A 71,102-nucleotide genomic window follows, 5' to 3' on the forward strand; every position below is an offset into this window, starting at 1 on the left:
TATTTAACACAATTGTTGACAAATCAGAAGAAGACATCGGGACCAGAGCGGTGGCACAGCAGTAGGGTGTTTGCCTTGCAAGTGGCTGACCTAGGGCAGATCGTGGTTCGATCCCCCAGCATCCCATTTGGTCCCTCAAGCCAGGAGTGATTTCTGAGTGCATACCCAGGAGTAATCCCTGAGCTCACCAAGTGTAGCCCAAAAACCAAAAGAAAAGAAAGAAGACATCAATAGCAACACAATAAAAGGGGGAGACTTCAACACTGCCCTGTCACACCTTTGATAGGTCAACCAGGCTAAAACCCAACAAGAATATACTAGCTATGAAGTAAGAAATGGAAGGGGCCAGCGAGGTGGCGCTAGAGGTAAGGTATCTGCCTTGCAAGTGCTAGCCAAGGAAGGACCGCGGGATCCCCGGCGTCCCATATGGTCCCCCCAAGTTAGGGGCAATTTCTGAGTGCTTAGCCAAGAGTAACCCCTGACCATCAAACGGGTGTGGCCCAAAAATTCAAATTAAAAAAAAAAAAGAAAAGAAAAGAAATGGAAGCGAATGGCTTAGTAGTTAGATAGAGCTCTCCATCCCCAGAAAACTGGATACACATTCTTCTCCAATCTACATTGGTCATTCTCCAAGATAGACCACATACTGAGCCATGAAACATACCTTCATAAAGCCAAGAGGATAGAAATGTTAAGAATTACATTCTCAGATCATCATGCACTGAAATTAGAGATGAATCACAACAAACAGAGAAAAAAATTAACAAATGGGGGCTCGGAGATATAGCACAGTGGTGTTTGCCTTGCAAGCAGCCGATCCAGGACCAAAGGTGGTTGGTTCGAATCCCGGTGTCCCATATGGTCCCCCGTGCCTGCCAGGAGCTATTTCTGAGCAGACAGCCAGGAGTAACCCCTGAGCAAGACCGGGTGTGGCCCAAAAACCAAACCAAAACAAAACAAAACAAAAAATTAACAAATGGAAATTAAACAATTTACTACTGATCCAGCTCTGACCTTAACTTAACCAATTTAAGTGGATCAGAGATTAAATCAAAGATGGAAGCAAAAGATACCTGGAAACAAATGAGAATAAGGACACAAATTATCAGAATTTGTGGGACAAAGGAAAAGCAGTATTAAGAGAAAAATGTATAGTGTTACAAGCATTCATCAGGGAGGAAAAATGGGCCTACAGAAATAATTTAATGGCACAGCTTAAAAATTTGGATAAAGAACAACAAAATGAACCAAAAATAGGCAGATAAAAGGTAATAATAAAGCTCAGAGCAGAAATGAATGAACTGAAAATGCAAAAGAAACAATATAGAAGATCAATGAAAGCAAGAGTTGGTTCTTTGAAATAAACAAGGGGCCGGAGAGATAGCGTGGAGGTAAGGCGTTTACCTTTCATGCAGAAGGTCATTGGTTCGAATCCCGGCATCCCATATGGTCCCCCGAGCCTGCCAGGAGCGATTTCTGAGTATGAAGGCAGGAGTAACCCCTGAGCACTGCTGGGTGTGACCCAAAAACCAAAAAAATAAATAAACAAACAAGATCTACAAACCATTAATAAACTCACAAAGCAAGTAAGAGAGAAACTTAATAGACTGAATTAGAAATGAAAAGGAGAGGGGGGCCGGGCGGTGGCGCTAAAGGTAAGGTGCCTGCCTTGCCTGCGCTAGCCTAGGACGGACCGCGGTTCGATCCCCCGGCGTCCCATATGGTCCCCCAAGAAGCCAGGAGCAACTTCTGAGCGCATAGCCAGGAGTAACCCCTGAGCGTCACAGGGTGTGGCCCAAAAACAAAAAAAAAAGAAATGAAAAGGAGGGGCCTGGAGAGATAGCACAGCGGCGTTTGCCTTGCAAGCAGCCAATCCAGGACCAAAGGTGGTTGGTTCGAATCCCAGTGTCCCATATGGTCCCCCGTGCCTGCCAGGAGCTATTTCTATTTCTGAGCAGACAGCCAGGAGTAACCTCTGAGCACCACCGGGTGTGGCCCAGAAAACCAAAAAAAAAAAAAAAAAAAAAAATGAAAAGGAGGGAAATAACTAAACACACTACAGAACTTTAAATGGTAATCAGAGATTATTTTAAGAAACTCTCTGCTGGCTGGAGAGATAGCACAGTGGTAAGGTGTTTGCCTTGCATGCAGCCGAACCAGGATGGAGGGTGGTTCGAATTCTGGCACCCCATATAGTCCCCCAACTCAGCCAGGAGTGATTTCTGAGTGCAGAGCCAGGAGTAATCCCTGAGCACAGCTGGGTATGACCCAAAAACCAAAAATAAAGAAAAGAAAGAAAGAAACTCTCTACTACAAAAATAGGAACCGGAAAAATGGATAAAAATGGATAAATTCTTAAGACTCGTATAACCTCTCAAGGTTAAACCAAGATTTTTATGGCATATCTGAACACACTTACTCACTATTGAGGAAATCAAAAGTCTTCACAAAAACAAAAGCCCAGGCCCAGATGAATTCACTAGTGAATTCTTTCAAACCTTTCGAGAGGACCTACTGCCAATTCTTTTCAGGTTCTCCAGGAAAATGAAGAAACAGAAATACTCCCAAATAGTTTTTACGAAGCTAATATCACCATGATACAAAAAAATCAGACAAAAATGCCACAAGAAAGAGAGAGAACTACAGACCAAGATCCTTGATGAATACAGATAAAAAGATCAAGATCCTCAACAAAATTCTAGCAAATAGGATTCGATGTTTCATCAATAAGGTCATATATCATGATCAAATAGGATTTATCCCAGAGATGCAAGGACGGTTTAACATATACAAGTCAATCAATATAATACACTATATCAACAAAAGGAAAAATAGAAACCACATAATCAGGGGCCGGAGCAGTGGCACAAGCGGTAGGGCATTTGCCTTGCATGCACTAACCTAGAATGGACCACGGTGTCCCATATGATCCCCCAAGCCAGGAGCGATTTCTGAATGCATAGCCAGGAGTAACCCCTGAGCGTCACTGAGTGTGGCCCAAAAACCAAAACAAAACAAAACACATAATCATTTCGATACAAAGAAAGCATTTGGGCCTGGAGAGATGGCACAGTGGCGTTTACCTTGCAAGCAGCCCATCCAGGACCAAAGGTGGCTGGTTCGAATCCCGGTGTCCCATATGGTCCCCCGTGCCTGCCAGGAGCTATTTCTGAGCAGACAGCCAGGAGTAACCCCTGAGCATCGCCGGGTGTGGCCCAAAAACAAAAACAAAAAAAAAACAAACAAAAAAAAAGAAAGCATTTGATAAGGTCCAACACACATTCATGATAAAAACTATCAACAAGATGGGAATGAAAGGATCTTTTCTCAATACAATCAAGGCCATTTACCACAAGCCCATGGCAAATATTGTACTCAATGAGGAAAAACTCTTTCCTCTAAAATCTGGCACAAGATAAGGCTATCCCTTTCATCACTCGTATTCAACATAGTAAAGGAAGTACTTGCCATTGCAATTAGTCAAGAAAAAGAAATCAAAGGCATTCAGTGAGGAAAGAAAGATGTCAAGCTCTCACTGTTCAAGATGACATACTGCAGGGGTGGCGAACAAGTTTGACACAAAGAGCCAAAAATTTAAACTGGGAGAGTCAAAGAGCCACACTACACAGTGACCTGCCAAAACAGACAAACACTTACACAAAAGCATCTAATTTTAACAATAATATATTAAACCCATATTGCATTTTGCCATTTTGAGTGAGGGTAAAAATCCTGCAGTGATGGTGAGGGTGTGCTGTGTCCTCCACACTCAGAACTAACGGCCAGATGTGACCCAACATGTGACACATATGCCCCCCCCCCTCGCTGGGCCGTGCAGTTGTTTCTGAAGGATGGGAGACAGGAGGACGCAGCCTGGGGGCAGGACTATGTACTCGGAGATCTCTCCTCAGATGTCCCTCCTCAGAAGCAGCAGAACAAAATCCAAACTTGGCAGAGAGCCACAGGATACAAAAGAATGATAAGAGGCAAAGAGCCACATTCATTCTGCCAGGAGCCACAGGCAGCTCGAGAGCCACGTGTTTGCCACCCCTAGCATACTGTATTTAGAAAACCCTAAAGACTCTACCAAAAAGCTCCTAGAAACAATAGATTTTATAGGAAAGTGGCAGCTGCAAAATCAACACACAAAAATCAATGGTCTTCTTATACACAAATGATAGGGAAGAAATAGACAAATAAAAAAGCAATACCATTTACAATAGTACCACAGAAACTCAAATACCTTGGAGTCAACTAAGTGAAGGGCCTATACAAAGTGTAACTTCACCCTGGATTTAGGTGTATCTACCTGAGACCCGCCCATTTCTGGGAGGGGGTCTTGGGAACCAGATATTACGTGTGACCTTACCTGCAAGGTATATATATATATATATATATACACATATATATACACATATATACCATTCTGGGGAGTGGTCTTTGAAGGTTATATAAGGCCTTTGACCCAGGGGATTAAGCCCTTTTGGTCTTTGGCCAGCATGGAGGTCAAAGGGAAGATAGCTGAAAGGAGTTAAGATGCAGGGCTAGCTAAAAATGGCTGAATGCTTAAAAGGTTATGGTATAGGCCACACATGTGGTGGATAGGGCATGAATAAAGTTGATGTTTCCTGAAGCCTGCCTGTGAGTGAGTTCAATACCCGTCGTTTTCCTGGACCCCAGACCCGCCGGTTGATGGGGGATGAAGCCACGTGGCCATGGCCTAAGAATAAATGTCTCCATCCACCTCTATCCAAACCATTGCTAATTATTTAATTCTACACAAAGAAAACTACAAAACTTTGCTTTAAGAAATAAAAGAGGACACAAGAAAATGGAGGCATATACCCTGCTCATAGATTGGGAAGAGCAACATTATTAAAATGGCAATACTCCCCCCAAAGTATTGTACAGGTTTAATGCAATCCTTTTAAGGATAGCCATGACATTATTCATCGTGACAGCAGAAAAATCATCAGGCTCCTCTACCACGTTCCAAAAGGAAATGATGGCTGCTATGTACTAGGTAAGGCTGATACCGCCATGGAATCATCAGAATGGGTGGAGGTAGATTCCCCTTTCTGCATGAATCACAACAACACAGCAGCACACCCTACACCTCCCGCAGACACAGCTCAGCTGGGCACCTTGACTGGTTCAAACTGCCACGCCACCAAATTCGTTTCAAGTCTATAAATCTTGAACACCTCAAAATTTGAGTACTGTCAGCCCAGTAGTGTCAGAGGAATACTGATGAAACGTGTTCCCCAGTGAGCCTCAACAGTGAGACAGAAGGCTCATCTAGCACCAAGCACAGCCCGATGAAGCCTTAACTGACAGCAGCAACAATCATGTTTTTCTTCCTAGACTGAAGCCCTGGACTAGGTACTCATCATCAGTGTCCAGTCCAAGGTGGGCAAACGAGGGAGACATTGGTCTGCAAAATAGCCGGTGCTCCCTCCACTGGGGGGCGAGGTCCCCCCAGCCCCCAGAAACGAAGCTGTGAGCCTCACACTGTCATCAGAAAGAAGACAGAGCTTGGCAATCAAGTCAGCGATGACGGGAAGAGCAGTCAGCGTCGGATCCGTTTGGGCGGGCCAGTAACTACCAGAGGGTGGGGTGGGGTGGGGCGGGGCGCGCAGGCGCGGCCGCCAATCACAGTCCGAAGGACGGGTCAGGCCCCGCCCACTTCCGGCCGGCCGTTGCCAGCGCGCCAGGGCGACGCGTCCGCTCGCTTTCCGGAAGCGGCGGGGCACTTCCGGCCGGCAGCGCCGGGCCTTCGTTTCTCAGCCGCCCTTTCGAGAGAGCTTGTCAAGCCCGTTCTCCCCGTCTGTCGCGGTCGCCTCTGGAGGACCGGCCCGGGGAGGGAAAGCGAGGCTCGACGCCGCGAGACTGAGACTGACAGACAGGCGCGCCAGGAGCCGCTGTGGCGAAAGTGCGGAGCGGAAGTCCCGCTTCCGAAGCGGTCTAGGCGACTGTGGGAGCGGAGGCGTCCAGCAGAGAGCGGGGGCTGGTGGCGGAAGTCCCGCCCACCGCGGTCCCAGTGGCGAATGCGAGCGGGGGCAGCCTGCGGAAGTCCCGCCCACCGCGTTCTCAGTGGGGAATGCGAGCGGGAGCGGCCGGCGGAAGTCCCGCCCAGCGCGGAAGGAAGGAGCGCACGGCCGGCTGAGGCGGCCTCGGGGCCGAGTCGGAGTCGGCGGCCGACGGCGGACGGGACGGCGCTGGGGCCGCCGCCGGGTGGATGTGGAGGCTGCCGGGCGCGCGCGCCGCGCTGCGTGGGGCCGTGCGGGCGGCGGAGCCGAGGCGGCGCGGCGGGGGCGAGGCGAAGCGCGGGCCTGCGATGGAGCGCGCGGTGGTGCGCTGCGTGCCGTCGGAGGCGACGCTGAGCGTGTCGTTCGCCATGGCGGACGGCCGGCGGCGCAACCTGCAGCGCGACCAGAGCGAGCCGCTGGGCCGGGCGCTGGGCCGCATCGCCGCGCACGCGCTCAAGGGGCCGCGCAAGCGGGGGGCGAAGGGCCAGGGCCAGGGCCAGGGCGGGAAGGCGCGGCCTGAGGCGGCGGGGGGCGTGGACCCGGAGCCCGAGCCCGTGGCGGTGCGCCTGTGGCTGCGCGACGAGCCGGTGTCGGAGGCGGCGCGCAACGCGGACGCGTGGGTGGACGGCGCCGTGCTGCAGGTGGGCGGCGCGCGGTACCGCGTGGAGCGCAACCCGCCGGCGCTCACGGAGCTGCGCCTGCCGCGCGTGCTGCTGGCCGGCTGCCCCGCCTGGCCGCGCCTGCGCCTCGAGTTCGCCCAGCCCGACGCCTGCCGCTTCCGCTGGTTCCGCGAGGCGCGGCCCGGCGACGACGACGAGGCGCACGACCCCCGGGACCCGGATGATCGCGACCAGGACGACGACCACGACCCCACGCGCTGGGCCGACACGGGCGAGCGCGGCCGCGCCTACACGCCGAGCGACGCGGACGTCGGGCGGCGCCTCAAGCTGCGCTGCACGCCGGGCGACGGGCAGCGCCTGGGCGAGAGCCTCGAGCTCTGCGGCGGCCCCGTGCAGGCCGGGCCGGGCGCCTGCCCGTGCGACGCGCGCCACCTGCGCACGCGCCGTCCGGCCGGGCCCGCCCGCCTGCGCGCCCTGAGCTACAACGTGCTGGCCGACGCCTACGCGAGCTCCGACTTCGCGCGCGCCTCGCTCTTCCCCTACTGCGCGCCGCACGCGCTCGAGCCCGACTACCGCCTGAGCCTGCTGCTGCGCGAGCTGAACGGCTACCGCGCCGACCTGCTGTGCCTGCAGGAGGTGGACCGCGCCGCCTTCCACGACGTGCTGGCGCCCGCGCTCGCCGCCCGCGGCCTGGACGGGCTCTTCCGCCCCAAGCGGCCGCAGGAGGGCCTGGCCACCTTCTTCCGCGCCGACAAGCTGCGCCTGCTCGCCCAGCACGACGTGGCCCTCGCCGACGCCCTGCGCGACCACCCGCGCCACCGCCCGCTGCTCGAGCGCCTCGCGCGCAACCCCCTGGCGCGCGACCAAGTGCTCCGCCGCTCCTCCGTGCTCCAGGTCAGGGCGCCCGCCGGCCCGGCCCACGCCCTCCTCCGTCACCCAGCCCCAGTCACCCAGCCCCAGGCGCCGCTAGCGTACTCGCTCTCTTGCCGGTCTCTCATTCACCGGTCTGGGCCACACCGGGCAGCACTTGACTCGCTCCCGGCCCTGCTACACTCGGGCGTCACACCTGAGTCGGCTGCGCACCGAGCAAGCGCCCTGCCCACTGACACCTTTTGAAAGGGCTTTCCTTCGAGTAGCGACCGCCCTCTGAGAAGTGCTCCGCTCAAACCTCGTATTTGGATGTGTTGCTGCCCCTTTTCCAATACTGCTTTTCCTAGGGTATGAATAGAAAAGCGGACAGGCTCCTCTTCACTGGAGTGTTGGCCCAGGATTCTGACCCTTCTTTTTTTTTAATACGATCCGTCATCCCTGGTTCCAGTGTTGATTGCTTTTTAGCTTAAGCTTCCCTTCATTTTTAGAACTGTGTTCGTTGGAGCGACAGAAAGATAGTTCAGTGGTTCAGGCGCTTGCCGTATTACATGAGACAACATGTCCAAGTCACAGTGCTGTAAATGGCACACTGGTTGTGCAGACCTAGATCTCCCCGACTCCAAAACCTCCACTGGGCCTTAAACGCTTCAAGATACATAACACGTATGATGAATCTATGTTTTGGGACCACCCCTGACTCTAGGCTTATTCCTGGCTCTGCTTCAAGAGCCCTCCTGGTAGATGACCACATGAGTTGGAGAAAATGTTTAAGTGTCTAAGTTCAGCATTGCTTTCTGATCCCAAAATTCAACATACCCAGGCTCGTGAGGGAGCTCAGAGTACTTAGCCCTAGCATGCCGGACACTGTTGGACCCTGGCACTTGCTGGTTCCTTAAACACTAACTCTAGAGCAAGTCCTGAACACTGATGGGTGTTGCCTGAACATTCGAACCAAACCTCAAAACTCCCCATATGCGGCGAGGATAGCTCAGAGGCTTGAACGTGTGTGCTTTCCATGAAGAGCTCCGTACTACGTGCTGCTCTAAGCATTGTCATCTTAAGTCCAGAACCACTTAAATAAGCCTTAAGTACAGCTCCCCCCAAATGTATATACATATTATACATACATATGTATATTTAAAAACATTTCCAGTCTGAGTTTATCATCTAAAATATTTTTATACTTATATTGTAATGTTAAAATATTTCACGGAGTACCGTTCATGTAGTATAGTCGGAAACTTGTAACAAAAATTAATATTTGTTTTCTTTTTGAGCCACAACTTGTGGGCTCAGGGATCCATATGTGGTGCCAGACACTTAATCTGAGTTGCAAAGCAAGCACCTTACCCACTGTTCCATAGCTCTCTAGCCCTCAGAATTAATGATTTCTTAAATTATTTCTGTTCTTAATATCACTTAAAGTAAGAATAAAGTACATTCAGAAAATTGGCAGGGCCCGGAGAGATAGCACAGCGGTGTTTGCCTTGCAAGCAGCTGATCCAGGACCAAAGGTGGTTGGTTTGAATCCCGGGGTCCCATAGGGTCCCCCGTGCCTGCCAGGAGCTATTTCTGAGCAGACAGCCAGGAGGAACCCCTGAGCACCGCCGGGTGTGGCCCAAAAACCAAAAAAAAAGAAAAGAAAAGAAAAGAAAATTGGCAGATATTAACTGAACTCATTGCACTTCGTTTCAGGTTTCTGTTTTTCAATCTACAGAGGATCCATCTAAAAAGATCTGTGTTGCTAATACCCATCTTTACTGGCATCCAAAAGGTTAGTTTTATTTGTTTTTATATGTGACAGTAACATGGTTAATAAAGGTCTTGGATGACCTAAAGTTGTTCCACAAAATCTCTGGGTCTATATGTCAGGTACACAAACATTTATGATTTTGGACATAGAGAACTTTATAAGTTTAAGGTGTACCAAAAAGACTTGGCATCTTTTATAAAATAATTGACACCTATTACTTCACATAAATACTGATTAAAAAGCAAAATTTTATTTTCGAGGGTGTGTGTTACACCTGGCAGCGCTCAGGGGTTACTCCTGGCTATATGCTTAGAGATCCGGGAGCCAGGCTCGAGGGACCATATGGGATGCCGGGATTCGAACCACCGTCCTTCTGCATGCAAGGCAAATGCCTTACCTCCATGCTGTCTCACCGGACCCAAAAAGCAAATTTTTGATGGGAGACAAGGGATTAAGTCTGCCCTTTGTTCTGACCAACCAAATTTGACTCCTGGCACCCCTGTCCCAAGAGCACCTGCAAGGAGTAACCCTCAGCACTACAAAGTGTGGCCCTAAATCCAAAAAATACACAACGGAAAAAGCCTGGAAGTTTTTTTTTTTTTTAATTACTGAATTATACAGTTATTCATTACTGGGTTTCAGGTGTACAGTGGTCCAATACCAATCTTTTCACTAGTTTCCACTTCCCTCCACCAATGTCCCAATTTCCCTCCTGCCCCCAGCCTGCCTCTTTGGCAGGCACTTTTCCAGTTCGCTTTGTAGGTACTGTGGTGTACAAGACTATGTCAAAAGATAGGATAATGCACATCACTTTACCTCCTTTCAGCATTCAGTCCTTGTCCAGAGAAAATCTGGAAGTTTTTATCTTTTGACCACCTTCCTGTAATTCCTTCAGAAGCCATGCCACAAATATCATCTTGAAAATCACCAGATACGGGGCCGGGCGGTGGCGCTGGAGGTAAGGTGCCTACCTTGCCTGCACTAGCCTAGGACGGACCGCGGTTCGATCCCCCGGCGTCCCATATGGTCCCCCAAGCCAGGAGCGACTTCTGAGCGCATAGCCAGGAGTAACCCCTGAGCGTCACTGGGTGGGGCCCAAAAAACAAAAACAAAAACAAAAAAAAAAAAAAAAAAAAAAAAAAGAAAATCACCAGATACCCTAATATGTTATCCACCACCCTGTGGTGCTTAGGGGTTACTTCTGGCTCTTCACTCAGGAATCACACTAACTGGCAGTGCTCAGGAATCAAACTCAGCTTGGCCATGTGCAAGGCAAGTGCCTTACCTGCTGTACTATCTCTTGACCCCTCTATTTATTTATTGCAAAATAGGGGTTTTAATGTACATAATGGGATCAACAACCACCAGACAGGAATACTATACTACTGATAACATTCTGTCGGCCCCCCCCCCCTTCTTTAATCCTTATAAGCACCATGATTACAAGTATGATTCTGGTTGGGTTTCAGTCATAAACAGAACATCCCCCTTCACCAGTGCAACAGTCCCACCACCACTGCCCCATTTTCCCCCCTGCCTGTATTAGAGACAGGCTTTCTACTTCTCATTCTTTAACATTGTCATGCTAGTTGTTAGTGTAGTTATTTCTCTAACAGCATTCACCACTCTTTGTGGTGAGCTTCATATTGTGAGCCGGTTCTTCCGGCTCCTTAACTTTCTTGTCTCTGGACCTTACTGCAATGATGTCTTTAATTTTTCTTGAAGCCCGTAGATGAGTGAGATTATTCTGTATCTCTCCCTCTGACTTATTTCACTCAGCATAATAGATTCCATGTACATCCACATACAGGAAAATTTCATGACTTCATCTCTCCTACGGCTGCATAATATTGCATTGTATATATGGACCACAGTTTCTTTAGCCACTCATCTGTTGAATGGTATCTTGGTTGTTTCCAGAGTCTGGCTATTGTAAATAGTGCTGCGATGAATATAGGTGCGAGGAAAGGATTTTTGAATTGTATTTTTGTGTTCGTAGGGTATATCCCTAGGAAGGCTCTTGGCTCCTCTTAATATTTTTAAATGTAATGGCAACTTGTTAGGAAAAACTTAAGATTTTTTCTTTACATTCATAGGTGGGTACATTCGTCTCATTCAAATGGCAGTAGCCTTAGCTCACATTAAACACGTCTCCTGCGATCTGTATCCTGGCATACCGGTTATATTTTGTGGGGACTTTAATAGTACTCCGTCCACGGGAACGTATCATTTTGTCATCAATGGCAGTATTGCAGAGGACCATGAAGACTGGGCTTCCTACGGGGAAGAAGAACGTTGCAACATGTCCCTTACCCATTCCTTCAAACTGAAAAGTGCATGCGGTGAGCCTGCTTACACAAATTATGTTGGTGGCTTTCATGGATGCCTGGATTACATTTTCATTGACATGGATGCTTTTGAGGTCGAGCAGGTAATTCCATTACCTAGTCACGAAGAAGTGACCACCCACCAGGCCTTACCTAGTGTTTCCCATCCTTCGGATCACATAGCACTGGTATGTGACTTAAAATGGAAATAGACTTGTGTTCGATGGAGTTTTAAGTTGTCTTTAATAAGAAATTAATATAAATCAAACTTTACGTGTAATTCTTAAAAAAGGAAAACTGGACACGAAGTTAAAATGTTCTTGTATGTCCATTGTCTTCATTACATGACTGTCAGTGTTTGCATAAATTGTTTTTCTGACACTCCCCCTTTTTCTACACTTAAAGAAAAGACAAATATATTTATGATTATCGGGAAACATTTGAATTATTGTGTATCTTTTATAAGTATTTTTTATTTAGCAACTAAAGAATTTTTTAAGTGCTATTTGAATGATCCTATCATTTTTTTCTGTCAAAATATACTTTCCAACTGAATCATATTCATGTAATTAGTGAGAAAGTGCATACAAATTAAGGTGTGAAAGGCCTAAGTTGTGAATCCTGGAAGGAATAACATTAGGATCTACCTCAATTTGATTAATAATTTAAATCACCTTCAAAGCTTTAACAAAAGATTAAAATATACTCTTACAATTGTTACTGCTGTTTTTATTTTTATAATTAGCATAAATTATTTGAAGCTTATTTTAGTATTTTTGCTTTCAGTGGATGTATATATGAACATACTTTTATAATACTTTTTTTATACTTTTCATTCAACTTTTAGAATATAAGCACAATTTAGAATTCACTAGCAATGGTGGAGTCTGTTTGAGCCTGCATTTTCAGTTTCATTTCCTCATGAGAAACAGGTATTGACCATTTGATATTAGAAACTGATGCAATGAAAATTGGGCCTACTGAGATTTTTTTATGGACCATTGAGCATTTCTTTTTTTGTTTGTTTTTTCTTTTTTGTTTTGTTTTGTTTTGTTTTTGGGCCACACCCTGGCGGTGCTCAGGGGTCACTCCTGGCTGTCTGCTCAGAAATAGCTCCTGGCAGGCACAGGGGACCCTATGGGACACTGGGATTCGAACCAATCACCTTTGGTCCTGGATCGGCTGCTTGCAAGGCAAACGCCGCTGTGCTATCTCTCCAGGCCCCTACATTTCTTCATATAGTACAAATGTTTTCACAATTTTTGGTTCTTATAAATAGAAATGGAAGTAGTACAGCTTCTGAGCATCTCTGAAATTATATGTACTTTGAGCATTTTAAATTGAGTTACAGGAAATCATTGTGTGTGCAATTTATATACTGTAACAAATGTAATACAAAGTCAAAACTCGTGCTAGAGCGATAACCACTTTTTAAGCTGATAAGAGCAGATACTACACTTGATCTTAGTCAAAAGGCCGAGAAGCGATGATGATCACTTTTTACACTGTCATACCTTATTTAACTGTGGCTTTGTTGATATTCAGGATAGCTGTGATTTGTTAACAAATATTTCTGCCATTCCTGATTTAGGTATTATATTAGAAAAGCCTATTAACCTTGAAAGAAACTTTGATTTTCCATTCATGAAAGCCTTTGTTCCAAATTCTTTAATCTTTAAACCCAATCCCATAAGAACTGTTCCTTTGATAGGAACTTTGTTTGTTCCATCGATAGATATATTGTTAGCGTTTAGTTTAATAAGTTTGACAAAGAGCGGACTTTGTTGGCACTTTCAGATCAAACCTTTAGATACTTAAAATAAGTGAAAAAAAAAATGAAGATGGGAAGTTTTAGGGGTCTATTTGGAAAAGAACTACAAATGAAAAATTGATGCTTCAAAATGTGCCTTCCAAAATTAAAATTTTTAGAGCATTTTTACATTAGTTTATAAATATGCAAGTAATACTAATGCCAGAATTTTGATTATCTTGCATAACATCTTTTTTCCTTCTGCAATCTGTTTTTTGGTCTGTTTCCAAACTTACTGATAGGACTTCTAAAATAACTTGAAAAATCAAAACGTTATAAGCAGAATGTAAGGAAGAATTGTAATTTGTCATGGTCATGCCTTTTTAAAAAGCGTCCAGGTCGTTTATGTTGAATTCTGGTCAGAAACACTTTCAGAACTTATCAAACATTCCATATCCTGAATCCTAAATTTGATAACTTGATGACCAAAGAGTACAATCAGATTGAATATAAGTATTTTAAAATATGATGGACTGTAGTAATGGCACAGCAGGTAAGACATTTGTCTTGCACATGGCCAATCTGGTCTCGATCATCTGGCATCCCATCTGGTTCCCCAAGTGCCTCCAGGAATGACCGCTGGGCTTCCAGCCGCCAGGAGTAGACCCTGAGCACCATTGCCCCCATCCCCAAAAAACAAAATAATTATTATAGAGTGCCATATTTGCTGGTCAGATTCTGGTTTTAGATACCCAAATAGGATTAAAGCCAAAGGTAAGGAACACTGATAAAATTGTATAAATCGCCTACCCAGTTTTCCTTGTAGTCTTGAGTTTGAATACAGTTATTTGGCAATGTTTAAGCGTTTAAAGCCATCTGTGTGATTGAACTTGACTATTTGGATTTTTATTACACTTAATTTTAATAAAATATGAAAATCATGGCAACTCTGAACCACATTTCATACGGAAAAATTTGACATTCAAACATAGTATAGACAATGTTGTAGAGCAGTTTCCAATTAATCTTCTACCATTGCCACTGTAACAGATATATACAGTAGTCCAAAATTCATTAGTCAACATTTCTAGCCAGAATGTGATATTCTCAAACCCTGTGTACTAAAATTGTTTTCCAATTTCAACGAATAATTCCCCTGGTTGGCATCTTTTCTTTTTCTTCTTTTTATTTGGTTTTTGGTTTTTGGGTCACTCCTGGCTCTCTGCTCAGAAATCGCTCCTGGAAGGCTCGGGGGACCATACGGGATGCCGGGATGGGATTCGAACCACTGTCCTTCTGCATGCAAGGCAAACACCTTAACCTCCATGCTATCTCTCTGGCCCGGGTGGCAGCTTTTCTAAGAGAACTAAGGCCTCATCAGAAGGAGCTCATTTCAATCTAGAGGTAGGTCTCTAAAGAATGTAATAGAATTCAAAGGAGAAAGGACCCAAAAAGTACTGTTACGGAAAGATCTGCAGAAACCGACACCTTTTTAGATCTCAGAGTCTGACAATGAAGAGCATGTAGAGGTTTTGCTGCAAACTATTCTTAGACAAAACCAAAATCCATATATAATAAAGATCAAAACATGTACAAACCTATATGAATCTTTTATCTTTTTAGTTTTTTGGTTTTGGGTCACACCCGGTGGTGCTCAGGGTTAACTTCTGGCTCTGCACTCAGAAGTCATCCCTGGCAGGCTCGGGGGACCGGACCATATGGGTGCAGGGATTCAAACCACAGTCGGTCCTGGATCAGAGGCGTGCAAGGCAAATGCCCTACCACTGTGCAATAGCACACAGCAGGTAAAAAAGCTTGACTTGCGGGCCGGCCTGGGTTCAATCTCCAGCATCCCATATGGTCCTGAGCCTGCCAGGAGTGATTTCTGAGCACAGAGAGCCAAGAACAACCTGAGTGCCACCAGATGTGTCTGCCAAAAAAAAGAATGGACAAATTGGGGACTAAAGAGATAGCATAGTATAGGGAGATGCTTGCCTTGCATAAGCCTGACCCTAGGTAAAAATTCCCAGCACCACATACATTCCAGGAGCCCAAGAATTTCCAGGTATAGCCTCCCAACCTCCACAAAAAAATAATAAATCACTTACTTGAGGAGAGGCAGTATGGGATCAGAGTACCCATCTAGCACACACAATCCCTAGCACCATATATGGTCCCAAGTGAGATCACTAGAAACGATCTTTGAGCAGTGTCAGGTCAGATGTGACCCAATAATTGCCCTCCGCCCCACAATAATTACTCATTTTGGGTAGACTTTAAAATAGGTGACCAAGGATAAAGATGGACATTTAATGATGAAGGGAAGGAGCCAGTTTTCCAAGAAGACAACTGCTACATTATAAAGTATCAAACTACTCAGAACACACACAGAATTGCAAGTGGCAAAAAAATAAAATTTAATAAAATCAATTCATGCAGCAGAGGGAAAAAGAAATGAAATTGAAAACAAAAATGATACAAACCAAAAGCTGTTTTCTGAAAAGATGAGTAAGATTGATGGCCCTCTAGACTAAGAGGCTAGAGTACTAGTAGTGTCAGAAAGAAAAAGATGGGAATTTACTGTACCACTAGAGTCCAAGGACTTTAAAGTCTGATCCTAGTAAATGTCAAAGTAATCACTACTATCTATAAGATAATTCTGTACATGTGCTAAGTAATACCGGAAGTCCAGTGAGGAAAGTATATTCTTGGGGCCGGAGAGATAGCATGGAGGTAGTGCATTTGCCTTGCATGCAGAATGACTGTGGTTCCAATCCCGGCATCCCATATGGTCCCCTGTGCCTGCCAGGGGCGATTTCTGAGTATAGAGCCAGGAGGAACCCTGAGCGCTTCCAGGTGTGACCCCTCCCCCCAAAAAATAACGACCACATATTTCAGTTATTTTTAGTTGGCATTAAGATAAATGGAAAGAAAAAAATAGACAAAATTCATGGAAAGAGGCATCAGAGGGCTGGAACACCAACACAGTGAGTAGGGTACTTGTCTTGCATGCAGACAATCCAGGTATGATATTGGGCTTCCCATCTGGTCCCCCAAGTACTGCCAGGAGTGATCCCAGAGTAGAGAGCCTGGAATAAGCTCTAAGCACTGTCGAGTGTGGTGCCAAAACAAAAACCATAAATAGGTACCAAAATGTCCAGATTACATTACAGAAAAGCAACCAAGTTGGAGAAGACAATGGGAAAAATGCATTTAACTCCAAAACAAAATAACATGGGACAGGATAAACAAAAGTGTTCTGTCTTCAACCCTGATGCTCTTGACAATCCCTCTTCAGTTTCTGTTAATATACTTAGTAATTACGACAGAAAGCTTGTTTCTTGTTTTTTTTGGGCCACACTAGGTGGTGCTCGGTTACTCCTGGCTCTGTGCTCAGAAATTGCTCCTGGGGGAAAAAAAATCACTCTTGGCAGGCTCGGGGGACCATATGGGATGTCAGGAATTGAACTGGGTCCATCCCAGGTTGGCCATGTGCAAAGCAAATGCCCTGCTTGCTGCCGTGATATCACTCCAGCCCCCAGAAAGCTTTTTAATCTAGAAGTATAACTTATGTATAATAAGTAATAACTAGTAAGCATTCAAGCTTGGAATCAAATATTCCTTGAATAATAGTACATATGTATCAATCATTTAGGTCACTGAATTTTAAATTTATATACCTTGCAAGTTGCTTTAGCCAGAATGCTAAAACTTGGGGAAAGAAATTCTAGGGATTCTCTCCATTTATATCTTCCCCGAAACATTCTACTTTGGGGTTGGCTTCTCAACTATGGTGGGAAGTAGGGTGCGGGAGCGGGTGGGGGGGGGTGGATGGAGCACATGCTTTGCATCCAGGAGGACCTGGTTCACCCTGGCATTACCAGATGTAGTACAAAGACAAAGATCAAACTTAAATTGTGTTTTAGAAAACTGTGTTGTAGAACATATCCTGCACGTCTGAGGCTGTGTTCGCTCTCCAGAACAACCCCTCAGTAGGACTGAAGAAATAGTGTTATTCTTGGACTAGACAGGTGGCCAAGTTATCTTTTTTTTTTTTTTTTTTTTTGATGAGAGGTTGTTGGAACAATCATTGTCCAGCAGTGGCCTGGGCCCTCCCTTTTATGCATGCCAGGCAGTGTTCCAGTCTTTAAATGGGATCCCCATAGCTCAGTGCTTCCTTTTTTTTTGGGGGGGGGGGGTTTCGGGTCACACCCGGCAGTGCTCAGGAGTTCCTTCTGGCTCTACGCTCAGTAGTCACTCCTGGCAGGCTCGGGGGACCATATGGGATGCCAGGATTTGAAACATCGTCCTTCTGCATGCAAGACAAACGCCTTACCTCTGTGCTATGTCTCCGGCCCCCCAGTGCTTCCTTTTTTTTTTTTTTTTTTTGTTTTTGGGCCACACCCAGCGGTGCTCAGGGGTTACTCCTGGCCGTCTGCTCAGAAATAGCTCCTGGCAGGCACGGGGGACCATATGGGACACTGGGATTCGAACCAACCACCTTCGGTCCTGGATCGGCTGCTTGCAAGGCAAACGCCGCTGTGCCATCTCTCCGGGCCCCCAGTGCTTCCTTTTAAAAAAGAAAATACTATAACCCTTTGAACCCACTTAAGGGTTATTAAACAATTTAGATTTTTTATCAAGGAGGGAGGTGATGGGTGGTTTGTGCATTAGCCAGTGGTCAGGGCTTATTCCTGGCACTGTGCTCAGCAGTCACCCTTGGTAGTTTTAGGGTGGAGTGTGCATGCAGTATGTGTGGTGTACACGTTTGATCCACGGGCAAGTTGCACAATTTCATGTTTTGTGTCACACCTGGTGGTGCTCAGGGCTTATCCCTGATTCTGAGCTCAAAATTCGCTTTTGGTGGTGCCCGGAAGACTATATGGGGTGCTAGGGAGCAAAGCAGGAACCCTACCATTGTTCTATCTCTCTGGCCCCACGAAACACTTTTTATAATAAAATTCACTTCAAATCCACTTCAGTTAAAATAAAAAACACAACTACATATTTTATCATTTTATTAGGAATAATTTCAAATGGGTTATGAAGAAAACTTGAGTTGGATGAGTTTTCCAAAAACTCCTTAAGGAAGATTGTTCACCAATAAACAGCTAAACATCAGCAGAACATCATACTGGGCAAAGAGTCAGGTTGATACCAAAGAGCAACATGCAACATAAAAAAGATACAATATAAAGACAATCTGCTGAGAATTAAAAAATCATCTCTCTTCAGATGAACTCTTTGCAACCAGACCAGAACTAATCGACCGTCAAATCCAAACGACATCAACTTGTGTGAGGAAGCCGGAGTCAATATGGGGGCAAAATAAGTTCCTTAGTGCAAAAGAGCTAGTGTTTTGGTGCCTTTACCTGGCTGGTACAAGCAACATTAGAAAATCTTTTTGGCAAGGGAGAAAATAAATATGAATGAAATGCTACATTTTAAGTCAGCAGACTATCCATGGAATGATAAAGGAATCAGTAAAGTAGCAGGGGAAATAACCTTAAAAACATTGCGTGTGGGCTCGAAAAACATTCGAAAGGTTTATTGGAAATCATCACAATAGCTAGTGACCAGGCATTTAGGTTCAAGGATATGTAAATTAAGAGGCTATTTGCTTCCCAAGAATTTCTTTAAAACCAAGCATAGTGCTAAGCAGTAGCATCATACCTGGTAAACAATAATTGGCAACAAAATAAGTTTAGATGCTGTGATATTCTGCCCAAACCTGTCCCAGATACTGTTTAATAACGAAGATGCAAACTAATTTTGTTGTAACAAGCCTAGACCAATCCTATCAAACATGTCCTTGGGTAGAGCTTCAGCTTCGGTTAACGTTTTGAAAGTTCGTTTGACAGCCAGTCCAGTCCTTCGTACAGGCCAGTTCCTTGTGTGGCACAAGTGGCTTGAACATACCACTGTAGAGAAACAACAAAAAGAAAGTACTTGATTAGTGAAAGACTGTAACCTCAGTGGTTTTTGAGTCACACCCGGCGGTGCTCAGGGGTTACTCCTGGCTGTCTGCTCAGAAATAGCTCCTGGCAGGCACGGGGGACCCTATGGGACACCGGGATTCAAACCAACCACCTTTGGTCCTGGATCAGCGGCTTGCAAGGCAAATGCCGCTGTGCTATCTCTCCGGGCCCGCTTACACAGCTTTTAACAGTTACCCCAATAACTCTAATAGAAAGCAACCGCCAAATACTTACTGTTCTGTTCCGGAGAGACTGAAGACCTAGTTTATCTGTCATTTCGCTGATGGCCATGGCATTTGGCAAATCTTGTTTGTTTGCAAAAAGCAGTAATACTGCATCTTGCAACTCATCTTCCTGAAGCTGGAAATGAAAAGGCATCAGTCAGCAAAATGAAATCAAATATTAGCAAACCAGGTTAAATACAAGCTTCTTTATATGATTCACACATTACATAAATATTATTACATTTTTAAGGGGATCATAGTTATGTTTATGCGACCATGCGGTACCAGGGATCAAACCTGGAACTCCCATACGCTCTAGCTCTTTTTGCACTATCTACTGGCTTCTACTTTGGTTTGGTTTGATTTTGGGGCCACACCCAAAATGCTGGGGATCGAACCCGGGGCCTGTCCCAGGTCAGTAGCATGCAAGGCAATTGCCCTACCACTGTGCTATCGCTCCGTCCCCTTGGCTTATACATTTTTGAGTAAAGATTATGGCATATGAATATAACTACCTAAGAGCTATTAATGCAAAAAGCCAAATGGTGACATTAAACTCTTTGTAAGCAAAAAGAAAACAAAACACAAGTGTTAGGATCAATAAATGTTAAGATTTCGCTTTAGGAAAGTTTAGTTTATGGCTCTAAACTTGATACCATATAAAGCTTTTTCTAACGAGGTTTTTCAACAATTTCCTGACCCCATCAGTGTTGATGTATGGCAGTTGGACACGCCCCTTGACTTATAAAAGGTATAAAAGGAAAAACTTGAACTTGGGGGCGTGGGGCTAGGATAGTGATGAGCAGTAGAGATGCTGCCTGCTTTGTATCTATTCCTTTCTCTTCTTTGGACCCAGGCCCCTGCAAGCCTTGCAGCACCAGGCCCTGGCGACCTTAGGCCTCTGCAGACTGCAGCCCTGCAGCCCTGGCAGCCTTGGTATTTGCACATCAGGACTTTCAACAAAATACAAAGGCACTGATTCATTATCCCACCCTCAGTTAAAATGCTTCTACTTTCTGATGAAGTTTTTTATATGATTATTATTTCAAAATATTTCTAAGTAATTATAAACATACCACAGAGAAAATGGAATCTTGGGGACAGAAATTTGAATCAGGATTCATATGCAATAAAAGTTTCAAAATTTGACTCATATCCACACCCCACAACTACCACCATGGCAATGGTCCAACCTCACAGTTTCAGAGAAGAGATACAACCCAAGATGCTAAAACGCTCAAATACACTGATCAATTAAACTTTGGGCTGATGAAAACTCTGGGAAGCTCTCAGGTGGAGGCTGAGCCACGTCTCCACCTGGCCAAAGCCCTGGCCTTGGTCACACCCAGACCCCACAGCTGCCACGATGCAAACCAAGCCATCGGCCCAACTTCATTGCTTCATAACTAATTTCTGCAGTCACCAGGGATCTGAAGTCTTCTCAAAGTGCAGGCAAGCAGCCTCTCCTTCCCTGCCAAAACCTGGGCACCTGCTCCTACACCTGCTTCAAAAGTAACTTCTGCAAAGATAGGTACCAGGCTGTGAAAAGTAATTCAAAAAAAAAAAAAAGTAATTCCAAGTAATTCCACTGGTTTTCATGCTGAGAACTCTGGTGTTTTCTCAAAGTGGGAATGGGCAGCCTCTTCCCCACACCATACCATGTGTAGGAAGGCCCAGCAGCCACTCTCACCTCACAGCTGCCTCCATTTAAGAAACAACTCAGCTTCAGGGTTTTACCTCAAAAGAGATTCAAGATAAGCCAAGCCACTGAAACTCAGCCCAGTTCTACAGATCCTGGAGTTCCTGGAGAGTGACACCTCTAACTTCCTAACACTGACTGTATTAAATTCCGTAATAAGTGGGAACACAACAAATTAGATGGGCAAGTAGTAGAGAAGCCACAGAAGCTCAATAAACAAAAACACAAAGGTTCAACTAGCAATAAGCAACTTAATAAACTCTCATTGACTTTAATAACCCCACTGTAAGGTTACAGTTTTCACACATTTTTCCCTTACTACAACTTTTGTTTGTTTTTTGAGTTTCATGAGACGCAGAATTTCATTATGGAGGGTTTAAGGAGATCCAGACATATGGGGAAGACGAGGCTCAGAAAACAGGTAAAATCCTAGACACTTAGTCAGCAGATCATATACCCAGGGACCCTTTTAAGCAAAGGTCCAATGACTTCAGCTTCCAGTATGTGCTGGCCATAGTTTCTGCAGATGTTCTCAGTTTTTTTGAGTGAATGCTCTGGGCTGCAAATACATATGCTCTAGTTTGACAAGGAAGTCCAAGACAGGCAGACAGTGACCAGCAGCTGAGCTCGTGGGAGCCCGTATGGCCCGCCAGCTTGCTTGCTCCCTAGTTGAGCGTCGGAGGCCAAGGGCCAACTTTTTTGATAGTTCCATTAGCCATTTTGTTGTACAAGGTTAAGTTATTTTGTGCTTCTGAGTGGTAGCTTGTAAACTGCGGATGACATAGAAGGTAGGTAACACTGGTGGTGGAACACTGAATGTCCGAAACAACTATATTATTAACAACTTTGGAAACCAGTGTTTAAATAACAAATATAAATACCCTAGAGATTTCTAATTTAAAATAAAAAATTGGGCCAAGTCAAGTAAGAACAGACTGTCAACAGAGACATGCACGAAAACCATTCACAGAGAATTCAAAAGGCAAGCTGGGTATTCCTGCCATTGTGTCATTTCATCAAAGTTAAAATGTACCAACCATTTATTACAATACTATGCCCCAAAAGATAAACTTTATGTTAAAAATATTTTAAGTAGCGTAATTAAAATACAGGATTCGTACCATTTTCCGCAGCTCTTCTGCTCCTTCCTGAATTCTTTCACGATCATTGCTATCCACCACAAAAATAAGACCCTGGGGAAAATTTTTCATGAATTTTAATTAGATTTAAAGAACATATTAAATGTGAAGCTTAAATATAGGCAGTAAAACCATATCAAGAGCTAAAAGTTAGAGAAGAAAGCATCTTAAAAAAACAAACGAGGCTCTCAGTACTAAAAAAAAAATTCAAATTTAATAACCAATCTTGATAATACTCAAGTTTCAGATATGTGACTCAATTTCAAAATATCTTTCTGGGTGGGGAGACTGCTCAAATAGCGTAAGCATGATTTCCAAGCAAGAAGCTCAGATTGGATCTCTGGCACTGAACTATTCTCAGTATCACTAGGGGCAGACATGAACTCAACTGCTGAACGACGCACCAGTAGTCCAAACAAGAACTAAGTAAAATCCTATCAACTGCAGTGGTAATAAAAACTGTAAGAAACCTCTTGTGGTACATAAAACATAAAACAGCTGGGACATGGCTTAAGTAAATAGAAAGACAGCAGTGTTAAGCAAATTACCCAGGCTTCAGTTGCATATACAAAAGGTGGATCTCAAGCAGCAGCGATTTTGGAAACAGTACAGAAAGTTTTGATGGTCAAAACAGGGATAGATATGAGGAGGCAGCTGAACCCCAGGCATCAACTGTAAAAGCCAGAAATGCTACTGAATGTCCTTCACTGCCGACTGTGTCCCTAACCCTAAATAAAATTATCCAGCTCACACAGTCTACAAAGCTGCTATAAGGAAAACTCTGTACTGGAGCTTTGCTACCTAAGAATCCCAAATTAGAACTACGTAAAACCATGATGGAAACGCAGAATGGTAGGCCTTACTAGGTCAGTTCCTGCTGTAAGGTATATTTAAACAAATTCTCCAGGTGATTCATATGCACAAATAGGTTTTATACAGGTACCTAGTAGATCAGGGTCGAATATATATATATATATATATATATATATATATATGTGTGTGTGTGTGTGTGTGTGTGTGTATGTATGTAAGGACTGTAAGCTCTCCAGGTGGATGTGCATCTCTAGCTGTGCATTGCTCCTCAGCCTTTGGGCTAAGGTCAAGTGTGGTTCTAATGTGCAACTACATCTGAGGACTACTGATCTACAGGATCATGAAAGGCCCTTCCATGCTAAGATTCTACACGTTGCATAGTATCACGTATCTTATATATCAATAGACGCCTTTATTCTTTTTCTTTTTTTTTTTTTTTTGGGGGGGGGGGTCACACCCGGCAGTGCTCGGGGGTTACTCCTGGCTCTACGCTCAGAAATCGCTCCTAGCAGGCTCGGGGACCATATCGGATGCCGGGATTCGAACCACCGACCTTCTGCATGAGAGGCAAACGCCTTACCTCCATGCTATATCTCCAGCCCCTAGACACCTTTTTTCTTAATGTATTTTTATTTATTTTTTGGTTTTTGGGTCAGACCCAGCAGCGCTCAGGGGTTACTCCTGGCTCTGTGCTCTGAGCCCTGGAAGGCTCGGGGACCATATGGGATGCCGGGACTCAAACCAGGTCAGTCCTGTGTTGGCCGCGTGTAAGGCAAACACCTTACTGCTGTGCTAATGCTCTGGCCCTCTTAATGTATTTTTTATACACACTAACAATACTAAAGAAGGATATTTAAAGGGGGTAAGACAGTAGAGTGGGGAGCTGGAGCAGTGGCACAGGGCGTGCTAACCTAAGACGGACCATGGTTCAATCCCCCCAGTGTCCCATATGGTCCCCCCCAAGCTAGGAGCGATTTCTGAGCGTATAGCCAGGATTAACCCCTGAGCGTCACCTGGTGTGACCCAAAAAAAAAAAAAAAAAAAAAACCCACAGTGGGTAAAAGTGCTTGCCATACATGTGGCCAACCTAAGGACAATCACCTTAAGTCCCTTAAAACTGCCACAAGTGACCCAAAAGAGAACAGAGCCAGGTCTAAGACCTCAGCAAAGCCAGTTCTAGCCCCAAAACAAACAAACCAAAAAGGATACTTACTGCCTTATACCATTAAAAATTATAATGACAGAAAATTAAAGAAAACTGACTTTCTAAACTAACAAAGTATAAAACTCCCAATGAGAAGCCTAATTCAATCATGAGAATCCAGCTTCTCCATCCCTCAACCCACCTTATAAGATATTACTATCATGACTAACCCTTCTACCCTCAGTCCTTTAGTCTCCAAACTCAGAAGCCAGAGTCCGCCGAAGAATATGGAAGTAGTGATAAGAAGAATGTCGACTCATAGTACGTGGCAATATTCAAGTCAACAGCAGACACCAGCATGAAATGCATAAAGCTGTAAAACAACACAGCGCTCCTTACCTGGGTGTTCTGGAAGTAATGCCTCCAGAGGGGTCGGATTTTATCTTGACCACCAACATCCCACACCGTGAAACAAATGTTCTTGTATTCGACTGTTTCCACATTAAAGCCTACAGGGAAATGAAATGTGAGTCCAGTGCGCAATATTAAAAAAAAAAAAATGAACTGTCAGTTTTCTCCAAATTGCTGTTTAAAATCCTGCTTAAGGGTCAAAGAGACAGCTGAACAGGTTGAACCAAAGCAGAGGTCCAGCACTGCTAAGAGTGAACCCAGAACATAGAGGCAGAAATTCTCAGCCCCAGAGCACCACTGGAAATGACCCCAAAACAGAAGATGAAGAAACATGAGTTAAGATGTGCTTCATAAGCAGCTGACTAAGGTGTGATCCCCAGCACCATATAATCCCCCAAAACTACCGAGTGACCCCTGAGCCAAGAGACAGAGAGGAGTAAATCCTGAGAAGCAGTAGTTATAGTCCAAAAAAAAAGAGAGCAGAGATGGCACAAAAGAATAGAGCACTGCAGAGGAGGTCTGAGTTTGATTCCCCAGCAGCCTCTCCTCCCAAACTTAGCTGCTGTGAGGGGGCTCCCTTCCACACACACCCCAAGAAAAAAACCCAAACATGTCAAAAGTCCTACTAGATAATGCACAAATTTGAACATTGCTAGGAGTGATCCCTGAGCACAGAGCTAGGAGTAAATCCTGAGAATATGTATGGTCCCAAATCCAAACAAAGCAAAACAAAAAGAAAAAGCAAACAAATAAATAACCAAACAAGGAGCTGGAGCAGTGGTGCTGGCAGTAGGGCATTTGCCTTGCACGCACAACCTAAGACGGAATCCCCCGGTGTCCCATTTGGTCCCCCAAGCCAGGGGCGATTTCTGAGCGCATAGCCAGGAGTAACCCCTGAGTGTCACTGGGTGTGGCCCCAAAACAAAACAAACAAACAAACAACAGGAGGCTATGGACCAGCTCAGTGGTCAAGTATGTGCTTTACATGTACGAGGCCCTGGGCGTAGAAGACTGACAGAGACCAGCCGCTATATATCTGTTGACATCTCCTGAACACCCAGAGTAGGCCCTAAAGTAAGCTGTACGGACAAAATGATGGACACATGTCATTGCACGTTCATCCACACCTACGGAACATACATTCCACTAAGAGTGAATGCTAAGGTAGACTACACTTTGGCTGTGGTTTGTCATAAAGGTTTATCAGCTGTGACAAATTTACCATTCTGAAAGTAACATTAACAGTGTAAGAAGGTCTGGAAGAGTCTTTCTCTTTCTCTCCCTCTCCCTCTCCCTCTCCCTCCCTCTTTCCCTCCCTCCCTTCCATGTCTCTCCCTCTCTCCCTCCTCACTCTCCTTTCCCTCTCAAGAAACAGTGTAGGAAGCTATGGGAAGAGAGCAGAGGTACATATGGCAAATCTCTAAAACATCCTCAATTTTCCTGTCACTTAGAACCGCTCTAAAGTAAGTCAAAAAATTAAAAATAGAAGGCAGAACAAACCCTCAAAAGTAAACACTGCTCTATTTCAACGAGGAAAAACAAGATACAAATTAAAACCACCTACAAACTTACCAATGGTAGGAATGGTGGTGACTATCTCTCCTAATTTCAGTTTATAAAGAATGGTGGTCTTGCCAGCAGCATCCAATCCAACTAGAAGAAAAGAGTTTAGATTTTAACCAAGGAGCAAAAGCACACATTAATAATAATTTTATTTAATAACAATAATTAATTAATAATAAAAATGGAAGAACTGACAAATTTCAGAAACTAAAAGCACAAGGAAATGGAGGGACCGAATTTTCTGACTTAAGAAACAAAATAACTGGGGCCTGCGAGGTGGCGCTAGAGGTAAGGTGTTTGCCTTGCAAGCGCTAGCCAAGGAAAGGACCACGGTTCGATCCCCCGGCGTCCCATATGGTCCCCACAAGTCAGAGGCGATTTCTGAGCGCATAGCCAGGAGTAAGCATCAAACGGGTGTGGCCCAAAAAAACAAAACAACAACAACAACAAAAAAAAAAAAAACAAAAGAAACTCACTACATTATCTTTGGACCTAGAGAAGAGCAATTAGTAGTGAAACAATGCCTGACCAAGCAAGGTCTGTTTTGTTTGTCTCAAACTAGTTGCATGCCTTTGAACAGGTCACTTGGAAATAAAGGCCAGACACATATCAACTATAAAACAGGGTCTAACTTAGATACTTTGAACAATTCTGCCAACTCAACTCATTATTCATTTCTTAATAATCTTACGTACTACCCCCCTTTATAAAAAATTACAAGTTCTGGGTCAGAAAAAATAACAGGACGTAAGGACATTGCCAGGTAGATGCTCCCAAATCCAGGGTCCCAGAGCACCACAGAGCGTGGCCCAAATCATCCACCACTCCATGAGTAAACACAAATTCAAAGGTCGAGAAAAGATAAAACACATGAATATATATTTATCTATATATTTATAAAGTCTTTTTTTTTTGGAGGGGGGGTCACACCCAGCAGCGCTCAGGGGGTTTACTCCTGGCTCTATGCTCAGACATCACTCCTGGCAGGCTTTGGGGGACCATATGGGATGCCGGGATCTGAACCATCAACTTCTGCATGAAAGGCAAATGGCCTACCTCCATGCTATTTCTCCAGCCCCTATAAAGTTATTGTTAAGCACAAATTGTAAGTAAAGGTCATGCTTATTATTCTCTAGACTTATTTGTCATAATGAAGATTAGACCAACTTTATAACTTAAACTTGATTTAGTTCTTTGCTACATCAAATATACAGTAAAAACAAAAGATTCAGCTAGGCTGTAAATTGACTATCATTTATCTTCAGTATCTGTCTACATTTTGAAATTATCGCTTGAAGCAGTCAAATAGGGAAGATATGCTAGTTTTGGGGGGGTTGAAGGGAGAATGTGCACAGCCGTAGAGTATATCCTTCATTCCAAGGAAAGTGAAGAGCAAATTAATTATGAATCTTTGAAAACCAGTTTTCTAAAGTTTCTGTAAATGAAAGATCATCAATAACCTCACCATACCATTGTTTGAATGAAATCCGTATCCGCCCACTGGATGCACATTATCCAAGTTTTTTTTTTTCCGTATTTTGTTTTTGTTTGGTTTTGGGGGCCACACCCAGCAAGCAAAGCTGAGGGGTTTATTCCTGAGTCTGCACTCAGGAATCACTCCTGGTGATGCATGGAAGCCATATGGAATACTGGGAATAAACCCAGGTTGGCAGAGTGCAAGGCAAGCAAGCGCCTTAGACCCACTAACCTTTATCTCTGGCCCCTAACAAAGATTTTAAAAACTAAACTAAAACAGCGAAAGATGTTTTTTTTTTTTTTTTTTTTTTTTTAATAATTAAATGGAATGGAAGCATGACTTGGAACACTAGCTAATGCTACTAAGTTAAAAAAAATCAACTTGTCCAAAACAAAGGCTAGAGGCAATTCTTTCGGCTGTGCACTAAGGGTAGTTTTAAAGGAGAGAGGAGAAGGAAGAACAGGGTATGCATGAGCTGGAGCTCAAGGACTTCCTGCATGAGACCCGAGTACAAGCTCCAACCTCACACAGCAAACGCTAGCACTCCAGGAGCAAAACCAAACTGAAAGTAGCCTCTTGACTTAGAGTCCAAGTAATGCGGATGTGGCCACTACAAATGGGGGAGGGGAGGGGAGGGGAGGGCGAATCTGAGAGGGCCAGAGACACAGACACAGCAGAGCAGTAGGGTGTTTGCCTTGCATGGGGCCATGAAACTGATTCCCAGCATCCCCTAGGGTTCCCCCAAGCCTGCCAGGAGCGATTTCTGAGCGCAGTCAGGAGTAACCCCTGCGCACCACCGGGTGTGGCCCTAAAACCAAGTAAATGAGTAAATAAATAAAAATAAAAATCTGAGAAAACACAAGTATTCTGTCTTCTTATCCAACCAAACTGTTTCCTACTTCTTCCTACTGAATTAAGGCCTACCCCTTTCCAAAACACGGAGACGCTCTCTAAACCTTCATCCGTGGGTAAAAGAAAAAAGTTACTAACAGGAAATGTTTTAGTCTCAGTATTAAAAACCCAGAAAACCTAATTCTAAGCACATGTGATGCCTGGGAACGTGCCAAGCACGTAATAACTGGGTACATGGTGCCCGAGCACATGGAGAAGAAAAACTATTGGCAAAATAAATGTTAACTTGCGTTTAAAAAGAATAAAATTGGACCAGAACCATACAACCGCATGTAGGGTGTTTGACCTGGGTTTGATCCCTGAGTGCAGAGCCAGGAGTAATCCCTGAGCGTTGTTGGGTGTGGCTGAGAAACCAAAAGGAAAAAAAGTAATAAAATTCTGCACTCGGAAATTCTGGCAGCCATATGGGATGTCAGGGGTCAAATCCGGATCCGTCCTAGATTGGCAGCATGTGAGGCAAATGCCCTACTGCTGTGCTATTGCTCCGGCCCCATAATGTTTTTTTGCTTGTTTTTGTTTTGGGGAGCTCAGGGGTTACTCCTAGCTCTGCACTCAGATATCACTCTTGGCAGGCTGGAGGACCATATGGGATGCTAGGGATTGAACCCGTGTCAGCATGCAAGGCAAACGCCCTACCACTATGCTATCGCACCGGCCATGAAACTAGATTTTAAAGGGCCATGAATGCATTATAGAGATTAAAGCACTTGCCTTGAACTTGGCTCGCCCAGATTTGATCCCTGGCAGCACTACATGGTACCCCTGAGTGATCTCTAAGGAGAGAGCCCAGGGTAAAGCACCGAGCACCACCGAGTGTGCCCACACCCATCCAAAAACATAAAATTAACTGTTTATCTATGTCACATATGTCGCACATGAAGCTATCATTTTGCAGCTACTCTCAAAATAATAGTGCTATGTAAGTGCAAAACACACATTTTCTTTCAAACAGGGATTTCCTATCGCGATATGTAAGACAAATCACTGTATAACATCAAGTCTCAGTGCACATTTATTAAAAATATTGGGTCTAAATATGTACCTAAAATACTACTGTGAAAGATATGTAAGCCAATATGACCAAAATAAAAATTAAAAAAACTCAGAAAGAAAAAAATTGGGTCTAATAATGAATTTTATTAGGCCTATTTTTTATGTTACTACATTTGGCAATGAGATTTCTCCACAAAATGGGACTCTCATTCTTAACTACCCCAGATAAGTCTCTAATCTACATAGTTCAGCAAAGGTTCCTCCCCCTTGCACCCTCACTGTATTGAAAGATAAACTGGAATTACTTGTTCTCATTAACCAGACACTCTTTGATCAAACTGTCAAAGATCCTGAACCCCAAATCTCTGGCAATCATTAAAAAGTATACCACCAGATTATGGCAACAAGAGATATAGTTTAAATGAAAGAAACTAGATTCCAATTATCTTAACTTTGAGGGGGAAGTGCAGAAAAACTCGGAAGAAAAATTGTATTTCTAGGTAATTAAAACTTCAGATAGCACAGTTATCTTCTTCATGTTTTCATTTACATTTTAAAATTTCCATAAAGAAAGAAATACACTTCCCTAATCATTTAAAACTGATTTAAATTTGAGTGATTCCTCTATTCCAAGCACAATACCAGGTGACTCCATATTGTATTTACAAAATAAATGACACCGTATGAAATAACACTCGTTAATTTGAAGCCTCTCCTAAAATACTAGTAATATTTCCCGGATTAGCAAATATAGGCTTCTACTGAATCTCCCTGGGTCTTCAACTACCAGTCTACAGGGGAGGCGGAACACCCCCCCCCCACAAAAAATATACCAGTCTACAGGGGAGGCGGAACACCCCCCCCCCACAAAAAATATACCAGTCTACATATAAGGTAATCAGAACTACACTAGACTGGTATTTTATTATACTGGTATTAATCATCTTTTTTGAGATAATTATTCTTCAGCTTTCAAACATTCACGGGCTTATGAATTTAGAGATTAACATTAAATCCTCTGAAGAATTCTCATATTAAAACAAAAACTGACAAAAATCACATCTTATCACAAATCAAATCAAAATATGAACAATGGTTCTATTACATTTAAGAAGTTAGTAAAAAAAAAAAAAAGCTAACTTCGTGACTTAAGTTTTTTTTTGAGTTTAGCTAAGGTGCTTACAGGAAGGCTTTTGATTCTGAGGCACAAGTTCCTGTACAGGCAGCAGCATTACCCGATTTCCTCCGCACTCCTGGCACTTGTGATCTGCCTCTTCCTCCCCCATTCCACAGAGCAGATGAGCTGTGTAGCCATTGAAGGCCAATGATGTGCCATCTTTTGATGCTATTTTCTTAGAAGGGTTTTGAAGAAGAAAACCTAAACCTCGCTGCTCAAAATCAAAGTATTTATCAAGAAGAGCACATCTAGGCGATATTTGACATCCAAATAGGACTTGTGTCCCAAGCAGGATGCAAAAATTCATACTTTCTTCTTCCATTTCCTTCCCACCCTGCTAATTTTGTGGAGCAGGAGAAATGCTTGCTCCCTTAGTAAAGGAAATTCAGGGGCCGGAGAGATGGCACAGAGGTAAGGAGGCATTTGCCTCGCATGCAGAAGGACGGTGGTTCGAATCCCGGCATCCCGTAGGGTGCCCGGAGCCTGCCAGAAGCGATTTCTGAGCATAGATCCAGGAGGAACCCGAGTGCTGCCGGGTGGGACCCCCCCCAAACAAACAAAAACAAACAAACAAACAAAAATAAATAAAGCAAATACAGATGACTTTCACCGTCTGAAACTTTTAGGCATCGCGGAAAGCTCAGGAAATGAACATCAAGAAATGAGCTTGCCATCAGGACCAGAGCCGCCATCGTGGGCAGGCAAATTCCTTTAAGGAGCAGGCTGGAACTGCCCTTGTCATCTGGCGCAAAGTCCTCCCTCCCAGCGCATCCAGATGGGCTCCTTGTGCGTGTGCCAACCCGCAAGCGCTGTCGTCTTGAATGGCGCGAGCTCGCAGCGCAAGGACCGACTAGGCCCCTCTTCGCCCGCGAAATGTGAGAGACTCAGAGAGAATCACGCACGCCCGCCCGCCCGCCCGTGTGCGGAAAGGGCCCTGGAAGGGAGCGGCAGGGCCCAGCGCCGCACGCAGCACCCGGCTTCGGGGAGCTTCAACAGGTGCTGGCGGCGCTCGCTCGCGGCCCCGGAGTAGGGGGAGCGAGTGGGGCCCCTCCCGGCTGCGGACAGCGACGCCCCAAAGGGGCAGAGCCCGCTGCCCTGAGAAAGCAGCCCCCTGGACGCTGGGGTCGTGTCTGTGCGTCCCTGAGGCGTCAAGAAACTCTCCGCGACCCGGGCGGACGCGCGAGCTTCCTCGGGGGACAGAGACGCGCACACGGGACCGTCTCCCCGTCTCCGGGTCCGAGGGAGCGCGCAGGCCGCCGTCGCCAGGACGCCCGAGACAAAGGGGACGGGGCTGCAGGGCAGGAAGCGGCCCAGAGGGGGCGACGGCGGAGAGGGAGAGCAGGCAGGGGCGCCCCAGTGGGCACCGCTCGGCTTTGCAGACCCGCCCGGGGCCGTCCCGAGGCCGCGAAGCGCGCCAGCCGCCCAAGCGTGTCCCCGCCCGGCCCCCGCCGCCCGCCGCCGCCACGGCGCGCCCCTCCCCTCCCCCACGCGCCCTCCCTCACCCATGAGGATGCGCATCTGCTTCTTGCCGAACAGGCGCGAGAAGAGCGACGAGATGGTGAGCCCCATGGCGGCGGCGGCGGCGGCGGTTCGCGCTCCCTCGCTCGCTCGCTGCTCACACAGGGCGCGCCGGCGGCTACGGGGGCCGGGAGGAGAGCGCGCGGCCAAAAAGCGTCGCCGGGGCGAAGGAGTCGACGGCGACGCGGAGACTGGCGGGCCGGGCGCGGCGCTCCCGTTAAGGCTGCGGCGGCTGCCTGCCACGTCACGTCACTCGCGGCGCTGCGCGGCTCCTCGGCGGCGCCGGCCCCGCCCGCCTCCAACGCGGCCCAGCGCGCGTCACCCGGCCCGCCCCCGGCGCCGCTTCCGGCTTCCGGCGCCCCGCCCCGCCGCGCGTGCGCACCGCCGCCCGCCGCCCGCCGCGCCGACGGGACGCCCCGGCCGTCGTCACCTTCCGGACGTGGCTCCCGGAACCCAGCGCGTCGCTGCCGCGCACGCGCCCTCGGCCGCCAGGCTCTCCCGCAAGGCCGCTCGGCGCCTCCGCCAATCAGACGCGAGGACGGAAAGGCGCTTCCGCCCCGGAGCGGCCGGACGTGACGCGCCCCGGAAGTCGGCCCGGCTCGCTTCCGGGAAAGGGTGGCCGCGCCTTGTGGGGTGACGTGGTGAACCCCCAGTTCTTTTTTTTTTTTTTTTTTTTTTTTTTTGCCCTTCGACCTCTCGGCGGGTGGGGACTCCCCGATGCCCGGACGGACACGTCGCACGCCCAGGACGGGCCTCGCTTCCCGGAGGCGACCCGGCGGGCCAGGGATGTGGGGGCCCGAGAGAGGGTGCAGTGGTTAGGGAGCCGGCCCGGCAGGGGGTTGCCTTGGGTTCCAGCCACAGCACCCGCCCCTGGCATCCCTCACGGGCGCCCCAAGCCCTGCCAGCAGGAAGCCCCAGTACCGTGAGCACCCCCAGGGCCGGCCTACAACAGCACACAAGTCCTCATGCTTCCCTGTGACCCCAAAAGGTGACTCATTCTTCGCCCTACAAGATGCACAGAGTTTCTTTTTCAGGCGAGGAAAACCGGGGAAACGTCTAAAGCAAATGGTGTGCTAAACAGTTAACTGATACCAGAGTGATGTTTCAATCATGTCAAGTGAACAGCTGTCAACGTGACATTCAGGATCAGTGACTGTCACTAACACCTGGAGAGAATTTGAATTTCGAGGACTCTGTTTTCTGGGAACCCCCAGGAACTCAGCTCCATAAGACGAGACGCACAGACACTTCGCCCCATCTTTTTTTTTGTCTTATGATGGGAAAAGTACAGTGTCTCATCCTCCTTTATGGTCAGTCATCCCTAAACTCCAGCAGCCCCTAATGCATGACTCAACTTTTAGTATGGTTTTGAGGTGCAGCCATAGAACAAATAACCTCTACGAAAAATAAACTGCTTTCTGAGCTGCTCCCAACCCAGTGTGGTATCACGGATGGAACTCCGGCCTCCACAGGCAAAGCAAGCTTTCTTAGCACATGAGACAGCGCATGGAACTACCATGCCCGTAGTCTGTTCTATGTAGAGTCATAGGCCAAAATGTTGATTTACCGTAAGGCCTCAGCAGTGCATGAGTTGCTTTTTGAGTCACATCCCTGGCACCACTGGTTCTCCCTGTCCTTTCTGATCCCGTTCTCACTGGTGAGGTGAGATCTTATTGAAACTTAGTTGGGGTTTCCCTGTTTTGTTTGGTTTTGTTTTTATTCTGTCTTAGCTTGATTTTTGGGTCACGCCGGCAGCGCTCAGGGGTTACTCCTGGCTCTGCGCTCAGAACTCACTCCTGGCAGGCTTGGGGGACCATACAGGATGCAGGGAATCCAACCAACATCCTTATGCTCGCAAGGCAAACGCCCTGCCTCTGTGCTATCTCTCCGGCCCTGGATTTCCCTGTTAATAAGTGAGAGCAAACATTTCTTTTCAGATACCTATTGAACTTCATCTGTCTTTTGAGAAGAATCTATGTATTTCCTCACCTCCCCTACTTTTAGGCTTTTGGGGGCCATACCTGGTCAAATTCAGGACTTTCTCCTGGCCCTGTCGCAAGGAGCATATGTGATAGTGCTCAAAGGACCATATGTGGTGCCGAGGATGGGCTATGTTATGTGCTAAGAAAGAGCATAGGTCAGGGCCAGAGAGATAGCAAGCAGATAGAGAGGAACGCCTGAGCACCGTCGAGTGTGACCCAAAAGCCAAAAAAAGAAAGCACAGGTCAGCTGCAAGGAAAGCTCTGTACCTCACTATACTAGTGCTCCAGCCCTATTTATGTAGATTTTCGTGAGTACTTTATATGTTTTAGATTTTAATCCTTTATTTGATTTTTTTTTTTTTTTTGGTTTTTGGTTTTTGGGTCACACCCGGCTGTGCTCAGGGGTTCCTCCTGGCTCTCTGCTCAGAAATAGCTCCTGGCAGGCACGGGGGACCATATGGGACACCGGGATTCGAACCAAGCACCTTTGGTCCTGGATCGGCTGCTTGCAAGGCAAATGCTGCTGTGCTATCTCTCCGGGCCCCTTTATTTGATTTTTTTATGTGCAAGTATTTTCTTTCCATCAGTAGAATCTTTTATTTTAGCCCTTATTTCTTTAGCCAAGCAGAAAAAAAAATGTTACTTTTTCTGTTTTGTTTTTTGGGGCCACAGCCAGCGGTGTTCAGGGGTGACTCCTGGCTCTGCACTCAGAATTACTCCTGGCAGGCTCAGGGGATCATATGGGATGATGGGACTCAAATCCTGGTCAGTCCTGTGCAAGCAAGTACCCCCCCCCCATACTATATCTCTGGCCCCTGATTTTCTCAGGATCAGGGGGGTTATTCCTAGCTCTAAACTCCATCTCTGTCTGTCTGTCCCCTCTCCTCTCCTTTTCCCTTTTTGGCACCGTGGTTTACACTATTAATGAAGGGGTGCCATGTTTATCACTTTATCCCCACTCAGCACCCTGTTTTTGTCCACTGATCAGTTCCGACTATCATTGTTGGAGTGGGCCAATAGAGATGAAGGACAGAAAGATCAGCCCATGGCAGGAACCTTATGACAAAGAGCCAGGATTGCAGTTAGGGTAGAAAAGGATCTACTAAGACTCTATTTTAGATCAAACTTTTTTGTTCTCCACCCTAGTGTTGCTGATGGAGTTGCAATCACTGGTGGTCACACACGTGTGTGGTCACAGCTCTCACTGAGGGCTGTCTATACTTCAAATCTTGTGTCTGCACACACGCTTACAGGGGGTCAGACTCTAGTCCCAGTGCTCATACACACTGGTTGTAGTGCTTCCTGACAGTCATTGCAGTGCTCATATAACTGCTTGCCAGGTATTATAAACTCCTGTCAGTGTTTGCACATATTTTGTTTGGTTTGGTTTTTGGGTCACACCTGGAAGGGCTCAGAGGTTATTCCTGCTCTATGCTCAGAAATCACTCCTGGCAGGCTTGGGGAACCATATAGGATGCCGACTTTCGAACCACTGTCCTGCATGGAAAGCAAAAGCCCTGCCTCCATGTTATCTCTCCAGCCTGTTTGCACATATTTTTATCTACTTAATTTGGGGGCCACACTTGGCCGTGCTTAGGGCTTACTCCTGACACTGCTCCAGGCTCACCTGGTGGTGCTCAGGGGACCATCTGTGAGGTTGGGGATTGAACTGGAGTCAGCTGTGAACAAGGTAACCATCTTACTGTACTTTCTGGCCCAACACGACTTTTTTTATTTATTGAGGGGGAGGTTGGGCCACATCTGGTGACATTCAGGGGTCACTCTTGGCTCTGCACTCAGAAATCACTCCTGGCAGGCTCAAGGGACCATATGGGATGCCAGGGAACAAAGCTGGGCCCGTCCTGGGTTGTTGACATGCAAGGTAAGTGCCCTATCGCTGTGCTATGACTCTAGCCCCTATTTGTTTTTTTGTTTTTGTTTTTGGGTCACACCCGGCAGCACTCAGGGATTACTCCTGGCTCTATGCCCAGAAATTGCCCCTGGTAGGCTCAGGGGACCATATGGGATGCCGGGATTCAAACCACACCCTTCTGCATGAAAGGCAAACGCCTTACCTCCATGCTCTCTCTCCGGCCCCAACCCCTATTTATTTTTTGTTTAACATTTTTTTATTTAGTCACTGTGAAAGTACAAAGTTATTCTTGGTTAGGGTTCTGGCATACATGGCCTCAACACCAGTCTCTTCGCCAGTGTCTCCTTTCCTTCACCAACACCCCACGCCCTCATTTGTTTTCCACCTGCTAGTCTGCTTCTACAGAGATGCTTTTATTTGCATTTGCAGTGGTGTATAGTTAGTTCACACATTCCACTATTCCATCTTTCCAAACCCCCTCCTCTGGCCGAACGATTCCCTCGCCATCGACATTGTCCCCTCCCTGTCCTCGGGCCCAAGACTGGCAAGCAGCATACTTCCTACTAAATACTGATTGTTGTTTTATTTCCATTGTTTCTGGGTGTTTGTTATTACATTCTCGTTTCTTTATATCCTGATGAGACCATTTTGTGTCTGTCTCTCTTCCTCGAACTTCAATCAGCATACTTTTATTCCCCCAACACCTTTTTAGCTGCAGTGTTCAGCAGGCATTCCACTCCTCTAACTGTGGTGCTTGCAAACCCAACTTCACTGTAGCTAGAAATCACATGTACCACAGACAGCAATGCTGCCAGGCTCAAACAGAATAGCTGCCAGGATTTCTATCTGATAGCATAAGGATTGAATTTATGACCATATGCTTGCAAGGTGGGCTCCAACTCACGGAGTCACTCCTCTGTACTCAGAAGTTATTTTGTCGCTGTTTTGGAGTCATGCCTGGTAGTAGTAAATGCTTATTCCTGGCTTTGTGCTCAAGAATCATTCCTGGAAGACCAGGGGACTGGGAATTGAACCCAGGTCAGCTCTATGCAAGACAAAGATACTAGCACTTAGCCCCAGAAATGATCAATTTTGTTTTGGGGCCGCGTGTGGGGTTGCCCAGGAATTTCTCTTCATTCTGTACTCGGGAATCACTCCCGGTGGGCTCAGGGGACCATCTAGCTGCATGTGGAGGATCAAACCAGGTTTTGTTGTGTGCGATATCCAAAGGCTACCGATGGTTTATAAATGAAGGGGCTAAGGCGAAGGCAAACATAAAGGGTTATTTGGAGAAAGCTCTATTACTGGACTATCAATCAGTCCATGTAAGGGAATGTATGATCTTCTTTGTTGAAGGGTCCCTTGATTCGGAAGCAACTCCAGTGTGGTTTTATCTCTAGATTCTTTTTTTTTTTTTTTTTTTGGTTTTTGGGCCACATCCTGTGACGCTCAGGGGTTACTCCTGGCTATGCGCTCAGAAGTCGCTCCTGGCTTCTTGGGGGACCATATGGGACGCCGGGGGATCGAACCGCGGTCCGTCCTAGGCTAGCACAGGCAAGGCAGGCACCTTACCTCCAGCGCCACCGCCCGGCCCCTAGATTCTTTTTTTGGTTTTGGGTCACACCCGGCAGCGCTTAGGGGTTACTCCTGGCTCCACACTCAGAAATCACTCCTGGCAGGCTCGGGGGACCCTATGGGATGCCGGGATTCGAACCACCGTCGTTCTGCATGCAAGGCAGGTGCCTTACCTCCATGCTATCTCTCTGGCCCGTTTCTAGATTCTTGATCCAGTCAGTGGGATTCTTGGTTCTCCAGTTGCCGAAGAGGGCAAGCTACTCAGAGGACAAGATCTTGGGCTAAAGAGATAGTACACCGGGTAGGGTATTGCCTTGATGTGGTTGACCCAGGTTCAATCCCTGGCACCCTGTCTAGTCGTGACCACACAGCCAGTAGTCCTGGGACTAGATCATGCTGTTAGTGAAGAAGCTTTGGCTCTTAAAAAAAAAAAAAAAAAGTGGGGGAAATATGTTAGTTCCTGTTTAAACCAATGTTGGGTAGTCCTGATCTGTAATTTTAGTAACATTGGAGAATAGTGTATGGCAGTATTCATTTGGGGGGGGGGGGCTGGGTCACACTTGGTCACACACACGCTATCTCTCTGACCCCAAGTATTCTATACTAGAAAAAAAAAGCATTCTATTACTATTGTTTTTCCTTCAACCTGTATGAACCATGAAGTACACAGTCACTGCGAAAAAGCCACAAACATATTTCAACCATTAAAAAAATCCTGGGGCCGGAGAGATAGCATGGAGGTAAGGCGTTTGCCTTTCATGCAGGTCATTGGTTCGAATCCCGGCATCCCATATGGTCCCCATGCCTGCTCTGAGAGTAGAGCCAGGAGTAACCCCTGAACACTGCTGGGTGTGACCCAAAAACCAAAAAAAAAAAAAAAAAAAAAAAATCCTAACAGTGCTAATTAAGAGATGCTAATTTCTGATAACAACATTCTTCAACCAAGTTGCAGATGGCATATATGAAGGAATATACATATTCTTAATTTTTAGGGACTACCATGGTGGTGCTCAGGGCTTAGTCCTGGCTGTCATCAGGGATCATTCCTGATCAAGAAATATCACTCGGGGCTGGAGAGATAGCATGGAGGTAAGGCGTTTGCCTTTCATGCAAGAGGTCATCGGTTCGAATCCCAGCGTCCCATATGGTCCCCCGTGCCTGCCAGGAGCAATTTCTGAGCATGGAGCCAGGAGTAACCCTGAGCACTGCCGGGTGTGACCCAAAAAAACCACAAAAAAAAAAAAAAGAAATATCACTCAAAAGGGGTTCATATGGGGCCCGAGAGATAGCATGGAGGTAAGGCATTTGCCTTGCATGCAGGTCATCGGTTCGAATTCCGGCATCCCGTATGGTCTCCCAAGCCTGCCAGGAGTGATTTCTGAGCAGAGCTAGGAGTAATCCAAGTGCTGCTGAATGTGACCCAAAAACAAACAAACAAAAAACAAACAAACAAAAAAAAGGGGGTGTGTGTTCATATGCAATGTTAAGAATCCAATCTGTATTGGCCACATATAAGTCCCCTACATGGTGTACTATTTCTCCAGGCTGATACAATTATTTATAACCTGATCATTCTAAGCTAATATATTTTGCCATTTAACATTTTGGAGAGATAGGCCACAAAACCTGGGCAGGGAACTGGAGGGGTGTGCTCAAAGATTAAACAGGCCTGTGTTCGAGGTAAACTCCTTAACTCCTATACTATCTTTCCAATGTTTTTTTTTTTTTTTTTTGGTTTTTGGGCCACACCCATTTGACGCTCAGGGGTTACTCCTGGCTATGCACTCAGAAATCGCCCCTGGCTTGGGGGGACCCTATGGGACGCCGGGGATCGATCCCCGGTCCTTCCTTGGCTAGCGCTTGCAAGGCAGATGCCTTACCTCTAGCGCCACCTTCCCGGCCCCTATCTTTCCAACCTTTAAAATGTATTTACCTATAACAAGAGAAAAAATGTTGTCTTCTTCATCTACCTGTTTTTAAAGACTAATAGTATTTAGATTTTCCCAATGGGGCTGGAGAAATAGTACAGCTGGTAAGGCATCTGCATGCCAACCCTGGTTCAATTCCAACATCCCAAATAGTCCTGATTTCCACCGGAAGTGACCCAGACAGAGTGTAGAGACAGGTGTAAGCTGGCACCACTATGCCTAAGCACCAAAACCAAAATACTTCATTTTCCCCAAGTTGTGCCCAAAGAATGTAAATTCAGATATTTAAAAACAAAGTTATATAGAACTAATTTAAATGGTATCTCATATATGTACTGAACTATTTTATAGTGATTATTGAAAGATAGTATGTAATATCTACTAAAAGGAGTGATACTATTTTTAATGAATAAGTTAAGATCTAAACAGTGTTGGCTCTGTCACCTGGGATCACTCCTGGGGAGTTCTGGGGACCAATCTTACAAGATTGCAAGAACTGAACCCAGGTGGATGCATGCAAGGCCAATGTGTTTCCCTCTATACTATCGCTTCAACCCAGGCCTTTTGTAAGAAAGGCTATGAAATCAACTTCAGTATTCTTTCTGCATTTAAATTAAGTAGGAAGAGGAGTCCTACAAAACAAAAATTTGGGGCCAGAGTGTAGCGCAGAGGTATGGCATTTGTCTTGCATGCAGCTGACCCAGGACAGACCTGGGTTCAATCCCAGGTGTCCCATATGGTCCCCCAAGCCAGGAGCAACTTCTGAGCGTCACCGGGTATGGCCCAAAAACCAAAACACCATGGGCCCGGAGAGATAGCACAGCGGCGTTTGCCTTGCAAGCAGCTGATCCAGGACCAAAGGTGGTTGGTTCGAATCCAGGTGTCCCACATGGTCCCCCGTGCCTGCCAGGAGCTATTTCTGAGCAGACAGCCAGGAGTAACCCCTGAGCACCGCAGGGTGTGGCCCAAAAACCAAAAAAAAAAAAAAAAAAAACCAAAACACCAAAAATTTATTTTACAGGCCAAAGAGATAGAACAGCAGCAGGGTGTTTGCTTCCACATGGCCAACCCAGGACAGACCCAAGTTCAGTTCCTGGCATCCCCTATGGTCCCGAGCCTACCAGGACAGGGTTATGACAAAACAAAACAAAATGTATTTTTCCTTCAAGCATTCAAACTCCTACTTAAATATAACCGAGACATCCAAAATCTTTAATATCCAAGGCCTTTAATCCAATTTTTGGTAATGACCATCCACATTACATCACACCTTGAAAACAGTGATTCCTTCAGATGCTGGTGGAGATAAATATTAAATGGCAGGTCTCCTTTAAAAATAAAATAGATAAAGAGGACGGGAAAGAGAAACTCTGAAAATCACACAAAAATATTGTTACCAGTCAGACTTTCTCAGGTTCCCAACACAATTTAGTTACCTTTTTTAATCAGTACATAATTTTAAATTGGTAAAATAGATAAGCATGATGTGTGTGTTTAAAGTTACTTGTTTTTTTACATCAGTATATAATTTGAAATTTGCAAATTAGTAAGGAATGAAAAGTGTTTACGCCTGGGCAGTGCTGAGGGTTGCTCATATGGTGCCAGGGACTGAACCAGGACTGGTTGTTACAAACAAGTGCCTGAAGCCACTATACTTTGTCTCCACCCAATGTGTGTTATGCTTTAGTTAAAGACAGTAAATATGAAGATACTATTGTTAAACCAATTGACATCTTTTGCTACCAGTAGCTGTGCAAAATAAAATTAAAATAATACTTCCTGTAGTGGTATCATTGAAAAGCTCCTTGATATGACAATAACAACTTTCAAATTCTGGTCACAAACTGCATATAAATTGTAAGATTATTAAAATACACCTTTTAAAAAAATAATAAGATGACCATTTATACCTAAATAAGGTTTCTCAGAGAGATATGAAATACTTTAGCATATAAAAGTAGCTGTTTCTTTTCCATAAGGACAATTCTGTTGCTTCACAAAACAACATATGATCCAAGGCAAATGATTTCTTTCAGATGCCCTAATCTCTAAGTCTGAGGTATGCTTCAAGAGACTATATCCATATAAAGAAAAATAACAACAACAAAACCAAGGGGGGACATTTGGAAATAAGACCATAGTCACAAATACAAGTTGTTTTTTTTTTTTTTTTTTTTTGGGTCAGGAGTGTCCTAAAAGGCTGTATTAAGAGAAAATGAGAAAGATTCCAAAGCCATTTTTCTCTTACAAACTAGACTGGGTTCCTTAGAGGGTGATTAAAGACACAGCTATTTACGAATGTGCTATGTCATGTGTGCCTGTTTTACACAGTGGTTTCTGCAGGACACTCCTGTTCAAGCCCAAACCCAAAACCAAAATCGTCTATTTTTGGCAAAGTAATATAAAGTTTAAATAAAACAAAAAATACCCACAGTAACAACCACACAAACAATTATAACAGTGATTCAGGCAAAAAAAAAATTCCCATGTCAAACAACAGAAACAGTGTTTTGGGAAAAACCTCTACACAACAAATCGTATTGGAAATTAATCCTACACTCAAATCACTATAACATGAAGGACTCATAAGTTGCTTTTAAAATATGAACAGTGGGGCCGACAAGGTGGTGCTAGAGGTAAGGCGTCTGCCTTGCAAGCACTAGCCAAGGAAGGACTGCGGTTCGATCCCTCGGCGTCCCATAGGGTCCCCCCAAGCCAGGGGCGATTTCTGAGCACTTAGCCAGGAGTATAGCCCCTGAGCATCAAATGGGTGTGGCCCGAAAAACCAAAAAAAAAAAAATTATATATATATATATATATATATATATATATATATGAACGGTATAGTTTAAAATATAGTTGATTATGATTTTAGCAAGTAGAATGTCTTTGAAAATATCCAAGTTAATTAAGTAGGACCAATTAGTATAAACACATACTTAATACTAGATGCCTTCCTTCTTTGCTTCTGGACAAATGGGTAAGATTAAATATGAAAATGGAATAGGACATAATGAAATAAAATCTACAAGACGATAGAAAAGGAAGCACCATGCTACTAATAAACACAATGAGTACGTGAATGGCGCGATTTTAAGCAGTGACTACTCCAAAGAATGCCTTTGCAGGTTACATGTCATCTTCGAGTTAAAAAGCTTCAAGACGAGCAGCTGCATTTTGTGAAACACGTAGGGCAACAGAAGGCACTACCAAAGCATTAATTCCTTTACAACTGTGGTAAGACAGTCCAGTCTTCTCCTTCTTCCTAAGAAGACAGCCAGTGTGAACATTATTTTTGTATCACCCTGAGGTTTAACATGTTTGGGCAAAGCAGCACCGATTTAAAAAATATATCTGCAGTGCCAGCACTGCAGCTTGGGAATCACGTACACTGATGGCCCCACACGGTCTCTCATAAGAGCACTTTAGAACATGATTAAAAAGATACAAAATGCCTTTCGGTGTTTCAGAATTAGAGTGAAACCACAGATGACCATTTAAAAAATAATGCACTAAAAACGTCTGTATATACACGATAGCTTTTCCATCCTGTGTCTAGGATTCACGGCTACGTTTTTACTCCGAGAGGCCAACGTTGTGCGTTGAGTTGAAATGTCAGTATCCTTTGCGGTGCACAGTCCTTTTTGGCTGGGTAATTCTGGAATTATCATGTCATTCCTGTTTTGAGTAGAATGCCTTGTAGGTCCTCTGGCAACGCTAAAATAATGTCATCTATGTGTGTCCGTAATTTCTCCAGAGTGTCAGGCTTCACAGGTAAATGATCTCGATTAGCCTGCGACTAAAATAAACATTTAGAAACATTTTAATTCTGAGTCTACATTAAAGTATTATAGCCTCTAAATAAGTTATTTTAGTGATCTGATAACTTAATTATCTAGAAACTAATGATTTGGACCAGAACTTACAGAAACTGAGAAAAAAGCAAATACCATCATTTAAATAAAACATTGCTGAAATCCACAAAAGCTTCTGAGGATCCAAGTACAGCAGACAGAGTGCTTGCTTTGCAAGAGGCTGACCAGAGTTTGATCACTAGCACCTCATATGGTCTCCCTAAGCCCTAAGGAGTGATCTCTGAGCACAGAGCCAATAGAAGCTCTAGCTAAGGTGTCTGCCTTGCAAGCGCTAGCCAAGGAAGGACCGAGGTTCAAATCCACCAGTGTCCCATATGGTCCCCCCAAGCCAGGGGCAATTTCTGAGCCCTTAGCCAGGAGTAACTCCTGAGCATCAAACGGGTGTGGCCTCAAAAGCCAAAATATATATATATATATATATATATATAGATACAATATAAGCTCTGAACACTGCTGGGTAAGGCCAAAAATAAATAAATAAATAAATAAATAAATAAAAGCTGCTACGTATGGGCCTGAGATAATATAGGGAGTGAAATATTTTCTTTGCATGAGGTCAATCCAGATTTGATCACCAGCACTTCTGGTCCCCTGAGTACCCCTGGGACCAACCCTGAACTCAGAGCCAAGAGCTGACCCCAAGCCCCACCAGGGGTGTCCTATCGACCCTCCTCAAGACTTCTATGTAAGATAATATTTAATGCCTACACATCCCGTGTATTTCTAAGTGTAAAAAACAATGTGTTTCTAAGTATAAAACAAAACAACAGTTTCTTTGTGGAAGTTACATTTGATCTTCAGCACCCATGGTTCCCTGAGTGAGCATGGTGGGGGGGATCCAACACCTCAGGTTCCGAGTACTCTTTGAGAACCCACCATCCACCCAAGTGGGAAACAAAGGAAGTTTATGTATGACACGTTCTGGTCACCTCAAAGAAAAAAAGATCTTCCACAAAAAGTTAGTTTATTTTTGTTTTGGCTACATACCAGTTTATTTTTTAGCTTCAGTACAAGGTCTACCGTTTCTACCTCTGTGTGTTTCTGGGTCCAGAGAAGCAAGTCCTGGGGGAAAAAAGAACATACCCCAATCAGCAAATATTCAAAATAGTATTCTAACCCCTCACTTCATTAGGATAGTCTATTGGGAAGGAAAGGCAGGAAACCCAGATACAGCATTATAGTACAAGAATAATTCTGTATATGACTTCTTTGGTACATAACATTTTAACAACATTGATTAAATATAAGCAAAATGGTTGTCTAATATTTGGGAGAAAAGAAATGTCAAAAATTCTTATCCAAGGTGGACCTTTAGATCAGCCCAGAGAAACAAAACTGCAAGTAAAAGTAGAATACCAATCCCTACCCCACCCCACCCCATATGCATTTTAGTTATAAGGAACATTAGCTAACAAACCAAGAAAACTGTAAACAAAATACATTATTGTATATCAGTTTTATATCTTTAAGCAAGCTATTCATGTGCTTATTCACGGTTCCCCGTTTTTGTATTTCTTCTACAAAATCAGTCACTGAGTTTAGAAAGTTAACACCGAGGCAAACCTACCTCAAGCTAAATACAAATGAAAATGAAACTATCTCTAACATATATACAAGTATTGGGATGGGAGGTTTTGAGCAAGTTAGATGGCACTCAAGAGTTTAATCCCTCAGGGGATTAAATACAGTGCTAGAGATCAAACTAGGGCAACCTTAGACAAGCAAGTACCTTAACCTCTGTACTATTTCTAGCTCCATCTTTGAATGTTTCCACAAGTAGTCTGATACAGAAATTCCAATGACATTAAAGAACTTGACAAAATCAGTTCAAATTCAAAAAAGAATGTTAATAGTAATTAAAAAGGTGAATCAGATATGCTAATAAGATCTAGTGGAAAGTCTGTGGTTATAGCATTTGCTAAGTTCTGTGGTTTAACAGCCCACATAGCCAAAGTCAAGCTACCAACCTGAGATCACTGGTTTAAGGAAGGAAAGAGATGGTCAGCTCTGAGTGAGAGCAAATCTTGAGCACACTATCGGCTCTACCGTTTAGCAGTCAGCTAACTTCTAAGCCTCAGGCATTCTATGACACAAGTCATATAATAAATCTACTTCACTGACCAGTCAAGATTAAAATTCACCGTCAACGGCAAAAGAGATAGCACAGTACGTAGGGTGGGTGCCTTGCATACATTCTACCTTGCTTCAATCTTCAGCACCACTTATGGTCCCTGCAGCCCCCCATCCCCCAGGACTGATCCCTGAGCACAGAGCCAGAAGTAAGCCCTGAACACCTCTCGTGGGCCCCAAAACACCAAAAAAGATTCATCAAAACCACTAAACTAAAAACAAACAGCAGCAAAAAATCCACCATTCAATAAAGCATTTTTTTAGCACATTGCAAATTTTGAAATGTTATTTCCTACATAATAGTGAAAACAGTATTGACCTCCCAGACTCAAAAGACAACTAATTTTACTTTTAATTTATTCATCGTAGTCTTTTTTCTAACCTCTTCACAAAGAGCTTCTAGATGGAGTGCTTCCAATTTCTGGGTCATTTCCTTCCGCCGGGTCTTAAACCAGCCATCAAAATTCGGAGATTTTAGAAAATGCCTACAAAAATAAATTTTTCAAAAGCCAAGTTTGATTTGCTTTATAGCTGCTCCACGATACCTTCCCTAATATTGCTCAGAAACCATATAAAACATAATAATTTTTTTAGAAGTTTAAGTCCAGATTTTTGCATTGCTTTATTTTGTGTATACGTGAGTGCGTATATACTTGTATATATACATATCATATCATATATGCACAAACATATACAGTGGGGGGATGGAAATTGAACCCAGGGCCCCAGGCATGAGCTTCCCCTCTGAGACACAGCCCTGGCCTCCCTGTCTTTAGGTACCTCTCTTTATAGAGGTCACACCCCAGCAGTGCCAGCCTGACAGATCAGTCCTTGGGCCAATACTGCTTGCTGGTGCTCAAGGCAACTGGAGTGATAGCAGAGACACTGGGGAGTTGTGCGATGTCAGGGACTGAACTGGGGGCCTCACATGCCCCAAGGTCTACCATTCGAGCTTTCTCTCCAATTTTGCTTTATTTTTAAATCAAGTTCAACAATTGAAAAAGGAAAACAAGACTAACCGGTAAAGCCCAATCCAATCCCCTTTTATCCTGGAGGTCAGCTGAGGTCCTGTTTTCTCAAGGGTTTTCATAAATTCTTCTGAAAGGAACTGTCTTAACTGAGGTGGACTCTAGAATATAGTACATATGGTATTTCAAAATTAGAAATGTCTAATTCAAGTAAGTTAATTATAGTTAAAGCACTAAAGTGAGAATTTATTCAAATAAGTATTTATACCTTCCATGGAGAAATACTTTTCTTTAAAGGCATCAAGCCTGCCACGTATCTTTCCTAAAACCAAGGAAAAAACATTAACCAAAGTTAGATGTCAGTAGCCCAAGAATCCTGAATCATGTTCAACAGACCAAGTTCAAAGAAACGTGTTTCCAACTTTTTATCGTTTATTCTTTCAGTAGACACCAGCAATAACTCCCCATAAAAGATATAAAGTGTAGGTTGAACTAAAAAGTCATATTATCAACACAAAATTAAACTAAATCTTAAGGTAATTCAGAGAGTACATCTATTTTTTTTTGGGGGGGGGGCACACCCGGTGACGCTCAGGGGTTACTCCTGGCTATGCGCTCAGAAGTCGCTCCTGTCTTGGGAGACCATATGGGACACCGGGGGATCGAACCGCAGTCCGTCCTAGGTTACCTTACCTCTAGCGCCACCACGCCGGCCCCAAGTACATCTATTTTTATGAATAAAATCAAACTTCCTGCACGACAATGTGCCAGAAAATATACTCAACATTTTACATGTTTGATCCTTTTTATTTTGCTTTGGGGCCACACTCAGTTGTGCTCAGGGCTTATACTTGGCTCTGTACTCAAGGAGTTTGGGGGCCTTTATATGGGGTGCTAGAAGCCACATATCAGGCAACTGCCTTACCCACTGTACTATTGCTCTGGCTCCCATTCTATCCTTTAAATAACATGCTGTATATCAAATACCTTGAATTTGTATTCAGATTTACTTGCCTTCAGTCTAAGCTCTCACATACTATAGTTGTACAAAAAATTTTGTTGTTGTTTTTGTGCCACACCAGTGCTGCTCTGTAGTCAGAAATTGCTCCTGGCAGGCTTGGGGGATCATATGGGATGCCAAGAATCAAACTGGGTCCCTCCTGGATTGGCTGCATGCAAGGCAAATGCCCTACTGCTGTGCTATCTCTCCAGCCCCAGTTAAGTGGAACACAATTAACTGAAACCCATAAACCAAGAGAGAGCCTTTCTCCCCAAAGTAGAGTATCAAAATTTCCAAGTTGCGCCCATGTAATACTCTGATAAATTATGTCTCACTGATAACTATAGGGAGTCCTCTCAAATGCATTCTACAAGTTTAAACTACATCGTGGTACTACCTAACACTCAAATTTTAGTATTTTAAATGTCATCCTACGAAACTTCAGTGAAGAACCACAAATATTTTTATTATGGTCTATCATATACCAGACTGAGGAAAAGATAGTAAACATACGAGTTAAGGCCCCTAACATCATGGAAATAGAGTAAGTTTAACTCAAGAAAATAATACCAGAGGGGCCAGAGTGATAGCAGAGCGGGCAGGGTGCTGGCCTTGCACATGGCAGCCCGGTTTTGATCTTTGGCATCCTATATAGCCCTCCAAACACCAAGAAAACGAAGAGAAGAGGAAAGAATCCCAGTAGAAGAAGCTCCAAGTCAACCTTTCTTGGAGCTGAGAATTTTAACCACGCACAATGATATCAGGGTAATTCCTGATTCTGTGCTCTGGGGACAGTCTAGGTGCCAGGAACCAAACTGGCCCCAGAATAACAATTTTTAAGTTCCAAAATGCAAGCTTTATCATCTATTGTACAAGAATGATGTGAGACTCTCCCCGTCTCACACAGATTTACAACAACTTAAGTTATTTACTAAATGACGTTTAGAATAAATAACTGTTAGAAAAGTTAAAAATAAGCCACAATTGGGCCCGGAGAGATAGCACAGCGGTGTTTGCCTTGCAAGCAGCAAATCCAGGACCTAAGGTGGTTGGTTCGAGTCCCGGTGTCCCATATGGTCCCCCGTGCCTGCCAGGAGCTATTTCTGAGCAGATAGCCAGGAGTAACCCCTGAGCACCGCCGGGTGTGACCCAAAAAAAAAAAAAAAAAAAAAAATAAGCCACAACTTACAAATACAGAAACTAATAAAAAGCTGTTTACATTTAAAGAGCTGTTTTTAAATCATTGAACATGATTGAACAAAATATAACTTAGGATGGGAAATTTTTCATGTGGTCTTCAAAAATTCATTTAACTAACCAAATATATGTCAACTTACTAATGGAATGATGAAACTTTGTGTCAGTTCCAAAAAATAGCGCCGAAGAATAACACTTTGAGCCTCAGATGGACGCTTCTGTTGAACACCCTTAAAAGAGGAAATAAAGAGAACTTACATTAGAGACAGTTCAACTAACGCAGGAATCTTTACTTGTACCGCACATACAAAATAAAATGAAGGGGCTGGAAATATAGTACAGAGGTTAAGGTACTTGCATTGGATGCAACCAACTTGAGTTCAACCCAGGTTAGATCCCTGGCGCAAGATATGATTCCTGGATCCCCACCAAGAGTGATCCCTCAACATGGCTTACTGTGGCCCCCAAACTAAAAACAAAAAAACCCAGAACAAGAAATCATAAAGCTGGCAAAGTGCAGCAGGTAAGGCACTTGGCTCGCACACACGCCTTCCTTCCGAGTTAGAATCTTCAGCACCACTTGTGTTCCTCTTGGCACGACGAGGGGCCACTGTGTGGAGACCTTAAAAGTCGGCTCTATTCCCTCTTCTTCCCCTGCCTTGTAATTGTTAGTGGTGGTGTTGATTGTGATCAGGGCTTTACACATGCTGGTTGGGGGAGGGGGGAGCACGGTCATTCTTCAGGCTGGAGAGCTGTTGACTTGCACTCAGTTGTGGTGAGCACTGAGATTTGCATCCCTTAATTGCAGAACTTGCAGATGCTCTCCATGGGGAGGTCTCACCTCTTTCTTGGGGGCTTACACATTCCTTGCAGCTAGAAATGTCCATGGCTACAGGGATCATCGATAACAGAGCCGCCAGGATTGTGTTTACTGCATGTGGGACACCAGAGATCCAAACTCACAATCAAAGGTATGTAAGGCAGGTCTTCTAAGTCCCTACATTATTTTTCTGACCCAATTATTATGAACTTATGGTCCAAAAAAAAAGAGGGCTTATTTTACATTAAGAAGAAGTACAGATTATCTAATTGGATATGGCACAGCGGAAAGACAGACATTTAAATTTGAGTAAGTAGGCTGGAGAGATAGCCTGGAGGTAGGGCATTTGCCTTCCATCCAGAAGGACAGTGGTTCGAATCCCGGCATCCCATAGGGTCCCCCGAGCCTGCCAGGGGCGATTTCTGAGCAGAGAGCCAGGAGGAACCCCTGAGCACTGCTGGGTGTGACCCAAAAACAAAATAAATATATAAATAAATAAATAAATAAATAAATGAAATTTGAGTAATTACCTTCTGTAATTGTTTTATGATTTCTTCATCTCTATTTAAATATGGCTTATAAGAAGTATACACTCCTAAGAAGAAAAAAAAATAAGGTAACCAGCAGGGTCAAAGTACGCTTTAAGTATACATTAAAAAAGTAATAAAAGTTGAGCAGTAATCACGCCCACAAACGTAGTTCCCTTGTTCAAACCGGGCTCCACAGACTCTTTTCTCAATGAGAGGTAAAGTGAGCCATGAAAGATCCTGGCTACACTGGAGCACATAGCAGGAAGCTGGCCGTGGCGAGGAAAAACGGCAAGCCAAGCCCCAAGCTACGCCGCTTGCCTCCAACACTCAGAATCACCGTGTTCCTAATGGCCCTGCCTCATTGCTGACCCTCTAAAATTCCCTTCGGGGACACCAATCTGATCCAACTTTGAGGTACACTGGGTTTTTGTGCTGTTATCGCCAGGGATTTTTGGGGGAAGTACAGGCACACTACCCCCACTATTTTGGCAGCTGAGTATATGCCCCTAAAATTCTCAGTATCAGTAACAGTGCCTTGACTCTCTAGACAACTTTATTTGACGCTGACATCCCTATTGGAACACATCAATGTAACAGAATGCACAGCTCCAAGAGCTTACTGACCCTTCTGCCACTCTATGAATGACTTCGTTGGAGAAACAATTTTCATAAATGTGCTTGCAATCGTACTTTTTCTTTCTTTTTAAACTTTCTTCCTTTTTAATTTTTTCTTTGTTTTCAGTAACACTGTTCTCGCTTCTTAAAGAAAATGCTGCATTTTCTTTAAATACATTAAAAAAATGAATAAAAGTCAATACCAGGTTTAGAATCCAAAGTCTTCAGGTTTTTCAATTTTTTCACTTTAACTTGCTTTGGAATTTCACCTGAAAGGAAACAAAGTTTTGTAGAATGATTCAAATTTCATATATTATAAAACTAGGATTTTATAAGACTCATCTGTTGACTTTATTAAGAGATGTTACAGTGACAGTATTAACATAGGAACAAAAAAACTCTTGGGCATATACTTTGTATGCAAGAGGACATTGCAGAGTCCCCTAAGCACCATCAGAAGCAGCCCCTTAGCACCATGAAATGTGGTTCCCCAAAAAATAAACAAAAAAACAAAATGTCTGGCTGAAGTGATAGTACTGCAGATAAGGCATTTGCCCTGTCCAAAGCCACCTAAATTTACCTGGGTAATCCCAACTATCACACAATCCCCTTAGCACCACCAGGAGTGGTTCCTGAACACAGAATCAGGAGTAAGCTCGAGCACTATTGGGTGTGGCCCGGAAACCAAAACCAACAACCAAAAAATCCAATGTTGACTTTGAGTATTTGAACTTATTCCTAGTACTTTAAATTGGGCGAAAGAGACAGAACAATGGCTAAGGCGCTAGACCTGCACGTGGCGGATTCAAGTTTGATCCCTGAGCACCAATGGGAGTGGCCCTTGACTGAGTGTACCTCCCAAGGACAACCTAGTGTGGCCCAAAATTCTTTCCCCCAATAAAAACTGAATGAAGAGAGGTGTAGAGATAGCTCCATGGTAGGGTGCTTGCCTTGCACAAGGCCACCCCAGGTGTTTTATCCCCAGCATGCCATATGATCCTCAGAGGACCACCAGGAGTGATCCCTGAGCAGCTGAGCCAGAACTAAGCCCTAAGCATCCAAAATGGGCCCTAAACAAACAAACAACTGATAAAGGGAAACTGGATTCTTGTAGCATCACAGAAATGATTTGTACAAAGTATATGAAATGGATATTTGTTTGCTCTTTCATTAGTTCTTCACTTAAAAGTCTTCCTTTTGTCTCAACTTACAATTTAAAAATATTTGCCACATCTAGGAAATAGGAATTTTATGTGGCAAATACGAATAAAATACAAGTAAGAGTAAACAACTGAAAGTGACTCCAATTCAAAGCGACAACCCCCCCCCCCAAGCTCTCAGAAGTCCTTTTCACTTGCAGAAGCGTGTACGGCCCCAGGTGGTGACAGTGTGTGCTACTGCCACAGATCTCAAAGAGAGAACAGAGCTCTGGAGCCCAGTGGCTATGAGTCACTTTTCCATTTCGTTTTGTTCTGTTTCTGTGGCAGAGGGAGGGGCCACTCCTGAGAGTCCTCAGGGAACCTTGTGGAGCTGAGGAGGGAACTTGCATCCTCTGCATGCAAAGAAATGCTCAGCACTTCTGTCTTTTGGTTTTCGTTTTCACACTATACACACAATGCATTCCTGCCAGTCCTAAAGGAAGCATACAGGATGCTGGGGATCAAACCTTGGTCAGGTGCATGGGGGATAAGTGCCCTACTCTCTGTAATGTCTCTCCAGCCTCCACACCTGTCTCATTAGCAAAAAAATATCACAAGACAAAGATTTAGAAGCATCAAATTAAACAAAATTTAAGACTTTATTTCACTCTGTTACCTCTCTCTGCATAAGGGAATCTAAGAACTACAATCTAGATATTAGATAATAAGGACTCAAAATATTTTTGTTTAGATTATTACAAAGGTTAGATTGCTAACTACAGATGTCATAGGTATAAAATTACAGAAAAAGAAAAAAAAGAAGTCGGGGCCAGTGAGGTGGTGCTAGAGGTAAGGTGTCCGCCTTGCAAGCGCTAGCCAAGAAAGGACCGCAGTTCGATCCCTCAGCGTCCCATAGGGTCCCCCCAAGCCAAGGGCAATTTCTGAGCCCTTAGCCAGGAGTAACCCCTGAGCGTCAAACGGGTGTGGCCCGAAAAAATAAAAAGAAAGCTTTTCCAATGTATTCTAATTTTGGGGTGAGGTGTGTTTGGGCCACACCTGCCTGCACTCGGGGATCACTCCTGGCAGGCTGGGAGACCACACAGGGTGCTGGGGATCAAATCCAAGTCAGTTGGGTGCAAGTGCCTCCCTCCCTCAACTGTTATTATAGATCTGGCCTCTGTAATCTAAATGTTAAGTGATCTGAATAACAAATTATTTCAAATTTATTTTGAAATAATTTCTATCTCACAGAAAAATGTATGATAATACAGTATGGGGACCGAAGCGGTGGCGCAGCGGAAGGGACCATTTGGGATGTGGGGAATCAAACCCGGTCCATCGTGGATTGGCTGTGTGCAAGGCAAACACCCTACTGCTGTGCTATTACTCCAGCCCCGAGATTTAATTTTGTTGTGATTCAGTCAGTATTTGTAACAGTGAAATTTTTTTGGTGATAAGATGAAATAATTTGGGCCCGGAGAGATAGCATAGCGGCGTTTGCCTTGCAAGCAGCCGATCCAGGACCAAAGGTGGTTGGTTGGAATCTCAGTGTCCCATATGGTCCCCCGTGCCTGCCAGGAGCTATTTCTGAGCAGACAGTCAGGAGTAACCCCTGAGCAATGCCAGGTGTGGCCCCCCCAAAAAAAAGATGAAATAATTTATACACGTAAGAACCTATTTTAGGGGCCGGAGTAATAGCACAGCAGGTCAGACCTTGTAAGTGGCTGATCCGGATTCAATCCCCGGCATCCCATATGGTCCCTGGAACCTGTCAGGAGCGATTTCTGAGTGCAGAGCCAGGAGTAACTCCTAAGCCTGCTGAGTACGGCCCAAAAACAAACCAAGAAAATACCCTATTTTACTGAAAAGGTTTGCTCTTTTCCAAAGATTCATGATACTGTGAAGACTGCCATCAAAATAATTCAAAAGTTACGGAAACACGGGGAAAAAAATCTGTTCAGAAGCATTATACTTAAAAACAGCACACCAAGTTTATACTTTACCTGCAGGTTTAATGTCTCCTATTCGAATAATGTGTGGCCAGTGTTGAAGTGTTTTAGCAAAAAATGGATTGGTCACTCCTAATATGACTGAGGGCCTACAGAAAGACAAAAAGAAATCGTGAGAAAAAATGAATTTCCATCAGTGAGGAATAGTTTATCATTTTTAATAAAGAACAAATTTTTCTCTTCTTTTTCTCACTGCATTATATGTCAAACTCATGCCAGGTACCATGTCTGTTTTTTTACTTTGAATTTTTATTGGTTAGTTTTATTAGGTATTGTGGTTACAAAGTATTATACCAGTTTATAGGTTTTGTTTTGGTTTGGGACCACCCTGACCAATGCTCTGCACTCAGGACTTACTCCTGACAGTGCTCAAGGGAACCATATGAGATGCTGGAGACAGAATCTGAGTGGATCTCATGCAAGGCAAACACCCTACGTGCTCTACTATCTATTGCTCCCGTTCTGTTAGTTTATGTTTTGAAGTACAGAGTGACAACACCTTCCCAGGCTCCATGTTTAGCAGTAGGCATAAAAACGTGAAAAAGAAAAACAAGACCTCCAAAAGTATTCAGTATTACACATATGCCTGTGTGTGAGAGTATGTTTATTTATACACATACTACATACACAGATTTAATGCCAGAAATTAGAAACGAGGGTGGTACAAGCCAGGAGTGATTTCTGAGCACATAGCCAAGAGAAACTAAGGCTTGAGCATCAACAACAACAAAAAACAAAACAAAAAAGAAATGAGGGTGGTATAAATTATGTAATAATGACATAGGAAAAACTATTAAAACAATGAAAGAATACCTTCACTCAAAAGGTATTTGCATAAAGATGTGAAAATTACCGAATCAATATTTCCGTGAAGGTAAAGGAATTAAGGTAATGAGGGAGAAAGAACAGTATATGCAAAGCAATGAAGTAGAATCTCAATTTGTACAATGACATATAGTTCAATATTCTTAGAGCAAAAAATAGAATGAATGAACATTCTGAAATAAACATAGGTAGAAAGATGCTGTCCACATAACTAAGTGCCAGTTATGTACCAGGATGTTAAGTTCAGATGTTAATTTCTTTTTTTTTTTTTTTTTTTTTTTTTGGTTTTTCGAGCCACACCCGTTTGACGCTCAGGAGATACTCCTGGCTAAGCGCTCAGAAATCGCCCCTGGCTTGGGGGGACCATATGGGATGCCGGGGATCGAACCGAGGTCCTTCCTTGGCTAGCACTTGCAAGGCAACACCTTACCTCTAGCGCCACCTTGCCGGCCCCAGATGTTAATTTCTTTTTTTTTTTTTTGGTTTTTGGGCCACACCCAGTAACGCTCAGGGGTTACTCCTGGCTATGCGCTCAGAAGTCGCTCCTGGCTTGGGGGACCATATGGGAAACCGGGGGATCGAACTGCGGTCCATCCAAGGCTAACGCAGGCAAGACAGGCACCTTACCTCTAGCGCCACCGCCCAGCCCCATATATATGTTTTCCTGCAGGCGGCTAACCCAGGTTCAATCCCTGGCATGCCAGAGATAATTCCTGAGTGCAGAGCCAGGAGTAACCTGAGTACTGAGTACCACTTCAAACAAGCAAATAAACAAAACAAAGAATTCAATTTAAACATACCTAATTTAGAGTATCATTAACATGTTCTAATGGAATTTTTTTTTGTGTTCTTTTTTGGGGGGGGTTGTGGGGGAGAGTTCTGGGCCTACCCAGCAGTGCTCAGGGTTAATCCTGGATCTGTGCTCAGAAATTGCTCTTGGGGGGCCGGAGAGATAGCCTGGAGGTAAGGCGTTTGCCTTGCATGCAGAGGGTCCGTGGTTCGAACCCCAGCATCCCATAGGGTCCCCTGAGCCTGCCAGGAGCGATTTCTGAGCATGGAGTCAGGAGGAATCCCTGAGCGCTGCTGGGTGGGACCCAAGAACAAAAAAAAATAAAAAATAAATCGCTCCTGGCAGGATTGGGGGACAATGGGATGCTGGGGATTGAACCCAGGTCCATTCTGGGTCAGCCAGCCGCATGCAAGGCTGGCCCTATTGCTATGCTATCGCTCTGGTCTCTGGAATTTTCTTCTGAAGGATCATGAGTAGGATGCTCATTACAAGGATTAGGGGCACATGAAAAGCATTTTTCTTTTGTTTTGGACCACACCCAGCCACACTCAGGGGTTACTCCTGGCAGGCTGTGGGCACCATATGGGATGACGGGGATTGAACTCGGGGTCTGTCCTGAATTGTCTGTGTGCAAGGCAAATGCCCTACTGCTGTGCTATCACTCCGGCCAACAAAAAGCATTACTGATCCCCACAATGCGTGACTTCCTTGAGCATGACTGGCAGTGGCCCTGGTGATCCATGTGTGTTGAAACAAATTCAATGGTTGTCTAACATCTGGAAGTCCCCAGAGTCCCTACACCCTGTTTGGGAGCCACTCCCCAACCTCCAACCCTCAATAAAGTTGCTACGTATGTTTGAACTATGCAAAGAACTATGAACTATGGGCTATAACAATAGATTTCATTCACAATATATGTTAACAGGTGAACAGAAATACAGATAAGATTATATAGAAAAAGTAAGTCAGATCCCAAAACACTACATTAGAGAAAACCAATTAAATCATTTAAAGGTTTGGCAGAAAAACAAACATTTGCCCAGGAAACTGAAGATGCCCCACAAGAGAAGCATAAAAAGTAAAAATACTTTCAAGAATTGCTGAAACATAATAGTTTGGAAAAGTAAGGCAATAGAAATGTGTTAAATATTTCAGGTAGTACAAAATTGTACAGATAAAGGAATCAGGGGCCAAAGAGATAGCATGGAGGTAAAGCATTTGCCTTGCATGCAGAAGGTTGGTGGTTCAAATCCCGGCATCCCATATGGTCCCCTGAGCCTGCCAGGAGCGAGTTCTGAGCATAGAGCCAGGTGTGACCCAAAAACCAAAAAAAAAAAAAACAAAGAAAAAGAGAGGCCGGGAAGGTGGCGCTAGAGGTAAGGTGTCTGCCTTGCAAGCGCTAGCCAAGGAAGGACCTTGGTTTGATCCCCCGGTGTCCCATATGGTCCCCCCAAGCCAGGGGCAATGTCTGAGTGCTTAGCCAGGAGTAATCCCTGAGCATCAAACGGGTGTGGCCCGAAAAAAAAAAAAAAAAAAGAAAAGAAAAGAAAAGAAAAGAAATCATCCTGACAGAATGTCAGAAGCAACCAAAAAACAAAAATTTGTGACAGAAATTAACTATTTCTTTTGTTATATTAGAAACATGTCTATGAAAATGTAACTAATGGGCCAAAGAAATAGCATAGAGGTAAGGCGTTTGCCTTGCATGCAGGACGGTTGTTCGAATCCCGGCACCCCATATTGTCCCCTGAGCCTGCTTGGAGCAATTTCTGAGTGTAGAGCCAGGAGTAACCCCTAAACACTGCCAGGTGTGAAACCCCCCTCCAAAAAAAGGTAACTAATGAAGCAAGACCTAAAAAAAAAAAATTTTTTTTCTTCCACAGTGTGAGAATAATTTTCATGTTAAAATCAATAACTTAAAAGCAATAATGCAGGGTCGGAGAGATAGCGTGGAGGTAAGGCGTTTGCCTTTCATGCAGAAGGTCATCAGTTCAAATCCCGGTGTCCCATATGGTCCCCCGTGCCTGCCAGGAGCAATTTCTGAGCCTGGAGCCAGGAATAACCCCTGAGCACTGCTGGGTGTGACCCAAAAACCACAATAAATAAATAAATAAATAAATAAATAAATAAATAAATAAATAAATAAAAGCAATAATGCAAAGATAGAAGGAAGAGGAGGTCACAAGGTAAAGAGATCATGGATATAGCAAGGAAGAGTCCCTAAAGCAAAGAAGAATTTAAAGTACAGTCAGAAGGTTATTAATGATAATAGTTACCATTAATAAATAAAATCATTCAAGGAAAGTAAGATGATGATTCTGGAAGAATAAAATTTTTACCAGCAGTATCTCCAAGTCTCCCTTTACAAAATCAAACTGCCATTAGTCCAAGATTTAAATGTTTAAAAAACTACCAATATAAGTCTACATAATTTTGGTTATAAAGCAAAATGGTGGCCAATAAGAAGTATAGTTTACTCACGGAGCTTGAGTACGGGTAGTGTATTCTTTGAACTCACTGTCATGAATAGTGAAATAAGGTCGGAAATCACTGAAGTATTTTAGTGGAGAAATACAGCTGTGGAGCAAAAACAAACAAACAAACAAAAAAAACAAAAATAAAAAACCAGGTAAAACAAAAGACACAGAGATTAAAAGCCCAATCAACAAGTGGGAAATAGCTCTTCACAATTAGTATCTTCATAAGCACATCTTTATTTTAGTTTAAATACGAATACAAATGGAAATGTGTAACGTGGATTGTCTCTAGTCCAATGCCTTTCTTTATTAGACACTGACCACTTACAGAACTGTACTGGGAGCCAACTTTGAAGGAAGGGTCCTAAAACAGTGTCCAGAAGGAGGCGAGAGAGAAAGCGGGGGAGAGAGTGAAAGAGAGAGAGAAGCCAAATGCCTGCCCAGAGGCAGGCAGGAGTTGCGGAGGGAAACTGGGCACACTGGTAATGGGAAATGTGCATTGGTGAAGCGTGGGTACACTCTACAACTGAAACTCAATCGTAAATCGTTTTGAATTCTATGGTGCTTATACAAAAAGTAATAAATATTTTAAAAATATACTTATGGTTAGCAAAAACCATGAATTAAGTTTATCATTCACAAAATGGTGCTACATCAGGTACTGTCTTCTTACAGGGTTCCAATTTGGTTCAATGCAATGAATGTGCAAACACGCAGACAGGAGAGTGCTGTCACCATCACCAACGCAGCAGAATATACTTACTTAACAAGTGCTAGGACAGTCTCTGATGACTCTGATGGGGACGGCGCCATGACCACGAGGGGCTCCCCCAGCAGAACCAGCTCCCAAAGCATCTGACTATGAAGGAAAACGGGGCAGAAACACCTGAAAGGGGTTACACAGTAGAAATTCTGTTAGCTACCCATCTGTTTTCTAAATTTCTGTAAACAATATAATAGTGACATGTTGGGGTCATGGAGGTGTCTACAAGGGCCCTTGGTCTAAAGCATGCACAGGGTCTGATAGCACCATATTGTCTCACTAGGGGCCGGAGTGATAGCGCAGTGGTAGGGTGTTTGCCTTGCATGAGGCTGCCAAGAACGGACCTGGGCTCAATTCCCGGAATCCCATATGGTCCCCCGAGCCAGGCGCGATTTCTGAGCACATAGCCAGGAGTAACCCCCGAGCGTTACCGGGTGTGGCCCAAAAACCAAAAAAAAAAAAGGGAATGGGGCCAGAGGGATAGTAGAATGGCAGGGCGTTTGCCTTGCATGCAGGCAACCCAGGTTCGATCCCCAGCATCCCGTACAGTGAGGAAAGCCTGCCAGAAGTGATTTCTGAATGCAGAGCCAGGAATGACCTGAGCACCACTGGGTGTGGCCCAACCCCCCCTCTCCAAAAAACTGTCAAGACATATCTTTAAAGACATGTACAGTAGTTAAAATTGAATTTTATACGAATTTATAGCATAGGCAGGTTTGCCTTGCACGTAGCCAACCCAGGACAGATCCTGGTTCGATTCCCAGCATCCCATATGGTCCCCCAGGGCTGCCAGGAGCAATTTCTGAGTACGGAGCCAGGAGTAACCCCTGAGCGTCACCGGGTGTGACCCAAAACAAACAAACAAACAAAAAGAATATATATTAATACTTATCCTATAATGAATAAAATACTAAAACTAACAGAAGAGACTGAGCACAGAGCCAGGAGTAAACCCTGAGCACATCCAGGTGTGGCCCCCAAACCACAAAGTTTTCTATCATGCAATTTTCAATCTCAGTGCAGTTGATTTTCTTACACCATAATACTATTCTGATACTACACTGAATGAAAAATAAGCGTGCAATCCCCAATCTACATTCGAGTTCCCCTAATTGTCAAAACTCATAATATGCAGCTAAGGAATAAATCATTAATTTAAAATGTATAAAATATGAACACCCTTTTCAAATTTACCTGTGTTTTACGTAAGAATATTCCTTGTGGAAAGAAATAAGTAACACAAAGCAAAAGAGAAAAACCTAGCAGCAAAGTCTTTTTTTACTATTTACCTGAAAAGATCCACCTCATGAACAGTGGGCAAAACAACAGATATCTGCTTGTCTGTCTAAAAGAAAAAAAGAGATGCCAATAAAATATACTATAACCTTGCACACAGCTGACCTACGTTCCATCCTGGCACCCCGTATGGTCTTCAAAGCCCTCAAGGCAGGATTCTGAGCATTGCAGGAGTGTCCCACTTCCCCCAAAACTAAAAAGGTGAAATATGGGGCTGGAGCAATAGCACAGCAGTAGGGCGTTTGCCTTGCAAGCGGCTGACCCAGGATGGACCCAGTTTTGATCCCTGGCATTCTGTATGATCCCCGAGCCTGCCAGGAGCACTGCCAGATGTGGCCCAAGAACCAAAAACAAGTTAAAATGAAAATGCACTATTACGTAACAAACAAATTACATTGCTTTCTCTTTTTTTGGGGGGGAGGGGGGAAGAGCCAATACTTGGGAGCAACTCCTAGGTATCTGTGCTCAGCGATGCTCCCTGTGAGGACCAGGTGCTCAGTGGACCTTGTGTTGCTGCAAGCTGAACCCAGGCCCCTGCACGAAGAGCACGTCCGGTCTGTCGACCTACCACTCTAGTTTTACTCCATCTTTTAAAAGTATTTTCCTGGGGCCGGGCGGTGGCGCTAAAGGTAAGGTGCCTGCCTTGCCTGCGCTAACCTTGGACGGACCGCGGTTCGATCCCCCGGTGTCCCATATGGTCCCCCAAGCCAGGAGCAACTTCTGAGCATATAGCCAGGAGTAACCCCTGAGCGTTACTGGGTGTGGCCCAAAAACCAAAAAAAAAAAAAAAAAAAAAAGCATTTTTCTTTCCTAGGGCTGAGCAATAGATAGTACACTGAACAGGGAGTTTGTCTTGCACACCGCGGACCCAAATTAGAGCCCCTGGCAGCCAGGAGTAATTTATGAGTGTCCCATATGGTCCCCCAAGCCAGGAGCAACTTCTGAGCATATAGCCAGGAGTAACCCCTGAGCGTTACTGGGTGTGGCCCAAAAACCAAAAAAAAAAAAAAAAAAAAAAAAAAAAGCATTTTCCTTTCCTAGGGCTGAGCAATAGATAGTACACTGAACAGGGAGTTTGTCTTGCACACCGCGGACCCAAATTAGAGCCCCTGGCAGCCAGGAGTAATTTATGAGTGTAGAGCCAGAAGTAACTGGAGAGCTACCGAGTGTGGCCCAAAATTAAATTAAAAAAATAAGTTTTGGGCGCTGGAGAGATAGTATGGAAGTAGGGCATTTGCCTTGCATGCAGAAGGATGGTGGTTCGGAATTCTGGCATCCCACATGATCCCCCGAGCCTGCCAGGAGCGATTTCTGAGCGTAGAGACAGGAGTAGCCCCTGAGCGCTGCCGGGTGTGACCCAAGAACAAAACAAAACAAAACAAAACAAAACGAAACAAACAAAAAACCGTAAGTTTTTTTCTCCAGGGGCAGCCAAAGCAAGGCTGGCCACAGCAATCTCCCCTTACCACCAGGTTTACCAATCTTGCTATCTCTTAACAAGTGAAACTACACTTTTAAATAATGTTCATTTTGGAGGCTGGAGCAATAGCATAGCAGGTAAGGTGTTTGCCTTGCATATGGCTGAACTAGGTTTGATCCCAGGCATAACATATGGTCCCAAAAGCACTGCCAGGAGTAATTCCTGAGTTCAGAGCTAAGAGCAACCCCACAGCACCACCAGCAATGGCCCAAAAACGAACAAAAAAATTATGCTTATTTTTATTCAATACACAGCCCTAAAGGACCTCAGCACCACTGGGATGGTCCTGGTTGTCCCAGCACCAGAGGCCCTGAGCAGCACTGAGTCCTGAAGTACTGGCCTGGTTGGCCAAGTATCACTGGGAGGGAGGCACCTCCGCTTCCGCAAAGAGAGAAAGCAGCTCCATGTACTGAATTCCCCTACTGACTGCCACACTACCTGCTGAGTTAACTGCACGATTTGAGTTGTCCCGTGCTTGTCATTACAGGTGGGAATCCGCACCTTGAAGAGAAAGGAAAGAGAAATGAGCTGGCAACAAATCCATAATACCCATTTGTATAACTTGTAAGTCTCACTACAATGAGGGATCATAATCACATCAGATTAAAGAAATAGAGCATTTCTTTTTAGTCATGGCAGAAGGAAAATAGCCAAGTTGTCCATCTTCCCAGACACGCTGAAATCACGTCTACTGAGAAGCAAATGTGCTTGCTGGATGGAGAAAGAACAATCAGCCTCAAGCTGCTTCCTGTCTACTATTTTAACCACAAGAATTCTAAGCTTGAGTTAGTAGTATTGCTTCTAATGACTTCCTAGAGAAAACTGGCAAAAAAAAAAAAAAAAAGTTATTTACAAAAGAGACTAAAGAGAAAAATCAGGGGCCGGAGAGATAGCATGAAAGAAAAGACCCAAAGAGGCAGCTTCATGGGCTGAGTGTGCACACTGATCGTATGAGAGAGCCCAGGTTCGATACCAGCACCACAGGTTCCCTGAGCACCACTGGGAGCAACTCCAGAGCGAAGAGCCAGAAACAGCCCCCAAGTACTGCTGGGTGTGGCAAAAAAATTAAAGAATAACCCAAAACAAATATCCTCAGAAGAAGCACAGTAAGTATAAAAAAAAAAAAATACGAAGAATTTTCTGAGCCCTGAGAGATAGCATGAAGGGAAAGCATTTGCCTTGCATGCAGAAGGTCAGGGGTTCGAATCCTGACATCCTATATGGTCCCCCGAGCCTGCCAGGAGCGATTTCTAAGCGCAGAGCCAGGTGTAACCCCCGAGTGCTGCTGGGTGGGACCCAAAAACCAAAAACCAAAAAAAAAAAAAAAAAGAAATTTCCAATTTAATTGATACTAACGTAGGCTCAGTCCAAAAAGTGTTTTATTTCTGCCTAGCACACATTTTGAGAGAGCCATGAGCTGCAGAACTGGAGGAGACAGCATTGCTATTCACTGCATCACATGACAGCCTCATTCAAAGAAGAGGGACTCCGGGCCCCAGAGTTGGGTGCACAGTGGCTCTGTGCAGCAGGATAATTAAGATTTCTTTATTCACTCATCTATGCATTTTAAGAAAAATGAAAGACACTCTTGCAATAATAATTTTCAGACACAAAAGAGAAAAGAGCTGGAAGTTCCAGCTCACCTCAGGAAGCTCACCACAAAGAGTGATGAGTTTAGTGAGAGAAATAACTACATTTTGAACTGTCCTAATAATGAGAATGTATGAGGGAAATGGAAAGCCTATCTAGAGTACAGGCGGGGGTCGGGTGGGGAGGAGGGAGACTTGGGACATTGGTGATGGGAATGTTGCACTGGTGATGGGGGGTGTTCTTTACATGACTGAAACCCAAACACAATCATGTATGTAATCAAGGTATTTCAATAAAAGAAAAAAAAAAGAAAAAAAAAGATTTATGACTCCTCATATCTACCAATGAGGTGAAAGCAATGACAGAACTGATAGTTACTATTATGAACAAAGTATAAGCTCTTACCTTCATTACTATTCCCATAATCGGCAGGTATAATGTTTTCCCTGGTACTGGGGCTGGCCATCGATCAATATCATTACAAGCTGTAATATAAAGAAATATTTCCTTAGTATTAATGGAACTGTTAACATATGAAAAAAAGGACATCAGAAATTAGAACTCTTCTATTCTTTTTTTTTCTTCCCATTTTTGGGCCACACCTGGTGACATTTATCAGTTATGCCTTCCTAGCTCTGCATTCAGAAATTACCACTGGCAGGGTCAGGAGACCATTTGGGATGCCAGGGATCAAACCTGGTTGACTGTGTGCAAGGCAAATGCCCTACCTGCTGTGCTATCGATCCAGCCCCAAAACTCTTCTATTTCTATAGAGCATGAAAAATTATTAAGAATGAAAGAAAGGGCCCGGAGAGATAGCACAGCGGCGTTTGCCTTGCAAGCAGCCGATCCAGGACCAAAGGTGGTTGGTTCGAATCCCGGCATCCCATATGGTCCCCCGTGCCTGCCAGGAGCTATTTCTGAGCAGACAGCCAGGAGTAACCCCTGAGCAATGCCGGAGTGACCCAAAAACAAAAAAACAAACAAACAAACAAAAAGAATGAAAGAAAAAAGTAAAAGTGGGTGGGCCAGAGAGCTAATACTTGCTTTGCGTGATTCTGACCTGGGTTCAGTCCCCAGCATCCATACAGTCTCCCAAGCACCAACAGGAGTGAATCCTGAGTGCAGAACCAGGAATAATTCCTGCAGACCATGGGTGTGACTCCCCCCACCCCACACACAAATGAACAAAATAAATAACAAACTCCAGAGATCTTCCCACTTTACTGATAACTTTCCCTTCCTCTCTACCTTCCCTTTTCCTCCCTCCTCCCCCCACCCCATTCCTCAGGGGTACAGAGGACAACTAGGGTTGAAAAGTCAACATGCATACCCTAGATATGTGTTCCAATCCTTCAAGCTATTTAATAGCCCAAATCCTTAAAATTCCTTTATATAAAAGTCAGTTTCTGTTTCTCATGTGTGCGAATATGTATAGTTCCTGAAGTCAAACCCAGGCCTACATATGCAAGGCATATGTTCTACCTTTAAGCAACATCCTTAGTCCCTCAACTCCATTTTTATCACTGGTTTCCAGTACTTTTTTGGGGTTTTGTTTGTTTGTTTGTTTTGTTTTTGGGCCACACCCACTTGACGCTCAGGGGTTACTCCTAGCTATGTGCTCAGAAATCGCCCCTGGCTTGGGGAACCATATGGGATGCCGCCAGGGGATCAAACTACTGTCCGTCTTAAGCTAGCGCTTGCAAAGCAGACACCTTACCTCTAGTGCCACCTTCCTGGCCCGTTTGTTTATTTTTGGGTCATACCCGGTGACACTCAGGGGCTACTCCTGCCTTCGGGAACAATATGGGACACCGGGAATAGAACCGAGGTCCATCCACTCTGGCCCCTCCAATACATTATTTTAAAAGTCCCTGGTAGGTTCTTTAACTACAGAAACCTGACCCTAACAACAGATAATGTGGGAAAAAATTTCACTGGGACCACAGAGAATGTCTCAGGGTTGGACAATCTAGAGCCCAGAACCTATGCCTGGAGCCCATAGTTAAGTCTTATGCCAGAAAACTTCAGAAATAAGGTCTCCTTGTTTTTAGGCCAAAGCTTTTCCTTTCCATTTCCCCCATATTTTGCTGAGTCTATGCAAACAATTGCAACTCTCACACCATTATTACTGTATTTTTTTTAACTTTTATCCTTTAAAAAAAAAAAAAGAAGAGCTTACTAAACTTTCTGCTATTGCTTTAATGAGTTCATCAGTGAGTCAATCATTTTTAAATATATACTTGCTACTGAACTTTTTCTTCTTTCCTTTCTCTTCCATCTCTTTAGTTTTTCTTTCAATTTTCTTTTTTTTTTTTTTTTTTTTTTTTGGTTTTTGGGCCACACTGGCGGTGCTCAGGGGTTACTCCTGGCTTTCTGCTCAGAAATAGCTCCTGGCAGGCACGGAGGACCATATGGGATTCGAACCAACCACCTTTGGTCCTGGATCGGCTGCTTGCAAGGCAAACGCCGCTGTGCTATCTCTCCGGGCCCTTCTTTCAATTTTCTATATTTTTAAAAATCAGTTGCTTTTGGTCTTCCTAAAACATATGCATTATGATCAGTTATGCCAACTATGTATGCATTTTCTTTAAATAAATTAATAAAAAAAATTCCCTGATAAAAGTAACTAACACACAACTTTCTTAACCTTACCTGCTTCCAAGTAAGGTTCACTCTTTTCAAAATATTCTGGGGCTATCTGTTTCAGCACAGTGTGGAAAAAATGAACATACGGCAGTTTGCTGATCAAAACCAAGGACTAAAAGAAAAAAGAACAAGTTTGTTTTAATGCCCTAGTTTATCGTTTCTTAAATAATCAATTACAAATAATCAAATGAAGTCAAAAGGATGGATTTCTAAATTTAAACAAAACTTTTACAGTATACAGTGAAAACATAGTTACCCCTGTAAGAAGTTTCATAATATCACATATAAGAGCATATTTGTAGATTTTCCTCCTCTCTGGAAAAAGAATTTCCTATAAACAGACTAATATGGGCAATTTCCAAAACCTAGCACTATTGTTGTTAGCAAAACAATCTTAGGAATTAGCCAGATGAACCCTTAATTGTGATGTCTTTTTCAAACTAACACCCATGACTATTACAATTTAGGGTTCACCTACATAGTTGCAAACTTAAAAACTGTGACTTTATTGTCTGATCATTTTAGAGAGATGGTTAATTTTTTTTTTTTTTTTTTTTTTTTGGTTTTTGGGTCACACCCGGCATTGCTCAGGGGTTACTCCTGGCTGTCTGCTCAGAAATAGCTCCTGGCAGGCACGGGGGACCATATGGGACACCAGGATTCGAACCAATCACCTTTGGTCCTGGATCGGCCGTTTGCAAGGCAAACGCCGCTGTGCTATCTCTCCGGGCCCGAGATGGTTAATTTTTTAGTTATTTTTTTTCTTGAAAATTATTTCCCATCTTCTTTTTTTTGGTTTTTGGGCCGCACCCGGTGACGCTCAGGGGTTACTTCTGGGTATGCGCTCAGAAGTCGCTCCTGGCTTGGGGGACCATATGGGACGCCGGGGGATCGAACCGCGGTCCGTCCTAGGCTAGCGCAGGTAAGGCAGGCACCTTACCTTTAGCACCACCGCCCGGCCCCTATTTCCCATCTTCTTTCACTTGGTAGTCAGGGCACATTCTGCCTACAAGAAGTGAAGATGTTGCCCTGGAGGCCACAAAATAGTACAGCAGTGAAGATGTAAACCAGAGATAAGATTCCTGACACCACATGGTTCGCCCACATTCCTAGCTGCAATACTGGGGTGGCCAGAGTATTTGTTGATATGACAGGAACTGAGCAGTATCACATCCTCACGTCCTCAGGCCCCTGCATCGATCTGCTAATCTTGTAAGCCAAAAAATGCAGGTAGCATGATTCGGTAGCCATACACTTCGCCCCCCCCTCCAAAAATGGATGAGTGTCTGACAGTTGGGATTAATCTGAAACCAGTATTTTATTTTAAACAAAGCCAGGAACCAAATCTAGGGTTTCACATATGATAAGCATGAGTTCTATTGCTAAGTCATATTTCTGTCTCCAACAACTCTTTAAGTTTTTTCTCAAGAAAAATATTATATAGATATAGATATATATGTATATATATTTATAGTAGAAACAGTTATGACTAAGATGTTGATAAAGTATACTAGCCAGCTCCTTAAAAAAAAGTTACAGAGGGGCCGGGAAGGTGGCGCTAGAGGTAAAGTGTCTGCCTTACAAGCGTTAGCCAAGGAACGGACCGCGGTTCGATCCCCAGGCGTCCCATATGGTCCCCCCAAGCCAGGAGCGATTTCTGAGCACATAGCCAGGAGTAACCCCTGAGCGTCAAACGGGTGTGACCCAAAAACCAAAAAAAAAAAAAAAAAAGTTACAGAGGGGCCGGAGAGATAGCACAGTGGCATATGCCTTGCAAGCAGCCGTCCCATGACCAAAGGTGGTTGGTTCAAATCTCGACGTCCCATATGGTCCCCTGTGCCTGCCAGGAGCTATTCCTGAACAGATAGCCAGGAGTAACTCCTAAGCACCACCGGGTGTAGCCCAAAAACAAACAAACAAAAAAAGTTACAGAACATTTATTTGTTATACCAACTGAAAAACTCTATGCTGGGCCAAAGAGATAGCATGGAGGTAGGGCATTTGACTTGAATGTAGAAGGACAGTGGTTCAAATCTGGCATCCAGGAGTAATCCGAGTTTTTGGGTGTGACCCAAAAACAAAAACAAGAAAACAAACAAACAAAAAAAACCTCTATCCTTTCCTTTGTTTTAAAATATAAAATCTAAGTGGATTATTTTGGCTTTTTGATTTGGAGACCGCATGTTCAGCAGTACTTAGGAGTTTGCCTTGGTTCTATGCTCAGGAGACCATAAATGGTGCCAGGGATCCAGGAATTGACAAAATACCAGATACCATAAAGGTAAAAGCCTTGTCCCATCTCTCCAAACCAATTCTTCTAGTTCATACAATAATTGTAAATTATTAGGAATCTAGGGCAGAGACAGTAGAAAAACAAAAATCAATAGTGGTTTAAAATCAAGGCTCAGATTCTTTTTTTTTTTTTTTTTTGGTTTTTGAGTCACACCCGGCAGCGCTCAGGGGTTCCTCCTGGCTCTATGCTCAGAAATCACTCCTGGCAGGCTCGGGGGACCCTATGGGATGCCGGGATTCAAACCACCATCCTTCTGCATGCAAGGCAAACGCTTTACCTCCATGCTATCTCTCCAGCCCCAAGGCTCAGAGTCTTATAATTCCAGTATGTTTGATGATAAATATCCAAGACTTTATTTAAACAGTATCTTTTTCTTTTTTTTCTTTTTTGAACAGTATATTTTTCAAATGACATTATACAAAGAATTTTTCCTATGAGTATAGATAAAATTACCTTCTGAAAATAGCCTCTTTTTAGAGTTTTATCTCGAACTTGACGGAAATACACATATCCATAAAAATAAGCAGGATCTTTCTATAAAAGTAAACAATTAAAAAATAAGCACTTATTGCCATCCTTTAATATTAACATCAAGTTTTTATAAACCCAAAGTGAGCTATAAAGTATACACTAAGGAACTACTTAAACTTTTCTGCCAATAAAACAATGATAATGATAATAAATACCAGAAAAAACATGCTGACATGCCTAAGACAAAATAACTGTAACTGAAATATTTGAGTCATATTTTTTCCTCATGACTTACTTAACCTCTGTCCTCTGGTGGGCCATTCACATAGTGGGGCTCTGAGCTCAGATCACTCTGGGGAAGAAGGGGACTTTATGGGATGCTAAAGAGCAAACCTGAGTTGGCTGTATGCAAGGTAAATACTGTACCCACTATATTTAATTTCTTTTTAATCTGACAACAACTTGGGAGTTTATAGACTTAGATATCTGTTTTAACAGAATGAGGTGATCTAATGTATAATTTCAAATAAAATCTTAAAACCCTAAATGCCATTCTTAATCTATATATTAGTATTTCCCCATAATAATCATTATTCCTGAATAATCTGAGCAAATGTTGAAAATGGAATGGATTAGGCTCTTTCTTTCACTTTTAATAAATACTTTTCTTTTCTTATTTTTTGGTTTTTGGGCCACACCCGGCATTGCTCAGGGGTGACTCCTGGCTGTCTGCTCAGAAATAGCTCCTGGCAGGCACAGGGGACCATACGGGACACAGGGATTCGAACCAACCACCTTTGGTCCTGGATCGGCTGCTTGCAAGGCAAACACTGCTGTGCTATCTCTCCGGGCCCACACTTTTCTACTTTGAATAAGGCATTGTGCTAGAGAAGGTAAAAAGATGTGCAAGACTTAGTTTCTTTGAGAGACCAGAGTCTAAGAGGTAAAGAAAAGTACAAAAATGACTATTTTGTCAGAGGAGGACAGAGATCAAAAAGAAAGCAGGTTACAAAATGGATTAGAGGAAGATTTACACCTGGGTCTATAGAGATCAACAAAGATCTTGCAGAAATGGTTGTTTTAAAATCATATATTGAAGACTGAGTAGGATGGGCCAGAGAGATAGTGCAGTGGTAGGACTGCGTTTGCCTTGCATGCAGAAGGATGATGGTTCGAATCCCGGCATTCCAGAGGGTCCTCCAAGTCTGCCAGGAGCCATTTCTGAGCAGAGAGCCAGGAGTAAACTCCGAGCACCGCCGGGTGTGACCCAAAAACCAAAACAATTAAATTAAATAAAAATAATAATAAAAAGAAGACTGAGTAGGATTTAAACAAAGACAGTGGTACACCAGATTTAGAGGCCAAGCATGAGCAGGTGGTTAGGAAGGACAGCTCAGTCGTAGAGCACACATGTCACTTGTATAAGGTCTCAATTTCATCCTCAAGATTCTGCACACCCCACAAAAAGAATCTGACCAAAGCCTCAAGACAGAAACACACAAGTTATCTCAGGGAGAAAAACAATTCAACTTGGCTAAATGTATACAAGATGACACATGGAGACAAAGAAGGTAAAGTCAAAATCCAGAAAGCGAAAGGTCTTATTTGGAAAAGGAAAAGGAAAATAGCATAAAAGGAAACAGTACTACTATTGAAATTTTACTCATTTAACAATAAGTAATGATTTTAGATTCCATTTATTTGTGCACACATTAGCTCAAACACTTTGACAGACCTACTTCGGAAAATCAAGAGTGGGGATGATCCTACCCTTCAATACTGTATCTGCAATAGGATCTCAGAATATTGTAAAGAGAACTAATGAAACAAATATGCTTATTAATAAAGAAAAAACCAAAATGTTTTATAAATAGTAGTTATAAAAAATACAACGATGTATTAACAGAGATAATAAAAATACCTGGAAAAGAACAGATGACTCTAAGAGACATTTTAGAGGTAATATCAGTGCTCAAAGAGCGTTCCTATCCAGGGTGCAGGGAGGACAACACTGGTGGTGGGAATGCCCCTCATTCATTGGCACTATGTACCATAAATAATTCTGTGAAAGATTTGTAATGCACATTGGTCACAATAAAAATGTATTAAAAAAAGAGCGTTCCTATCAGTAGTGAAGCCAGAAAGATAAACCAGAAATGCAGCTTTTAGGTAAACAATGTCAGGTTCACACTAGATGTGCTAATAAGACATCCAGATGAAAACGTTCCTTCATACTACTAGAGATGGATTGTGCAGTGCAAATATAAACTAATATTTTGGAATCATTAAATAAATTGTGTGTTTGTTTGGGGCCATACTCAGTAGTGCTTAAGGTTGAATTCGGCTCTGTGCTCAGGGATCACTCTTGGCAGACTCAAGGGAAACAAATGTGGTGCCGGGGATCAAACCTGGGTCCAATGCATGCAAGGC

General features: G+C 44.0%; 3 protein-coding genes and 1 pseudogene across 3 annotated transcripts in view; 1 reads left to right on the forward strand and 3 right to left on the reverse strand.

Moving 5' to 3' along the window:
- The first annotated feature begins 6,238 nt into the window (after nt 1-6,238).
- Nucleotides 6,239-11,971, forward strand: PDE12 (phosphodiesterase 12). Its single transcript, XM_049776189.1, has 3 exons — nt 6,239-7,543; nt 9,215-9,293; nt 11,369-11,971. The coding sequence occupies exons 1-3, from the start codon at nt 6,239-6,241 to the stop codon at nt 11,809-11,811; spliced, it is 1,827 nt and encodes a 608-aa protein (XP_049632146.1). The 3' UTR covers nt 11,812-11,971.
- A 940-nt stretch (nt 11,972-12,911) lies between these two features.
- Nucleotides 12,912-13,087, reverse strand: LOC126014940 (uncharacterized; annotated as a pseudogene).
- Nucleotides 13,088-18,869: 5,782 nt separating this feature from the next.
- Nucleotides 18,870-32,450, reverse strand: ARF4 (ADP ribosylation factor 4). The gene is made up of 6 exons (XM_049776215.1): nt 32,382-32,450; nt 26,330-26,410; nt 24,746-24,855; nt 22,372-22,443; nt 19,562-19,687; nt 18,870-19,270 (listed from the first exon to the last, which is right to left on the reverse strand). The coding sequence occupies exons 1-6, from the start codon at nt 32,446-32,448 to the stop codon at nt 19,184-19,186; spliced, it is 543 nt and encodes a 180-aa protein (XP_049632172.1). The 5' UTR covers nt 32,449-32,450; the 3' UTR covers nt 18,870-19,183.
- Nucleotides 32,451-43,048: 10,598 nt separating this feature from the next.
- Nucleotides 43,049-71,102, reverse strand: part of DENND6A (DENN domain containing 6A) — a 50,461-nt gene continuing 22,407 nt past the window's right edge. Inside the window, exons 5-20 of the mRNA XM_049777723.1 lie at nt 68,655-68,735; nt 65,915-66,020; nt 63,665-63,744; nt 62,108-62,170; nt 60,183-60,238; nt 58,894-59,016; nt 58,135-58,230; nt 54,033-54,127; nt 51,094-51,159; nt 50,276-50,340; nt 49,066-49,155; nt 46,997-47,050; nt 46,780-46,889; nt 46,143-46,245; nt 44,618-44,692; nt 43,049-43,554 (exon numbers count right to left, since the gene is read on the reverse strand). Coding sequence (XP_049633680.1) covers nt 43,423-43,554; nt 44,618-44,692; nt 46,143-46,245; nt 46,780-46,889; nt 46,997-47,050; nt 49,066-49,155; nt 50,276-50,340; nt 51,094-51,159; nt 54,033-54,127; nt 58,135-58,230; nt 58,894-59,016; nt 60,183-60,238; nt 62,108-62,170; nt 63,665-63,744; nt 65,915-66,020; nt 68,655-68,735 — 1,395 coding nt within the window. The 3' untranslated portion in view covers nt 43,049-43,422. The remainder of the gene's footprint in view (nt 43,555-44,617; nt 44,693-46,142; nt 46,246-46,779; nt 46,890-46,996; nt 47,051-49,065; nt 49,156-50,275; nt 50,341-51,093; nt 51,160-54,032; nt 54,128-58,134; nt 58,231-58,893; nt 59,017-60,182; nt 60,239-62,107; nt 62,171-63,664; nt 63,745-65,914; nt 66,021-68,654; nt 68,736-71,102) is intronic.

Source organism: Suncus etruscus, chromosome 7 (genome assembly GCF_024139225.1).
Source record: "Suncus etruscus isolate mSunEtr1 chromosome 7, mSunEtr1.pri.cur, whole genome shotgun sequence".
Lineage (NCBI taxonomy): Eukaryota > Metazoa > Chordata > Mammalia > Eulipotyphla > Soricidae > Suncus > Suncus etruscus.

Excerpts from the sequence above, each read along its gene's own strand:
- ARF4 (XM_049776215.1), bottom strand. The coding sequence starts at position 32,448 with ATGGGGCTCACCATCTCGTCGCTCTTCTCGCGCCTGTTCGGCAAGAAG. Across the intron at positions 22,444-24,745 it reads ATTACTTCCAGAACACCCAG|GGTCTTATTTTTGTGGTGGA; the intron begins GTAAGGAGCGCT and ends AATTTTCCCCAG. Across the intron at positions 19,688-22,371 it reads CAGAAGAGCTGCGGAAAATG|CTTCAGGAAGATGAGTTGCA; the intron begins GTACGAATCCTG and ends TTTCATTTCCAG.
- PDE12 (XM_049776189.1), top strand. The coding sequence starts at position 6,239 with ATGTGGAGGCTGCCGGGCGCGCGCGCCGCGCTGCGTGGGGCCGTGCGG. Across the intron at positions 7,544-9,214 it reads GCCGCTCCTCCGTGCTCCAG|GTTTCTGTTTTTCAATCTAC; the intron begins GTCAGGGCGCCC and ends ACTTCGTTTCAG. Across the intron at positions 9,294-11,368 it reads TCTTTACTGGCATCCAAAAG|GTGGGTACATTCGTCTCATT; the intron begins GTTAGTTTTATT and ends TTACATTCATAG.